The 69,408-nt window shown below is 40.1% G+C and overlaps 8 protein-coding genes across 12 annotated transcripts; 1 reads left to right on the forward strand and 7 right to left on the reverse strand.

Annotated features, from left to right (window-relative positions):
- Positions 1–1,952: 1,952 nt before the first annotated feature.
- Positions 1,953–5,228, reverse strand: LOC121977148 (G-type lectin S-receptor-like serine/threonine-protein kinase B120). Its single transcript, XM_042529700.1, has 6 exons — positions 3,894–5,228; positions 3,467–3,804; positions 3,060–3,270; positions 2,743–2,980; positions 2,507–2,657; positions 1,953–2,431 (listed from the first exon to the last, which is right to left on the reverse strand). Exons 1-6 carry the CDS (start codon positions 5,158–5,160, stop codon positions 2,132–2,134), a joined length of 2,505 nt encoding a protein of 834 aa, XP_042385634.1. The 5' UTR covers positions 5,161–5,228; the 3' UTR covers positions 1,953–2,131.
- An 8,749-nt stretch (positions 5,229–13,977) lies between these two features.
- On the reverse strand, positions 13,978–17,295 carry LOC121977149 (G-type lectin S-receptor-like serine/threonine-protein kinase B120). The gene is made up of 6 exons (XM_042529701.1): positions 15,999–17,295; positions 15,573–15,919; positions 15,160–15,370; positions 14,842–15,079; positions 14,607–14,757; positions 13,978–14,531 (listed from the first exon to the last, which is right to left on the reverse strand). The coding sequence occupies exons 1-6, from the start codon at positions 17,263–17,265 to the stop codon at positions 14,232–14,234; spliced, it is 2,514 nt and encodes an 837-aa protein (XP_042385635.1). The 5' UTR covers positions 17,266–17,295; the 3' UTR covers positions 13,978–14,231.
- A 6,296-nt stretch (positions 17,296–23,591) lies between these two features.
- On the forward strand, positions 23,592–25,187 carry LOC121977151. The gene has a single exon (XM_042529707.1). It carries the CDS (start codon positions 23,620–23,622, stop codon positions 24,778–24,780), a length of 1,161 nt encoding a protein of 386 aa, XP_042385641.1. The 5' UTR covers positions 23,592–23,619; the 3' UTR covers positions 24,781–25,187.
- Positions 25,188–25,317: 130 nt separating this feature from the next.
- LOC121977150 (heterogeneous nuclear ribonucleoprotein U-like protein 1) lies at positions 25,318–29,795 on the reverse strand. Of its 4 annotated transcripts, none has more exons than XM_042529706.1 (10): positions 29,580–29,795; positions 27,461–28,224; positions 27,158–27,346; positions 26,933–27,041; positions 26,792–26,850; positions 26,598–26,709; positions 26,383–26,450; positions 26,026–26,195; positions 25,763–25,938; positions 25,318–25,660 (listed from the first exon to the last, which is right to left on the reverse strand). In XM_042529706.1, exons 1-10 carry the CDS (start codon positions 29,728–29,730, stop codon positions 25,572–25,574), a joined length of 1,887 nt encoding a protein of 628 aa, XP_042385640.1. In that variant the 5' UTR covers positions 29,731–29,795; the 3' UTR covers positions 25,318–25,571. The 4 variants fall into 4 exon arrangements, with proteins under 4 accessions (XP_042385640.1, XP_042385639.1, XP_042385638.1 ...); XM_042529705.1 differs by having other exon boundaries at positions 25,763–25,947; XM_042529704.1 differs by having other exon boundaries at positions 26,541–26,709.
- Positions 29,796–31,821: 2,026 nt separating this feature from the next.
- Positions 31,822–34,718, reverse strand: LOC121977153 (histone deacetylase HDT2-like). Its single transcript, XM_042529710.1, has 10 exons — positions 34,568–34,718; positions 34,356–34,426; positions 34,042–34,265; positions 33,920–33,936; positions 33,783–33,833; positions 32,918–33,099; positions 32,714–32,788; positions 32,541–32,640; positions 32,191–32,329; positions 31,822–32,097 (listed from the first exon to the last, which is right to left on the reverse strand). Exons 1-10 carry the CDS (start codon positions 34,584–34,586, stop codon positions 32,037–32,039), a joined length of 939 nt encoding a protein of 312 aa, XP_042385644.1. The 5' UTR covers positions 34,587–34,718; the 3' UTR covers positions 31,822–32,036.
- Positions 34,719–35,212: 494 nt separating this feature from the next.
- Positions 35,213–38,547, reverse strand: LOC121977152 (histone deacetylase HDT2-like). 2 transcript variants are annotated; one of them, XM_042529708.1, is made up of 10 exons: positions 38,421–38,547; positions 37,343–37,413; positions 37,027–37,247; positions 36,902–36,918; positions 36,763–36,813; positions 36,212–36,411; positions 36,009–36,089; positions 35,839–35,938; positions 35,529–35,664; positions 35,213–35,452 (listed from the first exon to the last, which is right to left on the reverse strand). In XM_042529708.1, the coding sequence occupies exons 1-10, from the start codon at positions 38,431–38,433 to the stop codon at positions 35,389–35,391; spliced, it is 954 nt and encodes a 317-aa protein (XP_042385642.1). In that variant the 5' UTR covers positions 38,434–38,547; the 3' UTR covers positions 35,213–35,388. The 2 variants fall into 2 exon arrangements, with proteins under 2 accessions (XP_042385642.1, XP_042385643.1); XM_042529709.1 differs by having other exon boundaries at positions 35,529–35,658; positions 38,421–38,509.
- Positions 38,548–45,774: 7,227 nt separating this feature from the next.
- Positions 45,775–47,255, reverse strand: LOC121977155 (trihelix transcription factor PTL-like). The gene is made up of 2 exons (XM_042529713.1): positions 46,784–47,255; positions 45,775–46,707 (listed from the first exon to the last, which is right to left on the reverse strand). The coding sequence occupies exons 1-2, from the start codon at positions 47,122–47,124 to the stop codon at positions 46,083–46,085; spliced, it is 966 nt and encodes a 321-aa protein (XP_042385647.1). The 5' UTR covers positions 47,125–47,255; the 3' UTR covers positions 45,775–46,082.
- A 210-nt stretch (positions 47,256–47,465) lies between these two features.
- Positions 47,466–56,573, reverse strand: LOC121977154 (pleiotropic drug resistance protein 2-like). The gene is made up of 20 exons (XM_042529711.1): positions 56,032–56,573; positions 55,546–55,666; positions 55,211–55,299; positions 54,476–54,560; positions 54,068–54,358; positions 53,892–53,982; positions 52,541–53,441; positions 52,200–52,360; positions 51,988–52,091; positions 51,741–51,906; positions 51,524–51,652; positions 50,511–50,641; positions 50,015–50,347; positions 49,588–49,878; positions 49,397–49,480; positions 49,068–49,201; positions 48,724–48,951; positions 48,459–48,630; positions 48,087–48,341; positions 47,466–47,990 (listed from the first exon to the last, which is right to left on the reverse strand). Exons 1-20 carry the CDS (start codon positions 56,364–56,366, stop codon positions 47,718–47,720), a joined length of 4,374 nt encoding a protein of 1,457 aa, XP_042385645.1. The 5' UTR covers positions 56,367–56,573; the 3' UTR covers positions 47,466–47,717.
- Between the last annotated feature and the right edge of the window lie 12,835 nt (positions 56,574–69,408).

Below are 69,408 nucleotides of genomic sequence, written 5' to 3' on the forward strand. Positions count from 1 at the left end.
ATGCCTAAAGTGGACAATATCATATCATTGTGAAGATATGTGAAAATCATTTGGACACAACATATAATGGTCAATCCAATGTACTTTTCTATTGTTTATATTGGTGTATGTATGAATTTTGTGAAGATTATTACCGAAGAATATAATGGTCAATTCAATGTACTTTTCTATAGTTTATGCTGGTGTATGTATGAATTTTGTGAAGATTATTACCGAAGGATATAATGGTTAATTTAATGTACTTTTCTATTGTTTATATTGATGTATGTATGAATTTTGTGAAGATTATTACCGAAGGATATAATGGTTAATTTAATGTATTTTTCCCCTTTATTATTATTGAAAAATGATTAAAAAAAATAAGAGAATAATTGTCTTTTATAAAATTTTTCATATATGTGGCAAGATAAGACTGCGCGCAATATATAAGATATGGCAAGAAGAATCTTGGCAATATATATCTTGTCCCCTCAGGGCAATGTGATGGTTAAGGCATGGGGTATTGTCACATGAGATCTTGGGGCTAAAACTCGGTGCATCCGAACATGCCTTCCCCATGTCTTGTCCACTTGCACTAATGGCTAGTAGTCAACCGTGATTTACCTTCCCTGTGTTGACCTAGAAACTGGTTGGCGGAGTTCTGGAGGTGAGCGAATCACTTTTTACCACACAAGAAGAATTATATTTTTGTCTTCAATCTTTACCTTTGTGTTGTCTCCAAAGTTTACAAAACCTTTCTTGTTTGTATCAAGCTCCACAAATTTACTTTTATCGCCCGTCATATGATTGCTAACTCCATTATCAAAGTACCATGTGTTCGCTTTTTCAATAGAGTCCTCCCTGAGTGCAAAAACAAGGATTGCAGATTTGCCTCTTCATCTACCATGTTTGATTGACACTCCCAAGTATAATGCCCAAATTTATGACAAGAATAATATTCAATTTGAGATTTATTTCTTCTATCATCATACCTCATATAATTACCTCTTCCTCTTGCTCTTCCATGACCTCTTGCAAATGTTTGATTTCTTTTATCAAATTGAGAAGGTTGCTCATCTATCCCTTGACCATGACCATGTATTGAACCTTAGCCTTTGCCTCGTCCTTGGCCTCGACCTCTACTAGAACCACTTCCTTTGGTCTTCAAATTGGTCTTTACTTGTTATGCATGTTCTGATTGTTCCTGTTTTTCATGCTTCATCCTTTGTTCATGAGCTCGTAATGATCCGTTTAATTCATCAACAGTCATTATCTCCAAATATTTGGACTCTTCAATTGCAACAACATGATTAAACTTTGTGGTAAGAGAGCATAGTACCTTTTTAATTACCTGAACATCAGACATGGTTTCTCCAAGTCTCTTTATTTGATTGACAACAACAAAAACTCTTATAAAATAGTCAGAAATATGTTCTCTCCTTCATAAAGAGTGATTCAAACTCAGCCCGTAGAGTTTGGGGTTGTACTTTCTTCACGTTGTCTACTCCCATAATAGAGTTTTGAAGTGTCTCCTACACTTTCTTTGATATTGTCTCGTTGGCTATTTTCTCAAACATGTCTTCATCCAAACCTTGATGGATAATGGTAAAAGCACCTTGATCTCTCTTTCTTTCTTTCTCCAAAGCATCCTTTTGATTTTGAGGTACGATTGCCACATCTAAAGGCTCTTCAAAACCATTTTCAATGATGTCCCACACTCCTTGGGATCCAAGAATAGCCTTCATTCTAAATGACCAATTCTCATAGTTGAGTTTGGTAAGTTGGGGGTATCAGAAAGAAAGGATTTTGGTGTCAATGGCTCTGATACCACTTTGTTGAAAGGTGATGAGATCTCAAAAACTTTCTAGAAAGAGAAGAGGAGTTGTAATATAATAAGTTTGTATTGAAAAAAAAATACTTATCTTGTAATTTCACATTACATGAGTATTTATACTACTCAATAGAAACTCCTATACCATACATTATTAATTAGATACATAAACTTATATACCTAGATACATGAATTACAGGATTCATGTTTCATTTGGTTCATGTACATAAAATATTTATGATTCATATATTCAAGCTTAATTCAAGTTCTAACATAATCGACCTTATGGCTTGATGATGATAACGATGAAGAATTTGCATTCTAACGACCTTCAATCGTTGTAATGGTCATATTGTTTAGTGAATAAGTCTCCAAATTTTCAACTGATGGATCATTTCTTTGGATGGTAAATATTGGCTTTTTAGGAGTACGAGAGATTGCGGTTTCATTTTCAAGCATGAAAACAACTGACGACATTGTCGGTCGGTCACTCGGGCTGTCCTGAACACACAAGAGACCCACATGGATGCTCCTTAATGCTTCATCTAGGTAGCAAGACTGTGTGTTGGAAGAAGGATCTATGAAGTCATTTGCGTTCCTTTCATTCCATAGTTGCCATGCCTGAAAAACACTTAAACAGTATGAGTATGGAAAGATCAAGCATTCTACTTTTCTAAAATTTAAGTATTTGCTTACATAAGCCAAGAGATGGGTGAAGTCGGGCACGAGGTGAAAGCTACTATTTTGTAGGCCGCTCACAATCTCCAAGAGCAATACTCCGAAGCTATAGACATCAGATTTCATAGAAAAGAGTCCTTGCATTGCATATTCAGGAGACATATATCCACTACAAACACATTGGACATCCATTCAATATTACACTTCTCTTTTCGTTAAGTATTTTTCTTGATTTTGAATCATATAATACTTACTAAGTTCCAACCACTCTTTTCGTATTTGCTTCATTTTGGTTCCCTCCGAAGATCCTTGCCATTCCAAAATCAGATATCTTAGGGTTCATATGCTTGTCCAACAAAATATTGCTCACCTTAAGATCACGGTGAACAATCCGTAACCTCGAATCCTGATGAAGATAAACAAGTGCTCGAGCAATTCCTTTGATCACGTTGAACCTCTTCCCCCAATCGAGCTTCGCCTTTTGCACCGGATCTATTCAAATTATTTCATAAACCTTAGATCCATAATCTTAAAGTTGAATTTCACTACCAAAAAGTGCGACGAAACTAACCGAATAGGAAGAAATCCAAACTCTTGTTAGGCATGTATTCATAAGCCAGTAGTTTCTCTTCTCCATGAATGCAATAGCCAAGGAGCTTGACTAGGTTCCTATGCTGCAACCGAGCAATCAAGTTAATCTCATTCTTAAACTCTACTAATCCTTGTCCAGACCCTCTAATTAGTCTTTTAATTGCAATTTCTTGCCCTCCGTGAAGAATGCCCTGAAACAAACAAAAAATCAACTTCTTCAATCATAAAAACTTCAATCTAATTCTCACACTATCAAAGGACAGCCTGATACACAAAATTATCACCAATGTAAAGTCTCCTATAAAGATCTATTATCATACTTTCCAAAAGACCACGTCTTCAGTCTAGTTCTCACTCTATCAAAAGATTTAAAAAGATTGTTTGTACCTTGTAAACTATGCCAAAGCCTCCTTGTCCCAGTTTATTTGAAACAGAGAAGTTGTCAGTGGCAAGAACCAGGCTCTCAAAGTTGATCAATGGAAGCTGTGGAGCTTGATCTGCTGCCTCTCCTTCTGCAACTTCATTAGCACCAGAGAAATTGTTCAGGAACTCTTGAATCGAGTTCGAATCGCGTACTAGTTCTTCGCTCTTTGTTCGCCTGAACACACTTTTTATTTGCTCATCAAACTTCCACGCTGCAAGGGCGCAGGCCAAAGCAGAGGCTGCTGCTGAAATGGACAGCATGAACAGCAGTAACTTCCTTCTGCTCTTGCCGCTTGATGCACCTGATTGAAGATGACAATTCAGTTGCATCAGATACTGCTCGTCGGTCGGTCGGTCGGTTGGCGGTGGCGAAAAGGGCCACAAAGTTTACCTGAATTGAAGTTCATGATCTTCAGATACAAGTCCTCTCCTCCAGTTATCATCTCTGCATCAACAAATCTCCCCGTCCAAACCAAACACCTTGGGACTGTAGCATTCCCGACGTTCAGATCAGCATAAGCAAAGGCTTGACAGGAGCAATTGGTCGAGCACTTAGACCTACACTCGCTCATGTTCATCTTGTTCCTCACGAACACGAACTGGTCGGGCAATTTCATCCCTGCCACTCGGAGGAAGTTGTCCGCCTCACCGCACCAGAGAGAACTCGCCCTCGAGCAACCGCCTGAATGGTCGCCACCGTTCCAAGCGGTCTTCGACCTCGGCTCGAACCCTTCCAAGCACCTGCACGCCGGCACTGTTCCGTTGACGTTGCAGTACGAGAACTGGCCGCAGGATCCGTAAACTTGGCAGCCGATCGGTACAGATGAGAAGGTTTTCCATAGTTTCGATGTGGAATCCCAGCCCAGGAGCTGCAGCTGGCCGGAGTGGTTTAGGGTGTACCTGATATAGGGCGACGAGTCTGATACGGCAATGGTGAGGTTGAATCCGTCTTCGTCTTCTAAGACCGTATAGTAGATCACGGAGTTGGCGTTGGAGCGCGGGGGGTGCCAGCCGGTGAACGCGTAGCCGGACCACACTGAGCTCCGGTAGTAGATCTCTGAGCCTCTCCATGTCATGAACTGAAGGGAAGCGGTCGAGTCGAAGCCGAAGCTGAAGTTCCCCTGCGAGGGGTCGTCGGCGGCCTTCCACGAGGTGAGCCGGGTGTGCGAACGTTCGTGGTGGACGTATCTGAAAATCATGCCGGGCAGAAAGGTGTCCGTTGGGTGATCGAAGCTCTGCCAGAGGACGCTGCCGTTGCCGTCTTGGAGAACTAGGTTCCCGTTTTTTAGTAGCACCGCCTCCGTGGCGGCGCTAAGTGGGTTCGCCGACCAGAAGGTGAAGTTGCTCCCGCGCGAGCCGACGACGCGGAGGCTGCGGTCGTCGACGGAGAAGAGGAGAGTTGCGGGCTGGCCGGTGACAGGGCTCTCCCTGTTGGCGACCCAGATTACGGTCCTCTGGGAGATGTTGTACCAGATGCCGAGGTAGAGGTCGCCGCCGGAACTCCTTGGGGAGAAGAAGCCGAGGACGAAGGCGCCGCTAGTCAAGGTCTCATTGGAAGGCATGAGTTGGCCGGGGGTCAGCCTGTTATCTGAAACGCAGAGAAGAAAATACAGAGAGAAGAGGAGGAGGATTTTAGCGATGGGCGGAGACGTCGCCATTGCCTCTCTCTAGCTCGTTTCTCCGAACAATGAACGGTCTCGCTCGCAGTGGAAGCCTGAAGCAAGCAAACGGTGCTTCCTTCGCGTCGACATTGACCTTGAGCACTTGAGCTGCAGCCTTAGTGGGACCCTGCGTTATTTTAAATATCTCAAATATAACAATTAAATATATTACCAATTAAATATTTATGAACCATATATTCTCAAATTTATAAATTATCTCGTTAATCACATATTTATAAATATCATGATTATTTTATTAATTTGCACTAATTTTATATTTAAATAAAATTAATTATATTTTTAAATTCTTTAATTTAATATATTACGTCAATGATTTATCGGTAAAAAAAATTATCACGGATAACAATAGAGTTAGAAATTGTATAGTCCCCATAAAAAAGGAAAAAAAAACAAAATTTATAGACCGCAAATGCAAGGATGCCTTAATCCTTCATTTATATTGGTGGAATTTGATGGCCCCCACTTGTTAAATAAATGGGGTTCATCAAATCCCACCAATCCACTACACCTCATCTTTTTAATTTTAATTTTTTTTAAAAAAACTAAAAATCATCGATTAAAACTTTTCACATTTCTAATGGAATAGAAATTCTCTAGTCCACAATTCCTGGTCTTTTCTTAATTCTTTCCATAATTTATACATCGAATCGCTGTCAGAATCCGATCAAAATTGACTACGATCTTCCCTAGATTCACCTTTTCACCTAGGTTATAGTTTTGGAACGTGTGAGGAACCATACTTATAACTCGGTCCAAAAGATGCGAGAATCTAGAGCTTTTTGAAGGATCGAAAGATGCGATAGAGGGGGGTGAATATCGCGCGTTAAAAACTTTTTCTTATTTTAAAATATCAATAGTGCAGCAGAAAATAAAATACTCGTTTCAGTTACTTGATTCAGAACTTAGGTTGACTTCTACTCCAATACTCGCAATCTCTTGATCGTACCGTTGGGTAGTCCACTAGAATTCTTCTTTTTGAACACTTTGAAAAGAAGTAATGCGTACAAATGATGAATGTAAAATAGTAACACATTACTATCTTTTGGAAATTAAAGCAATACAAGCTTAAACAAAAAGTATACCAACAATATGTAGAAGATTGAGCTCGGTCGATTGTCCATTCTTGCCTTCAGGGAAATGTTTTGATTAGGCTTCTTTTTCAACTCTGCACATCTAAATTCGTGAAGTTTAAAGGTGGGAAACAGATTTTCTAATGAACTAACTTTGAGATCTTTAGATATATAAAATGAGTCGACTATAGAGGTCAACTCGGGTGTCCTAGGAAATGCATTTAAATCTTGGTTCGTTATATTTTATCCGAAATTCATGAGTCCAATGATGAGATTTTTGATCCTCAAGTGCAGATGTGCAATTGTTTCACTTTCTTCCATCGAGAGGTTCGTAAGTTGGTTCCGGAGCAGGCCTCGTCTCGCGAGCTTTGCTTCGGAAGTTCCTTCATGTAGCTCCAGGAACTTCTCCCAAAGTTCTTTTGCTAATTCGAAATCTCCGATCCAATTTACTTCCTAGGGTGGAAGTACGCTGAGTAGGTGGAACTCAGCTCATCCGTTCGCTTCGAAGTCTACTTGCTCCTTTTTTGTCCATTGGTATTCTTCCTTTTCATTTCCTTGTGGATCTTTAGGAGCTATAAAACTATATTTAATTATCAAAAGAATTTCAAAATTAGTTTTAAAAAATACCTTCGTGTGTTTCTTCCATAACGTGAACATTCCCTCAAATTTCGACGAATAGATGCTCCGTCCGGCCATCGTCTCGGTGCTTCATTCAGTAGTTAATCATTCTGAGACATTCTAGCTCTGATACCAGTTGTTGGTGCAGTGGGGTCAGCAAGAGGGGGTGAATTGCCTATAAGAATAAAATAAACTCCTTCTCGTTCTTTTGATTTGATCAACAACACACTAATAATAAACAGAATAATAAAACTAAATAAAAAGTAAGAGGACAATCTAATTACTTGTTTACAACCTAAGTGGTTGTTAATCAAAGGCGTTGAAGAAAGCTCTACTAGAAAAATTCCTTTATTGAAGGCGGAGTAGCTTCTTACAGACGTTTACAACTCACAGAATGACCAGAAAGTGAATACAAGACTTGTATTTTAGTTATTCTAGCTTCTGGTATCATGACTGTATTTATAGCCCTGATCAGGGTGTCTAAAAGGGTTCCAGACACCTAGACATGGATAAAACTTTATCCCCATCACATCGCATTGTGACAGCGCGTGTTTCGATAAGATTTCAAGTCCGGGCGCCTAAATTGTGAGGCGCCCAGTTGATCCAAGCGCAAGGACCAAGTTAACTTTCTAGTTGACTTTTCAGTCTAGATCTTCCACTCCAGCTCCGCTCGCTTGGGTGATTTCAGTCATCCGGAATAAAGCTCATCCAAACCCAACTCTGGCTTTTTCCTCGAGCAGACTTCCTCCCCGACTTCTCGTCCCTCGAACGTTGCACACATCCTTCTAGTCCATCGATGTACTCTTTCACAGCACCTCGTCCCTCGGATGCACCAAGCCCGTTGGCACCTTTCCCGTGCCACCCTTCTCGCTAGTTACATCTTTCGCTCGACTTCTTATATTCCTAAGTGTTGGGACCTTGACGTTCGCTAGAGGCGGTGAATAGTGTCTCACCCAAAACGTTGCTTCCTACAATTGTTAGTACGCAACAGAATACAAAACAAACTAATAAATAGAAAGATAAACGTAATGACACATTGATTTAACGTGGTTTGAAAATAAAGCTTCTATTCCACGACTGCCCATAATGTGGACGATCTCAATCCGTCGATAGATAACTCCCCGAAAAACCTCCGACTAGCACATGTAGCTCCTTATGGGTGGAGAAACCTCACCATAACTCGTACAAGCACGCTTGGGATGCTAAGGCATTTGGAAGACTATTAATAGGGGTTAACCGCCTCTATTTCGTTAACTTTGCTCAAGCACTCTGAGCTCTATTAAATAGAGCTCGGGAGTAAAATGCAAAGTTTTTTTCCCTCCACCAGTCGACTGGTAAAAGCACCAGTCGAGTAATTCTAAGTGGAATTCGACCATTACAAACTAACAGCTCGATATCAGTTGACTAATAAAAGTATCAATCGATTGCTTCACATGGGTTGAGCGAACAGAGGCATTATGTTCACTACCAGTCGATACATCAGTCGACTGCTACAATAGTGCTACAGTAACTACTACAGTAAAACCCTAAACCTAGGATTTTACCCTGAATATAATCTCTCATGCACTCGTTCTTGTCCGCACAACCTAGACCTAACCTTCTAGCCTCCTCCATCAGCCTCGTGTCTCTTGGATGCCTCCCCATCCTTCACGCCTTATCTTTTGGAGCTTTCATCAGCCTTGTCATTGTTGTCGGGTCTTCCTTTGCCAAGAGGTCGTGCCTCCGGGATTTCATCCATTGTCAAGTCACACTTGGACTTACGTTGTCAATACTATATACTTGGACTTACACCGACAAGACTCATCCTTGGACTTTTCTCCTTTGCCAAGATCACACTTGGACTCTCCTCATTGTACTTGTATCTTGTACACTCACAATGCATATCAAATACAACAATAAACCTAACTTAAACTTTTGCCTAAACATCAAAACTTAGAGTACCCAGATTGCTCCAATACTAAGTTTCTACACACTTATACACAAGAATTAAATACAATATGACCTAATTGAACTTGGTTGATCACATCAAACTACCCTGGGGTACTTACACCATCCACTTAGCGAAATAATCTACCACCATAATTATGAATTTCTTCTAAGCAGGTGCAGTCGGGAAAGGACCTACGATGTTTATTCTCCATTGATCAAAGGGGCAAGAGATTGTCAATGTCTTCAAGAATCTAGTTGGCTAGTGGATAATGTTTGACTCTTTTGACAAGAAGTACAAGCGGTTACTAGTCTAACGGCATTAGCCTGCAGGGTGGACTAGAAGTATCCTGCTAATAATATTTTCTTGGGTCAATGTTCGACCGTCAATATGACTACCACACTAACCTTGATGAACTTATTTACTAGCATTGACCCACGACTTCTTGTGTTGCTAATAAGTAAAGTCATAATGACTCGCTAGGCTCAAGCTTGGAAAGGGAGGGGAGTGTTGAGGATCATGGCCCGGCTAGAAGGGCAGTTGAATAGTCGATCGCCCCAAATTCACTTTCTTCTCTAACACGTTCGTTTAATGTGGTTCGGAGATAAAGCTCCTACTCCATGACATGTCCTTGAGGTGGACGATCCCTCAATTTGTCGATGGATTAGTCGTCAGCAATCTCTAGCTAAATGTACTCCTTCTCGATGAAGCAAACCTCCTACAACATGCTGGGTTGCAAGGTTATAAATAAAGATCCACATTAAAAATACATGGAAAAGATCATAAATTTATAAGAGAAAGATATCTTCATTGGTATGAGATCTTTTGGGTAGAGCCCAAAAATAAAACCATGATGGCTTAGACCTAAAGTGGACAATATCATGTTATTATGAAGATATCTAAATTCCTTTTAGTTTTAACAATTGGTATCAGAGTTCGGACTGCAAAAAGGTGTAACTGCCAATTGTACATAAGAACTATGGTCTATTTGAACCATGTGAGTAGAATAGAATATTGACTTTGAACAAAGTAGGGGCTCCTGTGTTTGAATCATGAGGACCAAACACTAGGTAAGAAGTCCTAGTTGCGGCTAGGAAAGAAAGTCCTAGTAGGTTGGATGGGCCGAGGGGCAAAAAGACTTGGTGGGCCCAGGATCAGACGTGGGAAGTCTGTGGTCTTTCGTTTGAGGGGGGATTGTTAGATTGCAAGGTTTCAAACAAAGTGTTACATTAAAAATACATAGAAAAATCATAGATTTATAAGGGAAATATATTTTCATTGGTATAAGCCCTTTTAGGTAGAGCCCAAAAATAAAAACATGAGGGTTTACGCCTAAAGTAGATAATATCATGCTATTATGGAGATATCTAAATTACTTTTAGTCCTAACACAAAACACCCTTCTTCTTTACTAGATAAAGAATAAGATTAGGAAGAAGAGTTTAGGCTTGGAAGTATGAGGGTAAACACTTAGGAGTATTCAACAAGAATCAATAACTTCCTTCTGTCTCAAGCTTCCTTTAAATAGAGTGGAAAGAGTTGTTCTCGTCAACTCATTTCCTGCGGACTAGTCGACTGACAACACCATCAGTCAACTAATGTTACCATTGGACATAGTCAATGGTACTCAACAGAATCCATGATTCTGTTCAACGGATCTCTACCAGTCGACTGGACTTCACAATCATTGGGCGTAAAAATATTCTATGCCTTTGTGATCCTGGACCAGTCAACCAGCCTTTACATTAGTCAACTGGTTGCTTACATTCACTCACTCTCATTCTATCCGAAGTTGCCCTCAAAACCCTCTTCCTTAGTCTTCATGTCATCCTTTATGTTGCCTTAAAGTCCACTTCCCTCGGCTCCACTCCATTGCTCCTTGTCCGGCAATCCCTCGGATGTACCATCCTTCACCGATCTAAAAGACCCGAGCCATAGGATGAACTTACCAAACTTGGTCGTACCAAGTTTCTCATATATGGTTCACCAAGTCTTGCACGACTAAAACACGCATATCAAACATATATGAAACATAACTTAAACTCTTTGACACACACATCAAAACCATGATTGCACTCATACGGAGTTCTTCCAAGTATTCTTTTAGTTTAACAAAGGCTTTGTCGTAGTCTTTATCCCATTAGAACTTGGTCGCTCAATGAAGTACTTTGAAGAAAGAAAGTGTTGGTGCAATCGACCTCCAAAGTTTTAATGCCCGACAAATATGTTTAAGTATGTTTAATGGAGCTTAGTCTTGGAAAGTCCTAGTTGTAAGCTAGGCAAGGGAAATCTCGGTAGATCGTGGAAGCCAGGTGGATTCGATAGGTCTGAAGACCTTATCACTGGATAGCCGAATACTGAGTCCTAGTTGTAGGCTAGGGAAGGGAAATCTCAGTAGATCGTGGAAGTCAGGTGGATAGGTCTGAACGACCTGATCCCTGGGTAGTTGAATACTGAGTCTTGGTGAGTGAAGTCAGGTGGAGAAAACCTTAGGGGGTGATAACCTTAGGTTCTGGTGAGTGAAGCTAGATGGAGAAAATCCTAGGGGGAGATAACCTTAGGTAACGAGAAGTCTTGGAGGAGTGAACTCCAAGCAAGGTTGATTGGATGGTTTTCGGTCGACCGCGCGCGGTCGACCGAACCAGTGGATCTTGGTGATTCTATGTTTAGTTTTACCATATCATTCTGTATTACTATTATTGATACTGGCTAATGTAGTATTGCAGGAAAGGCCTTAGTGAATCAGATGATCAGACACTGAGCAGAGAAAGTTCAAACAAGTCTGTAGGATCAATGTTTGGCAGGTAAGTTGAGGTAAGCAATTGGAGGAGCGACAGTGAGGTCATGTTCCTAAAAGGAACAACGTAAAGTCGTTGATCCAACTGAAAAAACCGGGAAGGTTTCCAAATTGAGATCAAGACAGTTGAACTGTATATTATTATTACTCATGCATTTATTATTACTGTGTTAATATCTGTTTTGCAAGATTATTGTCTAACACTATTTTGCAAGTTCGGCCTAATCGATTGACCGAACCAGATGATCGGTCGATAGAACAAGGCCAACTCAGAGCAGATATTTGATCAGGCAGAAGGTGTAATCTGTGCTCAGCCACCTTGGGCTTAACCCCAGGCAGCTCTTCAGGAGACCAAGCGAAAACGTCTCTATTATGAATCAAGCATTGGACCAAGTCCGTCTTGACTTCGATAGTCAGGTCGCTTGATATGCGGGTGAGGCTCTCAAAGCGCTCAAGATAGAGCTGGACCTCCTCCCAAGGGATGGGCTCCTCTACTATAGGCAAAGGCTCCTCTTGAATGTCATGGATCCCACCATCCTGAGTTCGCTGAGCCTTGCGAGCCTCCACCTTCACCATGTCAATGTAGCACCTGCGAGAGACCAATTGCTCACCTCTAACTTCCCCAACTTTGTCCCCCACAAGGAATTTGATCTTCTGATGAAAAGTGGAGACTGCCGCCCGGAACTCGTGCAGTGTCAGTCTCCCGAAGATGACGTTGTATGAGGACGACGAATCCACCACTATGAAGGTGCTCCTCTGCATCCTCACCAAAGGCTCAGTACCCAAAGATATAGGTAGCTTGATCTGGCCCATGGGTCATACTTATTGCCAGTAAAATCATACAATATTTTTTTTTAAAGAAATAAAGCTGGCAACGTCACGTCTATACGTTGCTCGCGATCATGGACAAAACATTGATATATATATATATATATATATAAACCTACATTTTAGGTTTATTGAGGATGCCCTCAGTAGGTTTAAAACTTTTGGGACGGTAGGTAATGTGGTAAAAATAAATTTATTTTTTATGTTTATCATTCAGGATGCTCTTACAAATTAAAATTCAAAATATAACCATTTTAATTTTAAATTAAAATGAATTTTTAATCCCATAGTCCATCTTAAGGTTATGTTAAAAAAGGTAAATTATAGAATCAGTATATAGTCAATTGTCAAATGAATAAATAGAAGGTGAGAAAAATAAATGAATAGAAAGTGAGAAGAATTTTTCTCAAAGAACACGTGTCCATTAAAAGTTGATTCATGTCAATAAAATCTATCACTATCTATACACATGTGCCCATGAGTATGGATGGATTCAATGCATTAGTACTGACAATAGGGTAGGAGGAATTTTATAAATTTAAATTTAGTTAAATTTAATTTGAGTTTAATTTATTTAAATATTATTTAGCTCTTCATTTGAGCTTCTTTAATTTTTAAAAAGTTTTTATATTTTGAAATTTATTTGATTCGTTAATGAGTTAGATATTATAAATTTAAATTCCTTTTTAAAAAAAATATTTATTATATCATGATTCAAATTTATTCATTTTAACTAATTTTATTATATATATATAAACTCAGGTGTGCATACAAGAGGGGGACGGTTCCTTGGTTCGCAAAGATTAAATTAATTTATGATCCAACTTTTATATTGATGGAGGACAATGACCTTCCCAGCTATTTTTACCACCATCCGATGTCTATTTACGACTGCCCGAACGCCCTGAACTCTAATCTTTCCATTCACGACTTTTGTGCACTCGTTAGCTCAGCAGTAGGTAAGGATAGCACTTAAAAGGACTGCGAACTGAAGGTGCGAATGATAATTTGTGGTTTATATCTATATATATATATATATATCAGTCATAATGTAGCAGCCATCATCACTGATCAACATGTATCTTTGCCACGCATTTTGATGCTTCAGTCTGAAGATTTCCTGTTGGTCGTCATAAATGGGATCAACCACCAAGTAGAATATAATTGGCCCTTCCTTCCGCTAGTGGATTCGATGGTCAATTTTTGACGGCTAGAATTGTGAGAGCAGTCCTCATACATGTTCCGATTCCACGTGTAATATAGGGGACATAATCGAAGGACTCAAAAGGGGATTTTAATAAAGAAAAAAATAAATAAATTTGAATGTCAATCTGTCATCATGCTTGGCTCAGCTTAACTGATTTGCAACCCTATTGGGGATCATGAGAACTTCAGCCACAACACAATGTCACACACCAACCACGCAAGCAAGAAACCTTCATCTAGCACTCATGGTAAATTGTGTTTCAAGACATTGATCACACCAGAACCAAGACTGTCTAATCTGGAGCTTCTGAACGTATCAGCTCTATCATATGACTCATAGGGGCTCACTTGGAATCATGAAGATTTTAACTCTATTACTCACTTGAAATCATAAATACACATGTAGTCAAACAAAAAAATTTTATGATCAAACTCTACTCTTCCAATATGAAATACGATACATGTAGCCAGCCTCAAATAGTTGACTAATATGGTTTGATCTAGCCGAGCTTGAGCTTGAGCTTGACCTCGACCTCAACCTCGAACAGTTGCGAATAATATGGCTTGATGATTGATGACCATGATGATGAAGAGTTTGCATTCTAACGACCTTCAACAGTTGTGATGGTCATATTGTTTAGTGAATAAGTCTCCAAATTTTCAACCGATGGATCATTTCTTTGGATGGTAAATATTGGCTCTTTAGGTGTATGAGAGATTGCGGTTTCATTTTCGAGCATGAAAACAATTGACGACATTGCTGGTCGGTCGCTCGGGCTGTCCTGAACACACAAGAGACCCACATGGATGCTCCTTAATGCTTCATCTAGGTAGCAAGACTGTGTGTTGGAAGAAGGATCTATGAAGTTCTTTGCATTCCCTTCATTCCATAGTTGCCATGCCTGAAAAACACTTCCAACTTTGTGAGCATGAAAAGATCGAGCATGCTACTTTGCTAAATTTCAATGTTTACTCACATAAGCCAAGAGATTGGGGAAGTCAAGCACGAGGTGAAAGCTACTATTTCGTAGGCCGCTCACAATCTCCAAGAGTAATACTCCGAAACTATAGACATCTGATTTCACAGAAAAAAGTCCTTGCATTGCGTATTCAGGAGACATGTATCCACTGCAACACATTGCATACCCATTCGATATTAAACTTCTTTTTTCGTTGAGTGTTTTTCTTAAGTTCGTGTCACATAATACTTACTAAGTTCCAACAACTCTATTCGTATTTGCTTCATTCTGGTTTCCACCGAAGATCCTTGCCATCCCAAAATCAGATATCTTAGGGTTCATATCCTTGTCCAACAAAATATTGCTCGTCTTAAGATCACGGTGAACAATTCGTAATCTCGAATCCTGATGAAGATAAAGAAGTGCCCGAGCAATTCCTTTGATTATGTTGAACCTCTTCCCCCAATCGAGCTTCGTCTTTAGCACCAGATCTATTCAAATTACCTCGTAAAGCCTAAATCCACAATCATAAAGTTGAATTTCACTACCAAAAAAGTGCGAGGAAACTAACCGAATAGGAAGAAGTCCAAACTCTTATTGGGCATGTATTCATAAGCAAGTAGTTTCTCTTCTCCATGAATGCAATAGCCAAGGAGCCTGACTAGGTTCCTATGCTGCAACCTAGCAATCAAGTTAATCTCATTCTTAAACTCTACTAGTCCTTGTCCAGATCCTCTAATTAGTCTTTTAATTGCAATTTCTTGCCCTCCTTGAAGAATGCCCTGAAACAAGAAAAAAATCAACTTCTTCAACCATAAAAACTTCAATCTAATTCTGGGGCAGCCAGGTACACGAAACTCTTACCAATGTTTCTGTGACTAACCCGTAACTTACAGATTGCACGGCAGCAACTTTATCGCTGCGCCAAAGCTCCCCTTAAATCTAATTCTCACTCTATCAAAAGACTTAAAAGATTGTTTGTACCTTGTAAACTATGCCAAAGCCTCCTTGTCCCAGTTTATTTGAAACAGAGAAGTTGTCAGTGGCAAGAACCAGGCTCTCAAAGTTGATCAATGGAAGCTCTGGAGCTTGGTCTGCTGCCTCCCCTTCCGCAACTTCTTTAGCGCCATAGAAATTGTCCAGGAACTCTCGACTCGAGCTTGAATCGCGTACTAGTTCTTCGCTCTTTGCTCGCTTGAACACACCTCTGATTTGCTCATCAAACATCCACAATGCAAGGGCGCAGGCCAAAACAGAGGCTGCTGCTGAAATGGACAGCACAAGCAGCAGTTTCTTCCTCCTGCTGCTGCTGCTCTTGCCGCTTGATGCACCTGATTAAAGATGACAATTCAGTTGCATCTTTGCGAGAAGCTAAACGATAGATAGATCGAAAAGAGGTATAAAGTTCACCTGAATTGAAGTTCATGAGCTTCAGATACAAGTCCTCTCCTCCAATACTTAGCATCTCAGCATCAACAAAACTCCTTGTCCAAACCAAACACCTTGGAGTTGTAGAATTCCCCACGTTCAGATCAGCATAAGCAAAGGCTTGACAGGAGCAATTGGTCGAGCACTCAGACCTACACTCGCTCATGTTCTTCTTGTTCCTCACGAGCACGAACTGGTCCGGTAACTTCATCCCTGCCACTCGGAGGAAGCTGTCCCCCTCGTCGCACAGGAGAGCTCTCTCCCTCGAGCAACCGCCTGAATGGTCGCCGCCGCTCCAAGCGGTCTTCGACCTCGGCTCGAACCCTTCCAAGCACTTGCACCCCGGCACTGTTCCGTTGGCGTCGCAGTATGCGAACTGGCCGCAGGATCCGTAAACTTGGCAACCGATCGGTGCGGATGCGAAGGTTTGCCATAGTTTCGATGCGGAGTCCCAGCTCAGGAGCTGCAGCTGGCCGGAGTGGTTTAGGGTGTACCTGGTGTAGGGCGACGAGTCCGATACGCTAATGGTGAGGAGGAATCCGTCTTCGTCTGCTAAGATCGTCAAGTAGATCACGGAGTTGGAGCTCGGGCCGCGCGAACCGGTGAACACGTTGCCGCTCCACACTTGGCTCCGGTAGTAGATCTCTGAGCCTCTCCATGTCATGAGCTGAAGGGAAGTGGTCGAGTCGACGCCGAAGGTGAAGTTCCCCGGCGAGGGGTCGTCGGCGGCCTTCCACGAGGTGAACCGGGTGTGCGAGCGGTCGCCGTAGGCGTATCGGAGGCTCATGCCGGGCAGAAAGGTGTCCGTTGGGTGCTCGAAGCTCTGCCAGAGGACGCCGCCTTCGCCGTCTCGGAGAACTAGGTTCCCGGTGTTGAGTAGCACGGCCGCCGCGGCGGCTCCTGGTGGGTTGGCCGACCAGAAGGTGAAGTTTCTCCCGCGCGAGCCGACGACGCGGAGGCTGCGGTCGTCGGAGAAGAGGAGTGCCGCGGGCTGGCCGGTGACGGGGCTCTCCCTGTTGGCGACCCAGATTACGGTCCTCTGGGGGATGTTGTACCAGACGCCGAGGTAGAGGTCCCCAGCGGTGCTCCTCGGGGAGAAGAAGCCGAGGACGAAGGTGCCGCCGTCGGAGGTCAAGGTCTCATTGGAAGGCATGAGCTGGCCGGGAGTCAGCCTGTCATATGAAAAGCAGAGGAGCAAATGCAGAGAGGAAAGGAGGAGGATTTCGGCGATGGGCAGAGACTTCGCCATTGCCTTTCTTCGATTGCGTCTGTCTTTCAGTGTAAATGACTGAAGCAAACAAACGGTCCTTCCTTTCCTTTGCGTTGACGTCTTTTGCGTTGACGTTGACCTTAAACAGCCTTAGTGGAACCATGCGTTGTCTTCTTCTAAAGAGGCAAAGGAGAAATGGGGCACGTATCTGTCATCTCGGACAAGGTTAGATGGCTAAAATTAATCGCGATCCACCGGACGATGAAGATGCATTGGACGTAATTTTGGGAAGTTGCATTTGTTTTTATAAAAATATGATTCAGCTCATTTAAATTAATCTCAAACTCATTTTAAAAAATTAAATCATATTAACCATTTAATTCATTTTAAATTTGACTATCAAATAAATTTGAATGTCAAAAATTTAATTAGACTTAATTCATTTAGACCATCTCCAACCCATAAAATATGAGTATATTTTTAATAATATTATTATTTATTTATTTGTAAATGATAATAATATGATTTTTGTAATCTATTTTATTTAATAAATATATTTAAAAATTTTAATATTATTTTTTAAAAATAGTAAAATTATTTTTTTAAAGTAAGATTAATAATAATAATAATTTTAATATGTTAAAACCTATTAAAAATAGATTTATTTAATATGATATAATTTTAAAATTATTGAGTGTGATTGTGGGATGAGTGTTAATATTAAAAGAAATATGGATGAAAGAGATACGTTGTTATAATAAATATATGGTAGTGGACCCCATACTTTTTGATGTGGTGATGGATGTTACAATGGAAGTGAGTTGTGGAGACTCTAACACCATATTTGGTATAGTTTTCATATTAAAACAATCTAATTTCAACACCAAATATCACACCAAAAAGTAATATTATCTAAAATATTCTATTTTTCTTATTCATAATTTAATTACCAATATACATTTTAATTTATTAACATTTTAAATGATAATTATTATATTTAAAATTAATACTTGATTGATATTTGTTAGGCTAAATTTTATAAAATTTTATATCCAACTTATATATTTATATATATAAAATGTTCATTTAAAATTTTTATTGCATAATTGTTCCGATATAAATATATTTTAAAAAATTATAAAATCACATATAAGTAAGATAAAATATTTTTTTTGTTTTTTATTTAAAATAAATAATGGTACTTAATTAAAATACAATATTAAAGATTTTAATTTTTAAAATTACTATATTATTAACATAAATGCTCAATTAATACATTTTGAAAGGTAATATGAGTTTTTTTATTTTGATTTATTTGTATTGAGCTAGAAACTCTTCAAATAAAGTACTATCATCTATTATTAGCTCAACATTTGGAGTTAACACTCAAAGTATTTCCCGATTGGGTGCATTTAAAATTTATTAGTAATTTCCTTTATTACTTTTAAAATATATAAATAGGAAATTTTATATAAACATCTTAAATTAATGATATTAGAAAATATTTTTTTATCTTCGGGCTATGATTTTGAATATTTGTCAGTTTAGAATATGTAAAAGCGGTCAGATAGGTCAACTCATAGTGAGGTGGGTTAGCTTGTAGCAAGTTAATTATTTAGTGGGATAGGGCCAGTCAATCCGTCAACTTTGTAGATTAAGAAATTTCTAACCTAATACAATCCAAGGCGGGTTACGAGTTTGATGGACCAATACGGGAGCCCATCAAATTTTTTTAAAAAATATTTTATATCTTCAACGTTTTACTTAGGAAAGATTTATCAATTAAATATATCCATAAACATGTATTTTAAATATAAATAGACACAAACAAGTGGATGAAAACTACAATTTTTATTTTAAAATTATAACAAAGACAAATAATAAATTAGCTTATATGTGTTTCTCAATCTGTGGGTAGGGGTGAGTATTCGATTAAAACCGAACCGAACCGAACTAAACCGATTTGTTTCAAACAAATCGAACCGAACCAATTTTTGATAAAAACCGAATCGAATTTTCAATAAAACCGAATAAACCAATTTTTTCTAAAAATTTGGTTCGATCTAAAATTTATTGTGTAAAAAACCGATTTGGTTCAAAAATTCGGTCTATTCGGTTTAACCGAATAAAAAAATTCAAAACTGAATCCGAACCGAATTAACCGATTTTTTGGAGAAAAAAACCGAATTTCTGAATAAATCGAACCGAATTTTTAAATTCGGTCGATTTAGTCGATTTATTCGGTTTAACCGAACTTTTGCTCACCCCTATCTGCGGGCCAATTCAAATCCATCGTGAGCTGACCCATGTGGGTCACGGGCTTAGACGGGTCGATTCACGATGGATTTAGATTGATAAAATTTTAATTTAACCTATTTAAATTATTTAACGAGACGGATCAATCCAACGGATTTAACCAAAATTGACTGCAAGCATACCTAGGGAATACTTTGAGATTAGCTGATCTGCTCGATGATATGCCGCGTGGATAACGATTTAAGAGAAACGGTTGACGTACAACGTGTTTTTTTTAATTGGTTGCGACTGGAAAATTTTGAATTGACTCATTTTCGCGGTAGTTTGTTAAATAGCTGTGAAGGAATATAGACTTTTCGACCAAATATTTGTCGTATTGTCAAAAGTACCCGCTGGCTTCTAATTTTAGCGCCCTTTCAATTTGTCATTAAAGTTTTGGGTGTAATTAATTGGAAATAAATAAGCATTGAATTCACATGACATTCAATGGACGTCGTATGTCTGCCAAGTCATATGAGGCAAAAAAAAAAAATTGTATATTTTCATTAAACATCTATTTCTTCATTATTAGAAATTTAAATTTCTTGAGTAAATTTATAATGAGAGATTTTCTTATAAACTAAGAGAGTTTTACTTCGGCGCCCTAAGAAATTAAAATCCAAAATATAACCATTTTAATTTTGGCCATTAATTATAAACTACAATTCCAATTTCTAAATAAAGAAGATTTTTTTTTTACTTGGCCTCGGGTAGTTTCCATACAAATAGGGTTATAATTGAGTCCAACTTTGTTTTGTTCAATTAATAAGATAGTCACACTAAAATAGCCGTTTAAGATTAATTTGATTGTTTTTTATTATAGTAAAAAAGTGATTATGTCATTCTAAGTCTTCCTTCTTTCATTGTCTATATATCGCCCGATTATATAACAAGATTAATTTATAGTCGATCGTCAAGTGACTAAGCGATGGAAGAAATTTTGTTCGAGAATATATTGTTGGAACCCCAAGGTTATTTTGGTGTGATCAACAAGTTAAATTAGGCCCTGTGTTGTTCTAACCTTGTGTCTAAGTGTGCAGGAGCTTAGGAGCACAAGTAGTCGAGTGGAAGACGCAACTAACGAGAAGGACGGCACGCGGTGCGTCCGAGGGACGAGGCGCTGCGGAAGAGTATGCCAGCGGACGAGAACGATGCGTGCAGTGGTTCCGAGGGACGAGAAGCCGAAGCGGAAGACTGATCGAGGAGCAAAAGACGCAGCTAGCTAGGAGGTCGACACGGGGTGCGACTGAGGGAAAAAGACTGCGGATGAGTACGCTGGCGGACGAGAAGGAAGCACGCGGCGATTCCGAGGGACGAGAAGCCAGAGCGGAAGCCTGTTCGAGAAGATCGGAAGTTGGATTCAGGTAAGCCCTATTCCGGATGGCAGAGATCACCCAAGTGAGTGGAAGACTCGGTCTGAGGCGAACGGAGCCAGAGCAGAAGACCCAGGCTGTAAAAAGTCAATAGGTTGACTTTCCCGCCCCAGGCGCCCGGGGTGCCCAGAACCCAGAACGTACCGGGGCGTCCGTAAGTCGATATTTGACCAGATCGAGATTTGAATTGCTCTGAACGTTGGGAATAAAGTTTTATCCCCTCAGGACACCCGGAACCCTTCGGGGCGCCCCGACCAAGGCTATAAATATAGCCTTGGTCCAGAAACTTTTAAACGAACTCAAGAATTGTAATTCCAACGCTTGTGTGCTTTAGTTTAAAGTTGAGCTTCTGTTTTTATGCTTAAACGCTATAAAAGGCTTCTCCGTCTGAAGGAGATACTAGTGCTTCATCTTCCTTGGATTAACAACCTTCCCGGTTGTAATCAAGTAAATCTCTGTCTGTCTTTTACTTTATATTTTATTGTTTACTTTATTTGTGCAAGTGTTAGTTTAAGAGTTCGAGAAGCGTTGATTTTTACTTTTATGTTTACAAGCTATCCAACCCCCCTTCTTCTAGCCAGCCGCAATGGTCCTACATATATCTCCATTGAAAATTAATCTTTGTTCATTATAATAAATTTACTATCCTTTAATCAATTAAACATCCTTGCACGGACAGATGGGATTCAATGCATTAATACTTGTTAGGAAGGAGAGTGGGAGGAAATTTATGAATTTAAGTTTGGCTAAATTTGATTTGAGTTTAGTTGGTGTAAATTAAATATTATTTAGCTCAGTTGGTTTAATTTTTTAAAAATTTATATTTTTAAATTTTTTTGATTCCTTAATGAGTTAGATATTATAAATTTAAATTCATTTAATTTTTTTATTATCATATGATGTGGTAATATGGAAAGGAAGACACTCTTGGATAAGAGGTATGTTTTCTCATTTTTCTGTAACCCTTTCATTTAGGACACTATTTATCGAAGAGGAGAAGAGAGAGCCTTCGTGGGTTTTTTCTGTCGCTATCGCCCAAGCATAGTCAGACCCCCTTCCCTGGTTATGCACCACCTCGCTGGAGGGCTCATCGTCGCCTCGCTGAAAGCCTCGCAGCCGACTCACCTCTTGTCGATCTCCTCCCTCGTGATCTCCAACACTGGCAGCCTCCCACACCGGTCGCCCCTCCTTCAGCAGCCAAGCGCCGCCCCCTCGTCGTCACCGGCTAGCAGCCGCACCACGTTGGTCGTCTCTCTTTCAGCGGCCAAGCACCACCCCCCTCATCGTTGCCAGCCAGCAGTTGCCCCACGCTGGTCTCTTCTCCTTCAGTAGCCAAGTGCCGCCCACCTCTTGCCACTGCGTCTGCGTGGCCTCCGGCCCTACTGTCGCCTCCTTACAGGTACGTCGACATTCCACACGTCACCTACCCCTCGCTCGGCACGTAGCAGCCCATGTGTCACCGCCAGTGCCCTCCTTTTTAGCATCCACAACTGTTATCGCCGTTTAGCCCTTGCCGCTGATACGACCATCTGGCCTATTGCGTTTTGGCCCTCGAGTTGTTCATATTTTGACATGCGTGTCACGATTCCTGCATGCTATTATGGTTCGGCCCACAAGTCACCGTTATGCTCCAGTCCTCGGCTCCCCAAATTTAACTCTTCATCTAGCTCACATTCAGCTACTCTTTCATATCATGACGACTTGATCAACGATACGACCAACTCGCTGGTCTACCCATAGGGTGTCCCCTGGGCTAGGATATATTTTCCATGCTTATTTTTCATACATTTCATTATTATACTATTTAGTCTGCTTCTTATATATTATTGGGACATGCCTTGAGCATAAGGGTGTCAGAGACCGGGGCAACTTGGCTGTTTGTAAGTAGCGTTAACCAAAAAGATATTTTGACAACTTGATCAATATAGAAGATAATTCATCATAATTTCCTCTATCCGGATGCTAACATTTCAGTCACATCATTTCAATCGTCTTCTCAACTTTTAACTGAATCAATCATAATTTAAATTTATTCATTTAACTAATTTTATATTTTATATATATATATATATATATATATATATATATATATATATATATATATATATATATATCAAATTAAACATCAAACTTACTCATCCTTCTATTCATTTACAATCTTAATGGATACGAAAATTTGAATCATTTTGGGCAAAGAATAATTTTAGGATAAATTGCCCCAAAAGCTAATCACCTTAAATCACGCATTAGATTCATCCTAATGGCCTCCAACGCATATCCAGTGGCCCCCCAATAAATGCACGCCGTTTTCCATCATCAATTAATTAATTGAAATATTTCCATTTTGCAACTAACTTTCAGGATATTCAATTATTTTTAGTAATTATCACATTCCAAATCCATTTAACTCACGGTGTTTAAACGAGTTTCAAATAGGGTAAAATCCGAATTAAATAACAAAATTATAGTTATTTTAATAATTTTGAAACTTTAACGATAAACTTCAGATAAGTTTTGAAGTGAAAATTTACCTTGCATTAAATTAAATAACATCGGAGCGTCATTAGTGGAGCTGTACGGCCACAATTCCATCTCTTTACTCGATCCAACGCGTCTAGTAATTCGTCTTCCATTCCAACGGTCAAGACGCCCCTTCTTTCTCTTATATAAATGGTTTCATACTAAACTTAAGAAGAAGAGGAGGAGGAGGAGGAGGAGGAAAAGGATGAGCTTTCTCCAGCTTCCAGATTCCAATAATCTCCGGATTTGGAACAACGCCGTCTTCGAAGATGGCGCCTCCGCTTCCAAGGCGTCGACAACGATACCTCTCCGGCAGATCTCCACCAACCTTGGAACTCTCGATCTCCGCCCGTCCAAGGAGAACCGCAGCCCTGTGCTTGAGAAGTCCGTTATCGATTTCAGATTCCTCAGGAAAGCCGCTGAAACTGCCGAGGAGAGCGCTGTCGACAGCGAGATCGCGCGGATCGAGGAGGAAATCGCGCGGTTGCAGTCGAGACTGGAGGCGCTCCGCCTGAGGAAGGCAGATCGGTGGATCGCGCCAGCCAAGATCTTGGATCTGAAACAGCAGGGCGGAAGCAGAAGCGGAAGCTTGGCGAGGAGGGACCCCTGCTCGCCGCCTGTCTCAAAGCGTATGGACCTGGCGATGGAGTTGGCGCCGGCTAGCGCTGCCTCCGGATCGAGGCGAAGAGGCGCGAGCGCGCGGCCGGTTGAGATCTTCGCCACGCCGGCGAGGCCGATCGAGTTCCGGAGCGCGGCGAAGAATCTGTGGCCTTCAGCGTTGAATAAAAAGACGACGGAGGACTCGTCGCCGGCGATCGATCGAAGAGGCGTCAGCCTAAGTCCAATCGAGATCCACCAAAACTCCCTCGCGCCGGATCGATCGGAGGACAAGGCCACCGAAACCTCTCGATCGGTTGAGGATTGCAAAAAACAGAGCGTCAGGAAATCGGAACACATCCAAGAAGACAAAGGGATGAACAAAGAAAGGGGAGTCAACCTGAACCCAAAATCTCAGCCGCCGGTGAATTCTAAAACGTTGAACAATATCCGGCAGCCATCCGCGGGTGCTAAGAAAGCAGCCAAGGTAGATCATTCCTCTGAAATAATTACGCCTAAAGCTCTCTTCCGAGAGAACAAGAACACAGTTTCCTGCAAAAGGCAGCCACATGTTGCTGCTAAAATGAGAGTTGTCCGGAGCTGCTATAGCTTAGCCGGCACACGCCAAAAATGGTCGTCACCGGAGTTAACGGCTCAAGTTGAAGTGACGGAATCCAAACTGGAGGAGCAAATAAAGACAGATTCAAGGATGCCAAACTCGGTAGATCTAACAGTGAGTTCATTGTCATCAACTCAAAACACTCAGTAGATCTAACAGTGAGTTCATTGTCCTCAACTCAAAACACTCGATCCATCGCCAAGATGCTGCCGAAGATCGACATTTTACCCTTAGGAAGTCATTCTTCGCAGCGCCAAGATGCTACACTCACATTACCAAGATCTTATACTTCATGAGTAACACTGCAGCAGCCATGATACTGATCAACATGTATCTTTCGCCACGCATTTTGATGCTTCAGTCTGAAGATATCCAGTTGGTCGTCATAAATGGGGTCAACCACCAAGTAGAATTGGTCCTCCCTTCCGCTAGTGGATTTGATGGTGAATTTTTGACGTCTAGAATTGTTACTTGTTAGAGCAATCCTCATACATGTTCCGATTCCACGTGTAATATAGGGTACATAATCGAAGGACTCAAATGGGGATTTTAATAAACAATAAATAAATAAATTTGAATATCATCATGCTTGCCTCAGCTCAACCAATTTGCAGCCAAGCTCAACTGATTTGCAACCCTACTGGGGATCCTGAGAACTTAAGCCACAACACAATGTCTGCCACCAACTAAGCAAACGAGAAAGCTTTATCTAGCACTCATGGTAAACTGTGTTTCAAGACATTGGTCACACCAGAACCAGATTGAGTGTTTTCAGTGTTTCGACATAGAATACTTTTCCTTCTCTATTACAAATAAGAAGATAAAACATATGACACGAGTCATCATGTAAGCTACCTACCTACTGGTACCATTGGCCAGATGGCGGCCGCATTTGGTTAGGAGGATATTGATATGGTAGCCTCGGCGGCGGAGATTGATACCTACTGGTACCATTGGCCAGATGGCGGCCGCATTTGGTTAGGAGGATATCGATATGGTAGCCTCGGCGGCGGAGATTGATAGTTCAGACCTGCATTTACTTGCAATTAAGTTGTTTCTCAAGCTAAAAGGCAGAAAGTTTCTTCAGATGCATAACAAAGGAGGAAAAATCAGGAAGTTAAACAGGGTGTACCATAGCTGCTTTGAGCAGGGCTTCGAAACTCATATTGTGGTGACCATGATCCAGTGGATTGATGACCGACATATGGAACCCTAGTGTCTTGGAACTGTACACCTGGACTTCTGTACAAGGGTGGCATTGTTGGATTTTCATACTCGAGCCTCCTAGAGGAACCAAGACTGTCTAACCTGGCACATCTAAACATATCAGCTCTATCATATGACTGATAGGGGTTCACATCACTCGTAGTTATCAAACTCAGCTCGTAAGCATACCTGCTAGAAAAGTTTGGACTACTGTATCTCACATGAGGACTAGAGTTGGCTCCATGACTTGAAGTATACATGTTGTCTCTTTGTGTCGACAGACCAGTGTAATCTGGTATTATTTGGCGATCTCGAAAGGAGCTAGGACTTGAATACACACTTGAATATGAAGAACTAACCTACAAAGCACAAAGCAAATTTATTGTAGTTCAATCTAAAAATAGCCAAAAGGACATAGACAATAGAAAGCATAAATATAAGGCAAAATCAAGGCAACTCTCGGCTCTCTTACTCTTCACTAAGTTGCAAGCATAAAGAACACCTGAAACAATCATGTTCTGTCGAAATCAGTATGGAAACACTTACTTGAAAAGTACTTCGGCTATCATATAATGGAGGAGATGGCGTGGAAGCTGGCCAGTTCACACCCATACCTGCATCGACAAATTGAAGGAAAAGTGAGTAACCAAAATCAATCAATTCAAAAACAAGAAACAAATTCATTCCCAAATGCATTGTGGAACCTGAAGCAGTTTTCACATTAAGAATAGGTCTAGGAAATGATTGAAAAGAACTTTCACATGAATAATGTGGGGGATCTTGCTTTGCACCCGTACTAGGAGATACTAGCGCACGTTTCATGTCATCTAATTGTCTTTGTGCCTCTTCCCTCCCAGATTCTATAAAAATAACCTTCAAATATGGAAAGAAAATGTCACGAATATATCTTCATGAGAAAACTCAACAAAATTTGGTGCATAAATCTTTCAAGTACCTCATCAAATAACTCCTTTGAAGGAGGCATGTTCTTGGTTGTTGGTAAAATATAATTGGCTGAAAGTTATGTCCATATTAAGTTCTACACCAATAGATAAAAAGTTTTTCTTTTTTTTTTTTAAAGTGTGATGATGGATACCTATCATCTCATTTACTGCTTCAGCAGGTACATCTTTCCCCATCTCTTTAAAACGTTGTTCTGCACGAAGTCTAAGCTCATCTTGTGAAGGAAAAATGACCACTGCAATCTGATACATCAGAAGCATCATGAAATAGACATTAGTAGATTTTGCCACCTCTTGTCTGGCCAAATTTAACTCCACAAATTGGGCATTGGTATCAAAATTAAACAAACTGAACTTACCTTACGGTAATCCACAAATGCCCTTAGTTTACGGTTACGAGCACTCTTGTAAACATTTGTTTGATCAAGAATATAATTACGTGCTGTATTGGCAGCCCTAGATAATAATACGTTGAAAATTCCAGTTGCTCGATCCATAAGGCGTTCAAAACGTTCTCCGTAATTATTCTTGCGCATGAGACCTGGAACCTGATATAGATAAAATAGTCATCAGATAATGCTCTCTCACTATAAAAAAAATGAAATTAAGGTTAAGAAAGAAAAATGAGAATCGTAACAAATAAAAACTGTTAAACCACTAACCTTCATTTTATCCAATGCGAGATTTGTTCCAAGAAGAACATATCGTTTCTCAGGATGCTCCGTCATCCATTTCTCTGCCCATGTTGTCTTCCCAGATGCAGGTAAACCAACCATCATGATCACCTCACATGTGCTTGGGCTTGTGAATGATGGCCCAACTACTGCATTCCCATCCTCAAAAGCAGCAGCCCAAGGTTTGTAGCCTTCCTCAGGGATCAATCCATCTTCAATGTTAACCTGCAGCTGAACCACAACGTTCTTCAAAAGTACATGGGGAAAAAATGCAGATTCCCATGGTCGACTCCCAGGTGGCATCGCTGATGCACCAATACCTATTGAGCTCGCATCAAAATGCATAGCAACACCCAATGATTTCCCATTTTTGGAAAACCCAATAGAAGGCAATGGCTTTTTTTCAAGGTCCACTGTGCAAATTATAGTATCACCTACACCAAATCTAGACCCATAGTCTGAGAACTTCCCTCCATTTGAAAATTTACCAGTTCCACCAAAGCCAAAACTCTTGATCGTCTCACCGAGGCTACCAACAGGCTCGTCGCCCCTTGATATACCAACACGGCATATATGTTGTTGATCTGGAGGTGTATCAGCCATGTCAACTTCCTGGTCCGATATCACCTTGCAGCCAAAACAATACTTCCCTCCAGTTATTCCAACAGTTGCTCGGGCACCAGACCAGCAATATGCAAATCCTTCTTCATGCAATGCATGGCCTTGAAGACCATGTTTATCAATATTGAAATCTGAAAACAGTTCAGTAAATAACAACTTATGACCAAATAGGTTAAAGATTGCAAATTTTTTAAGAACTTACCAGTAATAAGGAGCATGACAAGAATACATATTTTTGGAAAAAATATCGTATTTGTCAATTTATGAACAGTAAACCTAGTCAATGGTGTCTTCTGTTGCTTCTGAAATTAAACAGTTACCAACCTTTTATCCCTTTCCAAGATTACTTATTTGATATTCTTCTAGAAAAAATTTAAGTCAACTGTTTTAAAAGGAGGTTTCATATTCAGACTAGGGAAGTGGATGTTGAAGTACACAAATGGAGTAGACCTGAATATAGCAGTTGATCCATGGTCTCCTAATCAGAGGGTCCGAGGCCATGCCCGAGTAACATAGGACCTCTTCCTCTTCTTAAACAAACCAACTCATCACTAAATGATCAACAGGAAATAAAAGGAACACCTCTAAGGTATACCCTATTGGCCAAACATTAATACTTCGGTGATATATCACCGGTATGGCATGGCCAAACTGACTACTTGACACAGACGACACTTTGACCTACAGAACCCGAACCTGTCTTTTGGAGGTTTAGAGCTACTCTTTCAGCCATTTGCACAGCTGCCCATCAGGTTCACCTCACTGAGACTCAGACTGAAAAAGTGCCCAGAATCATGTGCCTAACCTAATTCCGTTCGACTGAATACCCATCTCGTCACCAGAGGTCAATCAAATAAATCTCCCTGCTGGTTACGGGGACTCCACCTCAATACCCATCCAACAAAACAGTATTCCGATAAGCAGGACTCACTGCTAAGAAGATAATAGAAATGGAATGAAACTTGGCAGCTACGATTATCAGATAGAAGTTTGAACTCCGACTCACATAGTTGAGACACTAGTGTAAGTCCTCACCAACGAGCTTAAGCAAATGCAATAGCAAGTGTATAGTGAGTAAAGGTGCTTCTTATGATCTTTTTTTTTCTAAAAAAAATAATATGACCAATTCACCAAGGAAAAAAAAGCATACAGGATACCAACAAGTCCATCAAATTTCACTAACTTTACTACCTTTGCCAATCAAAACCAGCTTAAAGCGAGAATCAGCTAAAAACAGCCATCAAAGAACCCCAAGACGACGGTAAAATACCAAATGAAGTTGAAATCCCCCATCCCCGAAACCACATCTAGCAAGAAACACAAACCGAGGCAGCAGTCGGCCGCGCATCGAAACAATCATTTAACTTTTACTCATTTTCGCCAGGGTTGGGAATCTAACCCAGCTAACAACAAGAACAGCACAAGAACCCTAGTGCGCCAGAAATAGAGCCAAGGAAGTTGGAATTACATTCCTGCAAGCGCATACCTAGATCGCAGTCGGCCGGGTTGAGCTCGACCCGAACTGCAGCGCGGTTAGGATCCTGACGGAAGGAAGCTTCCTTCTCCTTCGGACGGTATCTTTTCGAAGCCGGCGCTTGGTCCAACTCCGGCGATTCGAGAGGGTGCTTCGACGCCATGGGAAGACGATCGCCTCGCTCCGCGATCGATTTCGAAACTGAGGTCTCGCCGATTCGATTTTGCAAACCTCAAGGAAAAATAAGCGAAATGGACCGGGCTCCGTGTCGACCCCATTTTGCGAAAAGACCACTACTTTTTCTATTATAATATATTTATAACAAATTTATAGCAGAGTTAAAAATAAATAAATTTATGCTAAAATATATATATATAAAAGAAGTTTATTTAGTTTGTGAGTCCAGTAGCTATGCATATAAATTAAATACGCATTCAAAATTTCAAATTTAATTATTAAATATAAGAATAGATAATCATGGTTTCCGTTAATTACCATATCGTCACCCTGCTAGGGGTATAATTGAGCCAAGCCGAGCCGAACTCTTGGATGTTTGAGTTTGGCTCATTTATAATCGAGCCGAGCTCGAGCTTTATTTAATGAATATATTCATGGCTCACTAACTTATTCGAGCTTTTATCCAACCTAAACGAGCTTAACAAATATAAATTATAAATTTAAATATTCATTAAAAATTAAATTATATATTTTTAAAAAAATATAATATTCTTGTTAAAATTTATAATTGTATCCTAATAAATAAATTTAATATATTTATCTATGTTTTTCATGAGTAGAGTGTAAAATTTATAAATTCAATATCAAAACTATTATTTTTTATTTAAAAATTAATTTATAAGCTTAACGAACATGTTCTCGAGCTAACGAGCCGAATATTTTAAAACTTGAACTTGGTTTATTTATCTTTACGAGCCTCATTAAACGAGCTCAAACGAACTTTTATCGAATCGAGCTTCGAATAGCTCATGAACAGTTTGGCTCATTTACACCACTACCCTGCGCCACTACTTGCTTTGGCCTGGGGGGTTGTTCTCCGGGATTCGTCGTTCTGCCTCATCACTTCGCATTCCTTTTTGCCATCTGTTATCGCAATCGGTCCTAGCAATCGATTTTGTAGCAATAAAGCGCAGGCGGTGGGTGAGAAGGCGAGGCGACGACCACTTCGATTCGTCACCGTGTGCTCGGCGGGATTTTGATTCAGAGGCGGCGAAGAAGAAGAGCAAAGCTACTCCCTTTTTGCTGCGTTCGGTTCTCTGAGGCTGAGGAGGAAAGAGAAGAAGGGAGCCTCCGAGAATGGCCGAGGTTTGCCTCGCTAATTGCACCGGCGCGGTCGTCGCTTGCAGGATCGAACCGCGACGCCGCCGTCTGTCTTGCTTATTCCCCAAAACCTCGCCTTTCGCCCTCACCAATCGTCCTCGTGGGTCCCTAAGCTGCCGCCGCCGCCGCGACCGATCGAGGCACCGGCCTCTCGGAGGAGGATGCCTCTTCATCCTCGCGGCTCTCCCCTCCGCTCGGACTCCCCCGGACGGAGGCGGAGGGAGAGAAGAGGCGTGCGAGGGATCTCGATGTGGCGGTGAGGGCGGTGCAGTTGGCGTGCTCGTTGTGCCAGCGGGTGCAGAGCGGACTGGTGGCACGGGAGAAAGGGAAGACGATGCCCAAGGAGGACAATTCTCCGGTAACTGTGGCCGGTCTGGTTTCCTCCTCTGTGGCATTCCTTAGCTTCTTCTGCAAATTGAAAAGTTGGATCTTTCGATACTTCTCTGTTTCATTTCGTTCGACAAATTGGGGAGTTCAAGCATTAGTTAGCTGGCTCTTATCAGACTACTTTGGCTGCGACGGACGGACATAAACCGATCGTCGCAGAAGAAGATGCCTCCAGGCTGTTGAGAGAAGACGCCACAGTTTTGCTCGAATCAGCGACGAGTTCCGTCAACGAATGTCCCTCTGAAGCTCCAGAATATGGACTGAAAGCCCCTCCTGAACCCCTAGAGCCTCAGAAAATTCTCGACGCCATGCACATCTGTAACTCCACTAGAGGTTCAAAGGGAAGATTTTGGGTCCTCCATTCGCATCTGATCATACAAGAGACTAGTGGAGTGGTCACTGATGCCGGAGGATGGCCATTAGATTTCTCCAAAGGCATATAATTTGAAGGCCTAGACCGGGGAATAATAGCTTGCTCTGGGCCCTTGCTGCACAAGAAGACACTAAAAGCCGTCGATGCTAGCTGGGCTTCATCAAACTTATAGTCACTACCTCTGCTAAACATCACCATTGTTCTTGTTCTGATGCAGTTTTCTTTTGATACAAATAAATACTAGTGCATTGCCCAAATTTAACTACCACGCTCAGAGGAAGTAAATCGAAAAGTGGAATTCACACTTGCCACCAAAACACAAAGTAGTAACACTAGCTTTGCCACTGAAGCTCAAAATTCAAGGTCACAACTTAATTTCCGCTGTGCTTTGCTTTAGTATGAGATTGAAGGGCGTTCTCGGAGTTGAAGGTTCTGAAACAAACATGGCAGAATTGTAAAGATGTAATTATTGTTTACACAATGCAACGAAAGAGTCACTTGAAGTGACGACGGTGAGAACATTACTTGCTGCATGATTTGCAAGAGACAGAGCCGGCGGGTTTAGGGGCTTGCTGTTTCAACTTGTCAACACTATTTGCCGGGGTTTTTCCTTGTTTGGCTGGGTATGGAGTTGCAATATGACCACCTTTCTTTCCATCAGCCCCTGCAAAGTGAGTTTTGCCTCTTTTTTAATCTGCTCGCACTTAAGATTAAAAAAAAATACAAAAACAACCAGCACTGTAATTAGCATTGGATGAGATATCCTTTATCAAATTCATCTATGACACTTGACGAATGCTAAAGTGAATGTCAGCATGCTATGAGATATAGATTACCAATGTCAAATATTAGAAACAATGGAGATAGATACCTACCTGATTTCTGATTCCCACCAGAAGAAACCAACTTTGCTTTCTTTTCTGGAACAGGTGTTTTGGATGAAGAATTGGCAGGCCTTTTGTTACCCACTTCAACCTGCAACATGCACTTTTGTATATTTCCACATTCGCGCCGGAATGTCAAACAATGCAATAGCAAAAACACTGACCTTAGGAATAGCTTCTTCCTCTTCTTCGGAACTCTCATCTTCATCATCACTGTTGTCCTCTCCATCAACCATTTCCTAAAACAATCGAAAAAGAAATGCCATTTGACTATCATTTTGCGCAATAGAAGCACATACTAATAATGTACACCGTTTTATGATTTCAAGTATGAGCATATGATCATGCTTTCTACTAATTGGACCAACCTCATCATCTTCATCGTCATCAGATTCATCCTCCTCAGAATCATCGTCGTCTTCAGCCTTGGCCTTTAGTTTATCATCTTTTTTAGATTTCTCTATCTTGGCCTTGGACTTACCATCAGAAGCTTCTGCCTTTTGAGCATTAGGCATTGCAGCTTTATCATTTCTCTTCACCTCCAGTTTGCCTTTTAATTAAACTCATGAATAATAGATGAGAATATATAGAAAATAACAAAAAAATAAATTTTGCAGAGAAACAAATCGATTGTACAATATATGTCAATATTACCATCCAATAAGCTTTACATAATAATAAAAATAACAATTTAATTAATAATAGTATCAATCATCTCAAAATATACTCTAACATGTAGATTTATCTTAAAAAGCATGATTAAATTCATCTAGTATTGATCATTATCATCTTTAATCCACGTTTGTCCCAACTATTTGGGTTAATTACACAAATATCAACCCTCTGTTAGCCCTACACAAGGAAATAATACTAGCAATCAAATCAATTGACTCATTTTTTATTTCATCGTGTAACAATTGTTTTTGATCACTCTTTATCCCTTAAGGCTTCTGACTACATAATCTATTGTCTTTGAGCATATTCAAAATGTCTCAAATTATTCTCTCATTCTATCATCTATTGGAGCCTACAAATAATTTTATCGTTTAATGCTAATGTGGAAAAAATGTATCGATTTCGATCAAAAGTATCATCTAATGCCAAACCATTAAACTATTGGACTTTTCACTATAGACATCCACAAAGTGGGAATTGAACAAAAGTAAATAAATAGCAATATCAGGTTAATGATATACAAAAGAAGAAACCACAATATATATTGCAAAATGGTACCATTGATGGGCACATCCAGTGGATTCCCCTCGTCTGATTCAGATTCGCTATCTGAGGATTTATAACAGAGGGTTATAATTTCAGTAAGTGCATCAAATAAGAAAGAAACAAAAAATAAAAAGGAAAGAGAAACTTACAGAATGGATCAGAGATGGTATATCCAAAAGACAGAAACAGCCAGTTAAGGGATTCAAAACTTAAAAACAATGTAATAAGTGTTTGCTAACGAGTAATTTAACAACATTAATCCAAAGGATATTCGTCACTCTCTACAAAAACTGCAATCTTATAGCCCAAGAAGCAGACACTTGTATTCTTTGAACCATGAGATAGTTCAAATTCTTTCTCAAAAACTAAATCATGTTGAATTTGAGCACATTTGTCAGCATATAGAGTTCCTAGAACCAGCTTTTTGTCATCAAATTTCACAAATACTGATGCACCCTCTGCACCTTTCTCCTTCTTTATCTCTCCAAGAGATACCTACATAAGCAAATATAACTTCTTCTTTTTTTATCATAACTTGATTTAGAATAACTCCCTATTATGTCGAATAAAAGCCGGTGTTAGAACCTGAGAAAGATGCAAGTATTTGTTCTTGCCAGGATTGACCTTCACAGTTTGGCCAGGTTGAACTTCCAAACCTTAAAAATTGCAGATCAATCAAGACCCAAAACATGAAGCGAACAGGAGAGGATATACATCAGTAGAATCGAAACGAACAGGAATCAAACACTATAAAAGGGAAAATCCGAAAATTCATGAAGCGATAGGAGAGGATATACCCCAGAACTCCATGGCCATCGTGCGAGGTGACGGGAGCGACAGAAATGCTTGCGAAGGCGAGATCGAGAGCGATGAGTGGGAAAAGAGATCGAAGTAGAGCAATTAGGGTTTAAGAGAAATTTAAAGCGGAGGACGACGGTACCGATTCGGATGCGAAAACATACTTTTCGGGTCGAATAATGATTGAACAGAGCCCCGAATTGCTTGAGTCATACCCGTGTCGGGTTTAATTTTTTATTTTAGAGAAAAAACAATAATAGTACTTTTTTATTTTCGAAATTTTCAAATAATAAAATATATAATTTATAATGGTAAATTGTTGCCAGATAAAATTTTGCTTCATAAATTTCTGAAAATATATAGATTTATTGATTTTCCTTAAATTTGTTGCGCAATTTAATTTTACATATATACATATATTTTTGAATTTTCTTCAAATAGGATTCATATTCTCAAGCAAAATAAAGAGTTGGTATTTATTTATTAGAGAATATTCAAATTAAATCAAAATAATAAATTAAAATTTTTAAAACAAAATGATATGAATAAAAATTGAAGCTTCAACATTGCATGGTTAAAGACCATTAATTTTCACTTGGTCGAATATATATCTCTAAAAACAAAAATACCAATGTGTTTCAAAATTGAAAAATGAAGAACTTCTAAATGATTAAAAGCATCCACAGAATTTATAGATCAAAAGGTAAAAAAACACAAAAACAGACTAACTCTCATGAGCAAATAAAGTTCTAGAGCAATGCTCAAATTCAACAACACCGTGACATAGTAAATCTAAAAATAAGGAGACAATCAATCAATCTCAATTTCCAGTAGAGTGTTTTGCTTTGGTATGTGATCCAAGGGCGTTCTCAGTGTTGAAGGTTCTGAAAAGCAAAATTATAACAATTCCATCATTATTGATAAATTTCACAGCAAGAAATATAAGAATGGAGAACATACTTGCTGCAGGACTTGCAGGCGACTGAACCAGAAGATTTAGGAGTTTGCTGCTTTGACTTGTCGCTATTTGCCGGAGTCTTGCGTTGTTTAGATGGAAATGGTGTTGCAACATGACCATCTTTCTTTCCATCTGCAACTACAAGAATGCTTTATCATTACAAAATAAAGATCAAATGGAACCAACAAGTTGATTGTTCTTGATGAATAGATATAGTATTGAGCCAACTCTCGACAAATTTAACAAAGGTTCAAGGGTGTCAACACAAATGAATTCCCTTCAACAAAAGTTAAAGAACATGGGGTTACATACCAGTTTTCTGCTTTACATCAGGGGAAATAAGCTTTGCTTTCTTTTCTGGAACAGGAGTCTTGGATGCAGAACCAGCAGGCCTCTTCTTACCCACTTCAGCCTGCAATAAGTGCATTCATATCAAGCACGACTAAGTGCTAACCAAAACAATGCGGAAGAAAATTCCTAACCTTCTTAGGAGTAGCATCTTCCTCTTCATCAGAACTATCATCTTCATCATCACTATCATCGTCTTCTCCCTCACCCATTTCCTGGAACAATCAAAGAGAAATATAATTTGAATATGATTTCACGCAATAAAAAATCAGCTAACGTATGCAGATAATTTGATCTGAGTATGCATAGGATCATGTTTTTTAACCAATGCACCAACCACATCATCATTGTCATCGTCATCATCGTCATCATCCTCAGAATCAGAATCATCTTCAGTATCATCATCATCTTCATCATCCTTAGCCTTATCATCTTTTTTAGGTTCCTCTACTTTGACCTTGGCCTTACCAACAGGAGTTACTGCCTTTTGAGCATTTGATTTTGCTGCTTTATCATTTGCCTTCGCCTCAGGTTTGCCTTTTAAGGTAAAGCAATGAATAATAGATAAGAATATACGGATTAAAAAGAAACACATAATATGTTTTTAAAAAATGGATGAACTACTCCAGGAACATGTTTACATCCATTATAAATGAGACCACTCATTGTTACATAAAAAATATGATCATTAAGTTATGAGCAATTTAATTTACAGATCTCTTGAATAATTTTTACTTATTTTAATTCTGTGAATAACTTTTATAAAGTAACAATTATGTGAACGATATTTAAAAGAAAACCATAAGTGATGACAAGTTAAGAATTTGCAAGACAAGGATCGAGTAGCCAAAAGGAAAAGAGTTTTAAAAAAACATTACAGAATTGTACCATTTACAGGTGCAGCTAGTGGAATCTCCTCGTCCGATTCAGAATCACCATCTGAATATTTATTAGAAAACGTTTCAGTCACAAACCTCGCCAAATAAGGTAACAAAGTAACAAACAAAAGGATCAGAAAAATCCTTACCGGATGAATTGGAGATGGTAAATCCAGAAACCAGAAAAGGCTAGTCAAGGAAATCAAAAATTGAAAACATGTAACATGACTGAATTTGCTAACAAATAATTTAACAACACAAGTCAAAAGGATATTCGTCGTCTTCTTCAGTTGCTGCAGTCTTGTAACCCAAGAAGTGGACACTTGTATTCTTTGAACCATGAAAGAGTTCGAATTCTTTCTCAAACACCAAATCACTCTGAATCTGAGAACACTTATCAGCAGATAAAGTTCCTAGCACCAGCTTTTTGTCATCAAACTTCACAAATACTGAAGCAGCTGCAGTTTTCTCCTTCTTTACCTCTCCTAGAGATATCTACATAAACCAAGATAACTTTTAATTATAACATAACTTAGAACGACATGATTGGTTAGCATGTCTAAGATAAAAAAAAAGACAGATCATGGAACCTGCGAAAGATGCAAGTATTTGTTCTCGCCCGGATTGACCTTAACAGTTTGGCCAGGTTGAACTTCCAAACCTTAAAAAATTGCAAGACCAATCAACAACAATAATGATCAAACAAGTTTCAAAAAATATGTTCAGAATGTTTGTGATGATAAAAGCTAAGAGCAAATGTCACATTCAATGCTGATCAAGGGTCAATTAGAACTGCACTTAGATTGAATTACAGACGAAACAACGTAAAGTAAGACAAATACTATATTAGAGACATGGGGTTTGTTGTTATCTTAGTATAAAGAGATGTTAAACTAACAAAAAAATTACAAAAGGCAAATAATACTTGAATCAAGAAGGAAGAGACACATTTCGATCATATCATCATCAAAAATCACACAACAATCTGTTTTTCCAATCATCAAAACAAACGAATTAAGGTTATATTAAAATTAAACTTTTAACGCAACATGTTTACATGTGTGTCAATCTAAAGTAATTTAAAAAACATTCAGTTACAAAAATGGAAGACAGGATATTTGCATACAATAATGCATATTAAATTTAATACTTAAAAAGTTAAAAGATTTTTTTAATTTAAGATTTTATTAATTTGTAGATCAATATAACCATGGCTATTCATAAATTATTTCTATATAATGCCAATAAAATGTGAAATTCCAACATCTTAAGTGCATGATAAAAAGATCATAATAAAAACAGAATATGAACGATTTCCAAGATAGTGCATATATTATGGCACACGTAAGACACGCCCCTAACAAAATCCAAGCAAGAAAGATGGCATTCTAACCACTCAAGAAATAAAACTACTATAATAAAAAGAAACACTCAAGAAACTAAACACACGAGAAGGAATAGAATTCGGCTAAACACGAAAAAATGAATAGGAAACCGAAAGGATGACTGTATATGAGAACAGAAATAATGGACAAAATGTGCTTAGCTTCAATCTCATAAAAAAACATTCAAGGAGTGAGATTCCAGAAACTGTACGAACTGGACAAATGCCATCGAAAACAGAAATCGAAGAAAGATAAAAGTCGATGGAGTGATGAGATGGTATACCCCAAAACTCCATGGCGATTAGCGAGAGCTAGAAGGAAGCTGCAAAGCGGAGGCGAGAGCGATCCTGAGGGGAAAAAAAAAACAAGCAGCGGCAGTGCTAGGGTTTATGTTCAAAGGGGCATTTATAGAGTAGAGGTTGACTGAAACCGGGTGCCACACTGGCCAGTATCAGAGTATCGTTTAAGATCCGAAAACGAAATTTCGGGTTCGAATAATCAATGCCTTGAAATTGATCCGATTCGCTGGGTTTAAGTAGATTCGCTGGGTTTAAGTAGTAAGCAACTATTTCGGTTTCTTTCTATCATTTTAGATAAAATTTCACACTTCCCTCTAAAATTTGTCAATATTTGTATTTCACCATTTTGTCCTCTCAACTTAATATTGTTTGGTCAAGATGTTACCGGCACTAGTAGGTTAGTAGTGGGACAAATACATTAGCACAGTAACGTTTTGCAAATTAAAATATATATATATAAATCGTGACGGCCGATTAGAAGGGGGTTGAATAACCTACAAAATTAAAAAACATAATCCTTTCTCTTTTAAACTAACACTTGCATATAATAATTAAAGCAATAAACAAAAGCACAAAGGAAAAGACACACCGGGATTTGACTTGGTTACAATCGGGGAGGTTGTTAATCTAAGGAAAAATGATCGCACTAAAATCTCCTTCAGACGGAGAAGTCTCTTACAGCGTTGACATACAAAAAAAAAACAGAAGTTTAACTCTAAGAAAAAGCGCACAAGTGTCTGAAATGAATTGTTTGGAATTGTTAAAAAGCTTCTGGACCAAGGCTGTTGTTCCGGATATGAATGTGGCATGGGAGGAATTAAGGGGAGGTCAAAGGGCATTTGGGTAATTGAATGTTTAGGTTTTCTTTAGGGGAGAGGAGGCCTCGCGTTTGGAAAAAAAAGAGAGGGTTCTGTTCGTGGTTTTGGAGCCGCCGCCAGCCATCAAGGAGATTTTTTTTCTCCTTCTCCAGCTCTTCGCCGGCGCCGACAAAGCCGCCGGCGCTCCCTTCTTCTCCTCCTCTCCTTCTTCGCCGGCAGCCTTCGCGCGCACAGCAGCCCTCTCGCCGGCAGCCTTCGCGCGCACAGCAGTCCTCTCGCCGGCAGCCTCCGCGCGCACAGCGCCTCCCTCGCCGGCAGCCTTCGCGCGCACAGCAGCCGAACCTCGTGCTCTCTTCGTCCTCGTCTCTCTTTTCCACACCGGCAGCGCATCGGAGCACAGCTGTCGCCTCATGTAGCCATCGTTGCTGCCTCTAGTGGCCGGAGCCGCTGCCTGCGACCACCACAGTGGCCAGCAGTCGCCTCTTCCAGCGCCAGCCACCGTCTGCAGCGGCTGCCGCCGCCTCTTTCCGCGTTTACCACTGTACAACGGCCGTTGTCTCCTGTCACAGCCTCTACCGCCTCTTCCGGTAGTCCTACAGCCGACTCCGGCGTCCCGACAGTCGGCTCCGATGGTTGTACATTTGTTGTCTCCACTGCTTTGTCGTAGATCCGGCCCTCAGCGGTGTTTCTGTGCATCCGTTGTGTTTTCCGGCCATCGAGCTGTGATTCTTTGCTATTTGTATTACTGCTATGATGATACATCCATCCGGCAGAGCCGCGACGACTCGATCTGTATCCGACCAGCTCCTCCATCCATCCGAGGGCGCCCCCCTGGGCCAGGGTACGTTCTCGTACTCGGTATCTGTTTATTTTACTACTATTCTGTTATTATCTGGTTACTCATACATTTGTGGGATTCGCCTCGAGCACCGAGGTACCAGAGACCGGGGGAACCTGGTCGCTGGATACAGGTATAGTTGACCGGAGGAGGACTTCAGACGACTTGGTCAACGCAGCGGACAGATCATCGACCGGGTTATGGGGATGCGGTCAACCTTCCAGACACGTCACACCGGCAGGTTCGTTTTCTCAGCTTCCAGACAGGATCAAATTGGCGCCGTCTGTGGGAACGCGCCTGATCTGGAACGTGAAGATGGACGATGCCGGAGAGTTCTGCTATCCTCATGACCTAGGTCAGTCTTTCCGTTATCTGTTCTCGGTTAGTTATGTGATTTGTAGTAGTTCTTCGAGCCAAGGCCCCCGAGCCGTTCGGCCGGGAGGTTTATATCTGAGCCACAGGCTTGAAGACGAAAGCCCCCGAGCCGATCGGCCGGGAGGTTTATATCTGAGCCACAGGCTCGAAGACGAAGGCCCCCGGGCCGTTCGGCCGGGAGGTTTATATCTGAGCCACAGGCTCGAAGACGAAGGCCCCCGAGCCGATCGGCCGGGAGGTTTATATCTGAGCCACAGGCTCGAAGACGAAGGCCCCCGAGCCGTTCGGCCGGGAGGTTTATATCCGAGCCCAGCGCTCGATGTGAAGGCCCCCGAGCCGATCGGCCGGGAGGTTTATATCTGAGCCACAGGCTCGAAGACGAAGGCCCCCGGGCCGTTCGGCCGGGAGGTTTATATCCGAGCCCAGCGCTCGATGTGAAGGCCCCCGAGCCGATCGGCCGGGAGGTTTATATCTGAGCCACAGGCTCGAAGACGAAGGCCCCCGGGCCGTTCGGCCGGGAGGTTTATATCTGAGCCCAGCGCTCGATGTGAAGGCCCCCGAGCCGTTCGGCCGGGAGGTTTATATCCGAGCCCAGCGCTCGATGTGAAGGCCCGAGTCGTTCGGCCGGGTATATGGTATCTGAGCCCAGCGCTCGATGTGAAGGCCCGAGCCGTTCGGCCGGGTATATATAGTCTCACTTGGAGACCGACGAGCACCGTCGTTAAAAATCGAGAGCCGCGCCGACCGGCTATAAAAACCGCGCCGTCGAGCTCCGACGATAAATATCGAGAGACGAGCCGGCGTCTATAAATAATCCGAGCGGACGCACCGACGAGCTCCGTCGATAAAAATCGAGAGCCGCGCCGACCGGCTATAAAAACCGCGCCGACGAGCACCGTCGTTAAAAATCGAGAGTCGGGCCGGCGACTATAAACCTCCCGGGCGACCGACCAAGAGTCGGGCCGCAGTCGGACCGGCGACTATAAACCCCCCGGTCTGAAGATCTCTGCACAGACCAGCATATCATATATTCTCTCCCCTGTTCGGGGTCGAGTTATCACTGAAGGCCCCCGAGCCGTTCGGCTGGGAGGTTTATATCCGAGCCACAAGCTCGAAGACGAAGGCCCCCGAGCCGTTCGGCCGGGAGGATTATATACGAGCCAGGGGCTCGATGGCGAAGACCCCCGAGCCGTTCCGCCGGGAGGATTATATACGAGCCAGGGGCTCGATGGCGATCATCACTGGTTTCGGACCAATTCAGCGGACCAGCACATCATATGTCTATATCCCCCGTTCGGGGTTGAGCGGCCTTCACTGGTCACGGACCAGATTCATGATCATCTATCTCCCCCGTTCGGGGTCGAGCAATCGTCCGCCCGGCATCTATCTGACTGATCGACGTCATCACAGTCGCACGCGCGGCATCGTCCGCCCGGCATCTATCTGACTGATCGACGTCATCACAGTCGCACGCGCGGCATCGTCCGCCCGGCATCTATCTGACTGATCGACGTCATCGCAGTCGCACGCGTGGCATCGTCCGCCCGGCATCTATCTGACCGATCGGCGTCACCACGCAGGGCATCATCCATCCGGCATCTATACATCCGATCGGCAGCACTACGATCGTTCGCACGACAGCATTCGTCCGGCATCTATCCATCCGATCGGCATCATTCCGATCACTCGTTCAGCATTGCCAACTCCTCGCTACTCGACTGCCGGACCAGCATTTTATGTTCGCTCGTTGACCATTCTCGATGCTGCTCATTCAGCACGTCAGGCCAGCATTTCATGATCGACTGATCGTCATTTTCTCTGTCGCCCGTTCGGCGTTGTCCGCTCGCCGTCTACTCACTCGATCGACATCTTTCCGATCATCCGTTCGGCCACACCGCTTGATCTAGGTCGCACGCCCGGCCTCGTGCCGGTCTACTCAGTGTCCCACGTGTCGCTCGGTCGGCTGTCAGTTTACATATCGAGCACTCAGCGTGTTGTCGTCCGCTCAGCGTCTATCCACCCGATCGGCATCACTTCGATCGTCCGGTCGGTATCTTCGTGGCTGCGTACTAGGCATTGGTCCGGTTACAGATTTGATCCACTCGGCACGAGTACTATCTCATGCGACACCATTATTATAGCGACCAGGCGCTGGAGACAGTATACTTTGGGTTCAGCGATTTGATTTTGATATCATGAGCGGTTCAGCCCTCGGCGACAGACTTGTCCAGTCAGTCGGACTCACGCCTCCTTCGACTAGACTTGAAGGGGAGGCTTGTGTTCCGGATATGAATGTGGCATGGGAGGAATTAAGGGGAGGTCAAAGGGCATTTGGGTAATTGAATGTTTAGGTTTTCTTTAGGGGAGAGGAGGCCTCGCGTTTGGAAAAAAAAGAGAGGGTTCTGTTCGTGGTTTTGGAGCCGCCGCCAGCCATCAAGGAGATTTTTTTTCTCCTTCTCCAGCTCTTCGCCGGCGCCGACAAAGCCGCCGGCGCTCCCTTCTTCTCCTCCTCTCCTTCTTCGCCGGCAGCCTTCGCGCGCACAGCAGCCCTCTCGCCGGCAGCCTTCGCGCGCACAGCAGCCGAACCTCGTGCTCTCTTCGTCCTCGTCTCTCTTTTCCACACCGGCAGCGCATCGGAGCACAGCTGTCGCCTCATGTAGCCATCGTTGCTGCCTCTAGTGGCCGGAGCCGCTGCCTGCGACCACCACAGTGGCCAGCAGTCGCCTCTTCCAGCGCCAGCCACCGTCTGCAGCGGCTGCCGCCGCCTCTTTCCGCGTTTACCACTGTACAACGGCCGTTGTCTCCTGTCACAGCCTCTACCGCCTCTTCCGGTAGTCCTACAGCCGACTCCGGCGTCCCGACAGTCGGCTCCGATGGTTGTACATTTGTTGTCTCCACTGCTTTGTCGTAGATCCGGCCCTCAGCGGTGTTTCTGTGCATCCGTTGTGTTTTCCGGCCATCGAGCTGTGATTCTTTGCTATTTGTATTACTGCTATGATGATACATCCATCCGGCAGAGCCGCGACGACTCGATCTGTATCCGACCAGCTCCTCCATCCATCCGAGGGCGCCCCCCTGGGCCAGGGTACGTTCTCGTACTCGGTATCTGTTTATTTTACTACTATTCTGTTATTATCTGGTTACTCATACATTTGTGGGATTCGCCTCGAGCACCGAGGTACCAGAGACCGGGGGAACCTGGTCGCTGGATACAGGTATAGTTGACCGGAGGAGGACTTCAGACGACTTGGTCAACGCAGCGGACAGATCATCGACCGGGTTATGGGGATGCGGTCAACCTTCCAGACACGTCACACCGGCAGGTTCGTTTTCTCAGCTTCCAGACAGGATCAGCTGTATTTATAGCCTTGATCGGGGTGTCCCGAATGGATTCCGGGCGCCCTGGGGGATAAAACTTTATCCCCCAACGTTTAAATCGCGTTTGACATGATATGATCAAAAAGTCAACTCCGGGCCCCCGGAACCCTTTCGGGCGCCTCGGACTGTTCCGGGCGCCCCGGAGGAAAAAGTCAACCCCATTGACTTTTTTCAGCTGGGGTCTTCTGCTCCGGCTCTGTTTGTCTCAGACTGAGTCTTTTATTCGCTTGAGTGATCTCTGCCATCCGGAATAGGACTCACTCTAACCCAACTTCCGGTCTTCTCAGCAGCCTTCCACTCCGGCTTCTTGTCCCTCGGAATCGCAGGGTGATTCCTTCTCATCCGTCAGCGTACTCATCCGCAGTTTCCGTCCCTCAGTCGCACCCCGTGTCGACCTTCTCGCTAGCTGCGTCTCTTGCTCCTCAAGTAATCTTCTGTTCCGGCTTCTCGTCCTTCGAAACCACGGCACGCTTCCTTCTCGTCTGCCGGTGTACTCTGTCGCGGCGTCTCGTCCTTCGGATGCACCGCGTGCCGTCCTTCTCGCTAGTTGCGTCTTCCGCTCGACTACCTGTGCTCCTAAGTTCTTGTACACTTAGACACAAGGTTAAAAATATATAGAATCTAACTTAACTTATTAATCGTACCAAAATAATTTAGAGTTCCTACCATATATTTTAAATACTAATATCAAAAGGACTTAGTTCATGTGCATTGTGCATTGTGCATTACGTGTTGTTGTTTCCGTCCGGCTGTTCCTTCCCCAGGTTTGCATCAGCCAGCCTGCTGCTATGGTTCAAGCCTACGCGACTAGCTGCTGCAGGCTCAATTCGATCACCGTCCACCTCCGAAGGCCCATGCACGCCGTACTACTACTCCCCTGCACGAAGGCGAGGCCGCACTCCGCGGCAGGGAGGTTGCCAAAAATGGAGGCTAGCTCTGTGGCCAGCCGACGCAGTCCTGGCACATGCATCCAAGCGCGCTGCTTCTGCTCCTCCTGGCGCTGCACGTAGCCATGGACGCGCAGGCAGGCAGGCGAATGTAGACGCAGCTCATTAGCAGAGCCGTTGCCCGCGCCCACACGTCTTGTTCCATCCTTGTCCTCCTCGCCAATTCGCTCTCGATCGATCGATTGCCAACTATTCTCAAACGACACGGAGAGAGAACGTACGAAACAAAACAGGGACCCTGCCATGCAAAATGGGACCACGATTGGGTTCGCTCGCTGGCTGGCTGGCTCCATCGCCATGTGCTTGGTGCTCGTGCAGGGCACAGTGCGAGTTCGAGACCAGACGTGCATGACACTGTGCCACAATTTGTCGAGCTTAGGACGACATGTGTGGCCATTGACATGTACATTTCGCTGGCATATACAGTGCTATAGTCCAGATTAAATTAACAAACAAAACTAATTATATTTCGACCATAACAGAAAATATATATTCTGAGAAAATAGATCTATGCTCCTAAATAAGAAAATATCAAATGTCGTTCGTTGTTGATCATACTAATGGTTTATCATATCTTCAAGTTTGACGATGATCTTATAGTGATTACCGTATCTTCAAATCAACCATTTGTCATTATCCATCATATTTCTTCATCGCTATTTGTCGGGTGTCTTAGTGGAACCATGCACCCTCCCAAATAGAAAACCTAGCTCCACCATTAGTACATAGAATTTCATCCAGCATTGATGCTTCTTCCAAACAAGCCTTCGCTGGGGTACCCCTAAAACTCCTCTACAAGAGCCATCTTAATAAACAACACCCTACTCAAGATTGTCACTTGCAATTAGTCATGTCTCTGACTGTATTTCCCTTAACAATAGCCATCACCATCTACCTCTGAAGTTAGTCGAGTGAAATCTCTACACCTTCCTATAGCTCCCTTTCTTTCCTGCACAGTCTGACTCATGAATGACTCGATGGATATTTAAAATAGTACACAGCTTTATTGATCATAAGCATTAATTTAAACATTTTTCCAAACACGATCAAAAATAGGGTCACATATACACGCACATTCGATAATTTTTTTGTCTAATTTTTATGTAACTTATTATTAATTAATTATAATTATTCGTTATCTAATTAAATAGCAAACCCATAGTATTTCGTACGTACTTACCCCGATCTATCCATATAGCCACCATTTGTTTGCATTAATGTCCAAGAGAACAAGACATCGATCGAACACCTTGCGCACTGCCATGCACCAGCTGATCATCCACAGCTTCCTCAATCACTCTCCGCCGTCGATCTCCGCCGGCGGCTGATCTTCTCCAGCGCTTTCATGATCGCGGCGTCGCGTGTCTCCGTCCATGCCCGCTCGCCTGCCCACAGCCTCGCCTCGCGATCGACCCGCTCCGCCTCCCGCCGCCTCTGTTCCTCCTCCCGCGACACCTGCGCAGCCTCCGCCTCCTCCAGTACACGCAGCATCCGCTTCATCCACAATTCCTGCGCATCGACGAACCGCCTGATTTGCGCACCGATGAACTCTTCCGCCGCCCGCTCATCCCCTTCTTCCTCCTCCTCATCGTCGTCGCCATCTGACGACGAGCTGCCGTCGCCGTCGGTGGAGCAGTTCGACAAGCGGATGGAAGGAAGCTGGAAAGTACGGGCATTCTTGTCGACAACGCGATTGGTGCCGGAAAAGTTAGGATTTTGATCGGCGTTCCTGCAATTGGTTCCTCCTCCTTCCCTTCCATAGAGGGCTTCCAGCTGCCGGAAGAACCTGTAGTGCTTCCCGTCCTGCCGCCCTGCTTTACCTTCCTTCGTCTTCTTGTAGTACTTGTACAAGTTCTCCATCTTCTCTCTGCACTTCTTCCCACTCCTCTGGTATCCATGCTCCTCCGCCATGATCCTACAATTTGGGGACCGGCTGACTAGCCAAATCGATCCGCGAACGCCATTAATGAGTGAATCAACTAACCGATTACCTGGAAACCTCGTCCCAAAGGGGGCCCTTCTGGGCGGCTTCCCGGAATCTGGAGTCCAACCGCGATCGCACCTCCAGGAGCGTCAGGGTCTCCTGCCTCGGCCACCGGCCGCCGCTCCCCCCACTCTCGAGCAATGCGAAGCTCTGCATTCCCGCCGGAGGCGCCAGAGGAAGAGCTTGAAACGGCGTCGGCGGCGGTCCGGTGGCGGACGCAACGAACGGAGGCGCCATCTGGTACTCCGATCCGAGCGGAGCGGCGGAGGCAGGGAAGGCCGGGAGGTTGAAGGGGTCGAAGCCAGGCCTTGCGCCGGCGAATAGGAAGTGGAGCTCGTGCAAATCCATGGCGAAGTGCGCGACGGAGAGGGAAAGATTCGTCGCCTCCTACATGAATGAGCGGAGGGAGGGGGAGGGGGAGGAGAGAGAGCGGGAGAGCCGGATCGTGTCGTTCACGAAAGGGGGAACGAAGAACGCAGAGAGAGAAAGAGAAGAGTACGGCGCAGTGTGGGACGAGTTGATTAGGACAGGAACATTACGTAATGTATGGGCCAATGGGAGACCTCCACGTGCATTAAGCGACCCCAGGAGAAGGGTTGTAGGACGGAAGGTGACGTCAGACCACGGTCGAAATTTTTTATGTAATTTGATAAAAAAAAATATTCACATTTACTAGAATTTTAACCATATTTTGAATAACTCTAATTCACATTTACCATGTATTTGTTAAAATTATACTCACAATATAATAATCCAGTGGATTAAAGTGTACAAAAAAAATCAAAAATTATACAACTAGACTTGTCGACATGAAACTGGAGTTGCACAAAGTAAAGCATCAGGATATTGGATATAAAGACAGGAGTCTCCAGATGAAGAAAACTGAAGCTGGGTCACAGGCAAACTCTTTCATTTTGAGCGTCAAGAATCGGAGAATTCGCCTATCGCTTTTGGAAGTTGAGGACCTTGATCGAGTAGGCGAAGACCAAGAAGAACATGATGACGAAACCCACGTTGGTCAATGCTGCCCACTTGACGAAGCTGTACTTGTAGCCCAGGTTATTGTTCAAGTAATCCGTAAGCAACATCGGGCGGATTTCTCCAGGAACTTCGATCTCGCCACCCCTTTTTCCCAGCTGCGACGCGATAACACCATAAATTGTCCAAGATACTGGATTGCCCCAGTAGTACCACCTCCACCAGATAGGAATCTCCTGCAAAATGTGCCATCAAGAATTCAAGATAATATCAGCCATAACGTACGAACAGTTCGTTTGTGAATCATACGTTTAAGATATGCATGTACGTACCGGCCGTGCGATGAGGAAGCCTGAGAACAAGTTCCAGAAGTTGTAGAAGAAGCTCGACACGATACCGGCGACTTGATGGTTGGGTGTTAGTGCCACAGCCATCATGCCATACAGAACAAAGTAGGTAAAGGACATGACAATGAAGTAGAAGAACCACAAGAAGTTGGTCACGCGCCATGTAAAGCCAATCATCGAGAAGAGAATAATGGTGTAGATTAATCCTTGTATCAATATGTATATCACCTCGATGGCCACCTGCAACAGTAAGAAATATAAGCATTTTGAAAAATTCTTCCACCTTCTCTGAACTAATCACCTACTTGCTTGAATTTCGGATTGCTCTGATAGAAGGTAAGGACACTTTTAACTTACTTGAGCAAATGCATAGGCCAAGGCTGAGTACATTCCTGCAGCTCTTTCACGGTAGAAGACTGTCCTCTCGACTGCCACAACAGGCTGCACATTGATAGCATTGCTGGATCCAAGGAAGAAGACTGCAGCATAGAAAGCTCCGACGAGATTCAATACGTCTTGTTGAGTGCCACTGTCCACATCCAAAGAAGCAAGATGAGGAAGATACAGAAAATATAGATCAAGTGAATGACGCAAAGCAAAGTTTATAAGTCGGAAAGCTTACGTCCGTTTGCCCTTTTGCCAAAACAGTGTGCCAAATATTAGAGCTATGACAATTGTCATGAAGAATCGGACAGCATTGTATTGTGGGTTTCTCCAATAAGACCAATACTGTTTCCAGAAACAAGCCTTGCATTGAGTAGTAAAAGTCTGCGAGTATTTTGTGGGGAAATATAGATCCGTCGAATCAGGTGCTGGAATATTCAATTCTTTGATAAGTTCCTGATTTTTTCTGAACAATACAAAGTGGACAAATAGGTTATACGATTTCAATGTATGATATCTTTACGAAGCATGTATCTTCTATTTACAAATAAAGTGGGGAATTCACATAAACTTTCTACTTACTGATAAAGTTGAGAATTTGCATAAACATCTGCGAAGTCTATATGCAAGCTAGCCTCGGCATGAGTAGTGCTTACGTCCAACATCCATGTTGCAGGATTAACACCCTCAGCAATCTTTGGTACCCCTGGAATTGCCTGTAAGATAATTTATTTGATTAAACATAACAAAATGTGGCTTTCCTGTGATCAAAACAATTTACTGATTCTTTGGATATAATTAAGCATTGCACCGATGTAAAGTTATATTTGTATAATTTATAAATGAGAAGTGTAATTAAACTTATGAAGTAAAACTTCTAGAACAAGATCAATTGAGATTGGAAAACTCACTTCAAAATATTCAACAAGCTTGTGAGATTGGCGACCAAGAGGACCAGCATATATAACTTGACCTCCCCTTTTCATCAGAAGTAGCTGGAGAGAAGAAAAATACCAACTCATTCAGGATGCAGTATTGCATTTGGCAAAGCCTCATAGGATTAAAATAGTTAGTGCAAGTAATTCAAATTATGAATGAGAACCTCATCGAAAGCTTCAAAAATGTCAATGCTCGGTTGATGAATTGTGCACACGACAGTTCGTCCTGTGTCCACTGTATTTCTGACTGTCCTCATAACTATGGCAGCAGCTCTTGCATCAAGTCCTGATGTTGGCTCATCCATGAAGATAATAGATGGATTTGCGACGAGTTCAACAGCAATTGTGAGTCTTTTTCGTTGTTCAGTCGATAAACCATCAACCCCAGGAAGGCCAACCAGAGCGTCCCTTAGTGTGTCAAGTTCAACCAACTCCATGACCTCCTCCACAAACATCTGTGTTAAACAACTGTCAGTCCAGATTAATAAAAGAGAACATACTTGCAAGGGCATTTCAGTTAAATCACAGAATAACAAAGCACTACTCAAACAAGTAAATGCATCATGCATGGAAGCATAAATTGCCACTAACCATTCGTGTTTGTCTGTCAACATCTGGCGCAAGACGCAGCCAAGCAGAGTAAACAACTGATTCATAAATAGTCATATACGGCGAGTGAATATCATTTTGCTCACAGTAACCACTTATCCTAGCAAAAGTTTCCTGATTTTTTGGATAACCAGAAATACTGATATCGCCTTCAATATAACCGCCCGTTTTTCTTCCTGCCAGAACATCCATCAACGTAGTCTTTCCTGCTCCACTAACTCCAACCAATGCAGTCAGGATTCCTGGCCTAAATGCACCACTTACGTCGCACAACAACTGGAGACGATCTTCCTCAACTCCTTGACTCTTCATTTCCTGATGTCAAAGGATGAAATGTCAGTTATTTGTTTTCCTTCTGATTTGTTTTTCAATTTAAATTGCAAGGAAAAACAAGATAAACAGAAACAGACTTGTCAGAATATATTGAATCGAATTCATCACATTAAATTGGGGGGAAAGATATGTTGGATTGACTTACAGCAGGCATGTCAACATAATAGTTCACGTGATTGAAAGCAAGAGAAAGAGGCTGGAAAGGTAAAACCATTCCTCTCTTTGTTGGACGGACTGAAGCACTGAAACTTTCAGAGCTGTTTCTCCTTGCTGCATCTGTAAAAAAAATAAGAAGATTTTCGATCATTGAATTAAAACAGGAAAAAATTGAATATTTTTGTGATGCATGAAGAGAGCGGCAAAATCAACATAATTTGGCGCCCAAAATGTGCACTCCATATGTTTTTCAACAAGAGTATTGGATTTCTCAACACCTTAACTGAAAAGTGATAATCTATAACATTCTCTATGGCCCCCTTCCTCCCAGCTCAATAGGCTGCGACTTTAGGACGGTGAGTTTGTGATTCTTTGATTTTCTGTTCCATGCTAAAATGGGGATGTTGAAGTATGTCTGACGGGATTGCCCAATAAGAGTGGAAGCGATTGGTTAAGTTCAATGAAGAGAGTGGATACATGAGCCATATGCCAACTGATGTTAATTTTAAGTATTCAACCATGGTGTCAGGACCAGTAGATCAGAGTTAAATGGTGGTTTTATTCGGGAATAAAGCAAGTTGGCAATGCCAGAGTCAACCTCTACAGTTCATAATTTAGGCCATGCGTATCAGTCATCTCCCAGCTCACCTCCAGAATAGGTCACCCTTCAACTGTTTCATAAATATAATTTCCCCAACCTTGTTGCAGATACCATAAGAATGCATGACAATTATATTATGTCATTTCTTATAGTTTGTAGATGATGACATGAATGATACCATCAACAATTTATGATGGCTTCTTGGTTGGTTAGATATTGTAAAATTTGCGCCAAAAGGTGATGCTATTATTATATTCAAAATGAATGATTGAATGATTTTGAGTATATTTGAAGTTAGCTTAAAATTTTCACTTAAAAATCCATCACATATTTTGAGTTAGAATAAAAGATGCTAAATATCATGACTAAATGACAAAACGAATGGGATCAAACAATCTAACCTGATGTATCCTGTGGAGCAGCATATCTGACATTTTGTACCATTTGAATCCTTCCATTTTCTATTGATGAGTTTTTGTTTTTCTTACTTGATTCCTCATCAACAATTGCATTTTGAGCGCTTGCCAAAGCTGCAAACATGAAAATTTGGTTCCCATGAGAGAAATGATTGAATAATGAAATGGACAATAGAAGTTACGGTGGAAATCAACAACTTACGATTCAAGTAAGTCAATGAAAGGACAAATAATATGTTGAATAGAATAATAAATCCTGTGAGGGCTCCAATAGCAAGCCAATACCAATAGCCACGGGTAAACATTCCTCTAGATTTGAGAATAGCTTCTCCCACTGTCTGAGCATTTATATTGGTGTCATTATTCGCCTGCAACAAGGAGGGAAGGCATGCATTAGAATTGGAAATGTATATAGCATTCAGACAACAAACATATGATAAGAAACTTACCCTGCCCCATCTTGGATCAAGGAACTCATTAATAGCAATAGCATTTTGCCCATACATTAACGGGGAACTCCAGAAACCCCATATCCACCAGGGTTTGATGTCATCTATCCACATAAAAATCAGATGTTAAGTTGTTAACTTCAGTTTTGGTATGACAATGAATCAGAATATACGTAAGGAACTAATAAGAGTTACAGTCAGATTTTTCTAACCTTTTGATATGACAAATCCTCCTAGCACGAAAACAATAAGCAAGGTGAAGGTTCCAAAAGTGTTGGCTACAACCATTGTTCTTCCTGCAGCAGCAATGAAGCGGAACAGACTAAGAGCCATTTGATGTGTGAGGAGAAGTGCTAGGAATTGGCGGAAGAACCTGCCAAATTAGAAGGGGAAAGGTGAGATGGTTTATTACCTTACACTGCATATGTATCATGTCATAGGAAAAAAAAGAAGTTGCAGAAACATGAAATTTCTCAGGTAATATTATAATATAGAAGCATCAGAAGCAGTTAATCTTAAAGGAAATGATTGTTTAAAAAAAAGAGAGATTTACCGGCTTGCTGCAGGGGCAAAACCAATCACATAATAGGTAAGTATGATCCAAATTCCAGTGTCCAGAAATGAAAGAGGAATCTTGAGGAGATAGTATGCAAAGCCAAAAGCCCAAGGTGGGAAAAACAAAAAATCTCTCTGTTTGTAGAACACAGGGAGCTTCTCAACCGTCATCACCAATTCTGCCATTCCATTGAACATCACATTGGTCAAAGTAAAGAAAAGTGCACCATAAAATTTGTTGCCATCAGGAATTGTTCTATGGTGCATTTCCGTTCTGAAAAACACAGACATGGCTATCAAAGAAAGTGTGGTTATCTGGGTTGTCTTAAAGATGAAGATAAAAGAGTTTCTCTTCATCAGCAACCATTCCCTCGATAAACATGCCTTCAGAAGTTCCCAGTTAGAAATACCATATCTTTCTGTTGTCAATGCTGCAGGATGGGCTTTAGACTTATCATAAGGAACACTAAGCTCTGCATGTAGTTGTCGCCCAACATGAAATCTCTTGAAAAGTTCCACAAACTCAGAGACTGAAACAAAATGATAAGGTCTGTCCCTGTTAGCCCAATATTGTTGTTGATCCTTCTTTGAAGTTACCTCTTGAAGAAAGTCAGCAACTCCTTTCCTTTCAGGACATTTAAAGCCAGCTAACTCAAAAAACTCAACAACATACTCCCGAGGACCTTGATAGACTATTTGACCCTCAGACAACAAAATGATATCATCAAATAATTCAAATGTCTCAGGTGCAGGCTGAAGAAGAGAAACAAGGACTGTTCCATCCATGACATGAACCATTTGTCTAATGAACTTTACTATTTGAAAGGTGGTAGAACTGTCAAGTCCAGTTGATATCTCATCCATGAAAAGTGCGCGTGCAGGACCAGTCAACATCTCTCCTGCAACCAAGAACAAATAGTGTAGGTTACTAAACATGAATATATATTAAAAGAGAATTAAAGAGCAAAAAAAACAAACAGGTGTTAGAAAGATATGTTTCTTTATGTATACTCTTTAAGGTTCATGACCCCGTGATTATAAATTTGAATACGTCGGCATTCCTAACTTCACCTTCATAAAGAATATTTGGACATTTTCATAATGAGGAAAATTGATTAGTTAATTTTTTTCTTCAAGATGCTGCTTGACAATGATTTCACTGAGCAATTTATTATTGCACTAGTTATTTTCCCAATATGGGACATCTAGTTTTATGACAAACTATTGTTTTTTCAAGTATGCATGGGTATCAAAGAGTATTTAGTTTGAATTTTGAAGGGGCCTAACTAATTTAGAAGGTGTGTAAATGACATTTGCTTTCAATAATTTTCTCCTAGCAATAAACTTACCTGTCGTCACACGCTTCTTTTGTCCTCCAGAAATGCCACGTCGCATCTGATCACCAACAATGATGTCGGCACAAATATCCAAACCAAGTACCTGTTTTCCAACATTTCAAGTGTTAGCGTTGCCAGTAACAGCTCAAGCAAAATTATAATTCCACTAAAAAGTTGTTGCCATTAACCTTGAGAACATAATCAGTTGATACACTAGTGCTTTGCCCTTCCATTGCAGCTGCTTTCATGAATGCGTCAATCTCGGGATCTGGTTTAATTCCTGCATCCCTCTCTCGTCTTGACAATTCTGATAGCATCTCGTACCTTGATCCCACTCCCAAGCATCGTGCTGAGAAATCCAATGTTTCTCGAACTGTCATCTCACCGTTGTGAATGTCCAATTGACTAATGTAAGCAGAAGTTCTCTGAGGAACAAATTCTGATAGTTCGTGGCCGCAATATGTTACTCTGCCCCCTTGCTGTAAGCAAAGTAAAGACATTAAATACACATGCCTCAACACTGCACCCAAGACTCATTTAAATGCTTCTAAAATATTCCAGAAAAGGATAGTGAGGAACAAGAAGAGGAAGCATACTCTTAGATTTTTATCGAGCTTGCCAGAAAGGGCAAGTAAAAGTGTTGTTTTCCCTGAAGCTGGAGGTCCAAGCAGCAATGTCATCCTGAGAATGGATTAGATATTGAAGAGTGAGATACCCTTCTTCCATAATGATATCGAGTTGAAATTCAGCATTCAGTATATATATAACCATCTCAACATAAGCCAAAGCAACACCATATACTTCTTACCAAAAAAGGAAAAGTGACCAAGAGATAAGTGACAACACCATATAGTTTTTGCTAGAATATTTAAAATATTTCAAAATTTTATTAAATATTTAAAATTTTCTGAAATTGTTAATAAATTAAAATTGTGATCTATCAAGTGCTTTAAGATTGTTAATTATTTTTATAATTTTCTATGTATATTTTATTATTAAAATTGAGATGGCTGCTCACGGCACCAAAGAGTTGTGCCCAAGTCTATGATGGGCTTCGGATGGTTCTATCATGGGCCAGGTTTGGCATGTTTCAAACAGGTCGACTCAATCCCCGAGCCCAGCCTACATAAGCACAACTCATTGACACCTTACCAGTCACATTCAATATGGCTAAAACTGCTAAAGACTAACATAATATAACATCTGTTGTGGAAAAAAAGCATTTTAGAAGAAATTTCAAACAAGGAGGAAAAAAAAGATTCGTGATTGTCACAATCGTAAGGATAACTGAATGGTTGGGAAGGTAGAATCAGACAATTTTATCTGCTTACCTTGTCGGCTTCAATATCCCACTGACATCATTAAGAATCTGCAAATTCTTTTTCCTGGACCGGTTTAATCTTAGAACACCAACAATATCCTGAATGTCCACATTAGCAAAGCAAAGAAAGAAACGTTAAATCAGGGGTAATAAGACTTGCGACCAGCCATGATCACAGAGTGAATAACAATGAAAAGACTTCTACAAACATGCATGTAAAGCTTTTCCTTTTTTTTTTCTCCTTCCAATTGCCCCTTCTTTTTTTCCTACAATTTTTATTCTGTTGTATGTTCCTCTTATTCTTTTGTCTTTCAATTTAATTTTCCAGGGATAGTTGCTAAGTACCTCAAGAATGTTCATGGTGAAATTCCACAAAGTGGGAAGTGCTCGGCTACCAACATGGACATCTGCCTCCACTGATATGTTCTCATATCTGACCTCAATCTTTGGAAGCTCCAGCCCAACCCTGTTCCATTTGTATATATGTCAAAAACTAAGCAGATAAATAGAACAAGAGCATCATAGTTCTAGTGAAAAAACATAGAGTGACAAGGAGGCCAATCGTAAAGGGGGGAAAAATTGTTTGGGGATTTCGACAAGCATATGTCTGTTACTGACACGAGTATGAAGTAAAGGTGCGGGGGAAAAGGTGAAAGATGCAAAGAGTTTGCTACCTCAACAAATTAAGCAAAAAAGTGAGCGATGCAAGATAAAATTGAAACGAGTAAACGATTTCTCCTCTTCTTTTTTTTGTGTCTTTCTTCTGTCTAAAATTTGGGCTAAATCTCGAATGAAACCCTCGATTGGATGAACAGGGCAAGCGAAACCCACCGATCGATACGGTCTCGGAGGCGAGTGAGGAAGCGCTCGTTGTCCTCCTCCACCACCTTGAAGATGTGCTCGAGGAGCTGCTGCCGATCCTGCGGACCGAGCTGGTTGACATCGATCTCGTTAGTGATGACGTTCCCGCTCTCCGCGACCTGCCGGAGGATGGCCTTTCGCATCCGGTCGTAGGTCGGCAGCTTCTCCAGCGCCGCCCACTTGAGATTCTCCTCGTCGTCTCCATCCTCCGTCATCCGGCTACGCCGGAACACATCCGACCGGTCCTGGAAGCTCTCCGCCCAGCTCCGGCGGCTGCTGCTGTTCCGGATGATGTCGTTCGCCATTTACCGGCCGATCGTTCCTCTCCGCCTTCCTCTTCTCCCACTTCTTCTTCTTCTTCTTCTTCTTTTTCTTCTCTTGGATCGATCACAGCATCGAGGGAGGATTCGCGGTGGCTGAACGGATCGGAGAAGTGGATGGTGAGTGCTTTTATGGTTGTGCCGTCCGAAAATTCCAAGCTGCTTCTCGCGGCCTTCGCTCTGCTGTTTTTTGTCCGCTACTTAATTTAAAAACATTTTAGCTTTGTTATTATTATTATTATTATTATTATTAAAAATTTATTGTTTGGTTTTAGTTTCTAACCAGATCTGACCCTCTCGACTAAAATTGCACATCGGTACACTAAATTCTAAATATATACTTTTCCACCTCTGTTTAGAGCAAAGCATCAAAATGCCCCTTATAATTTGTTTTAATTCCAATATTGCCCAAACTCACTACACAATTACGAAAAATAAACGAGAGAGTTCTTATTTCCAACTGTTTTCATGATTTTATACAATCATATTAATTATATAGATATTTTAAGTTAGAAAAATAGATTAAAATCATAAAAAAAATATTAAAACTACAAAAATAATGCTATATAACAGCGATTATTCGGGTAGATTTTAATTTAAAATAATAAAATAAAATATTTTACAAAAATACTCTTTTATTTTTTTGACGGAAATAACGAAGCGTTGCCTGAAATTGGAAGGCACCAATTTTTTATTTTTAGAAATATTTAGAGTAAACTGAAAAGATGAGTCAATTTCAAGTCAAATATGAGGAGCTGGTCAACGCCGCCCGTGATCCGCTTTATTTGGGTGCGTTACAATTCACGACAAAAGCAAGGTCAAATAAGATGGCTTTTTTATACAAAAGCCATCGTTTCTTTTAATAAATATAATATCGAATAATATTTTGATAATATAATATAGTATTATTTCTTTTCAATATACACAGTTTGTAATAAAAAAATCTACGAGGATCATTATTTAAAATTAATTTTAAAAAATATTCACTTCTAATTGCGAATGCATACTTAAAAAATAAAAGTAGATAATTTAATTCTCTTTTAGATATTTATACGAATAATATTTAAATTATATCATAATATTTTTAATAATAACATTTCAGAAATGTGAGTACGTGAGATTTGTATATTTCAATCCCTTTCATGAGAATATTTAATAAAAAAATAAATGATTATTTAATTAAAAATTAAATGGATAGACAATGAAGTCGCGGTCAATAGCTCATTCTGCCCGGCGTCTACTAAACCCAAAACAAACAAAAATGTCACCAAAAGTAATTAATTTATTAATTAGGAACACTCCTTCATCTTGTGATAAAATGAAATATATTAAAATATATATTTATAAAATTATTAGAAAATTTTGTTCTTTTATTATCTGTATAACAGTAAAAACAGTAAACTATTTATTTCAATTTCTGCTCGATATATTTATATAGTTTCTTCGTATATTGTAGGTTTTATAAATTTTATTTTTAATCATAATTTTAAAATTTTATGAGTATTTTAGATTTTATTTGAACAAAAGTAACAAAGTCAATTTATTAAATTTATATTGTTTTTTAAAAAAATATTGTGCTAACTAGTGAAAAGAAAAAGTCGTCATGTTTATCTTTGAAAGGGATAATGCTCGAATTGTCCAGGTCAGTTTGAAATATCGATATTTTATTTAGATGGCGTTCAATTTCTCTTGTCTTGGACGAAATTTATCACGAGTTTATATTTTCGAGAAAATATGATAAAATGAGGACATATAAAATTAATATCAAACGTAGCTTCTCTTGTCTTGTCGAAATTGTTTTTTCTAATAAATTATAAATTTTTGCTATCTTTTTGCAAAAAAACACCCTTCATGTATTATTAGTTTGTCAATATCAAGTTCAGGACACCATTACAGTTAAATCCTTTAAACATTAATTATGAAACATCTACCAATCGAATCTTAGCTCTAGCGTAATATATTTCATAATCATTTTTTAATTTATTTTAATAACTGATAGAAAATTTTAATAGGACTAAATTAGTCGACTCCAAAATTAATTAGATACCTGAATTTAAAAAATATCAATATCAAATTCTCAATCCAAAATAATAAATTAATGTGATGTTTACATTATTTCATATATCATTTTTAAACATCTCTATTTTTGAATATTAGATAGTAACTTGTATTTTAGTTATTTTAAGACCGTAAAAGAATATTTTATTAAAATAAATTTAGGTCTGTGTTGGCACGAGGGTGGCACTCCAATAGCTAATAGTAACTTTTTTTTTTTTTTTGGATGTATTATCTTAAATATTTTTTACTTATTTTTTAAAATGAAGAGAAAATTCAAAAGTTTGGAAAATAAAAAGGTGTATGTGAATAAACAAGCTAATGAAAAATAAATAGTCAAAGTCGTTTGAGTTTGAGTTGTAAGTGGTGTAGTAAAATGGACAAAGACATGTATTACTTTTCCTTTAGAAGCTTCTAAAAATATTTTTAAGATATTTTTAGAAGCTTCTAAAAGATATTTAATTACTTCAATAATTTAATTAAAAAAATAATTTTCATAAATATCTTAAAGTACTTTGATTTGAGGATGTAAAGCAAATTAGTCGGCATCCATTAATTAAAGTCGATTCCAAAACCATGCCATAAAGAAAGTGCATTGCTTGCATAGGAAGAACGGAATGGAATATAGAAATAATAATAAAATTTTGATATTAATAAAAAATTTAAAAGGACTTTTAATTTGTATTATTTTCCTAGATTGTTCTTAGAAAAAAGTTTAAAATGTCTCTTTTTAGTTCGGAATATGAGTAAGACGAAAATCGGTTGAGATGTTGTCGGTGTTGATGAAGAGGCGACTCAGATACCCCTAGCGTATGTGCACCGGAAAATAGACCCCTACATGGAACTGAAGGACGGCGATAAACTAACTGGCGGTACTTAGACTCTGCGCACACTCAGGTAGGCACATAGAATGTTAGAGACCCGAAACCAAGGAAAAAGTCCCCGGCGTAGGTCCTCCGAAGCTCAAGTCAGGTATTTTCCCCAAAAGAACAAAGGAAAAAAGAAATATAGGAGATGAGTACGAATGTGCGAGAGAGCGTACCTGTACAAGGGAGAGGACCTCCCTTTTTATATGACACTGCGTACCTCTGGAACCTTACCAACGTCAGAGAATATCGGGTGTCAGGATTTGTCGGGTGATGGAGGATACATGGTGCCCTCTTATTGGTTGAAAGAATGCTCCATTCGTAACTGATAACAGACCATTGGAATATTCCCTGACGTATGACAGTTATTCCCTGACAAGAGGTTATGATTCTCTGACATCATTGTCGCCTAGTACTTTCTGTCCCGCCTGAGTTTGACTATGGGCAGCTCGGGATGATCATTCGAATATAACGCTTGCCTCAATTCTTGATGAGAAGGACGAGCTATGGTGAGGGCCCCATCTTTCCCGTTGGGATCGCTAAAGAGCCGACCGGAAGTTGGCTTACTAAAAGTATCAGGCCTGACTATGCAGACCGAACTGAGAAAATCCTACCAGTCGGGGCAGGTCAGACATTACCTCCCGCTGCACCTTATGTCTCAGATCTGGGACCCTGATCTGCCTGTACCTGACCAGAATTATGGTTGTAAAAAAACCAAACATTCATGAACAGGCTTGATGTTCGACTTGGTAAGAGTTTGTTTATATTCGTTTAATATACATAAGATTAATTAAACAAACAAGCTTGAACAACTCATTAAGCTAAATAAACAAGCTTGAATATATATGTGTTCAGATCGTTAACCTTCATGAATAATGTTCACAACCATATTCATTAATAAAACTCTTTTCAATAGGCTAAATAACCAATAAAATAAAATAAATTTAAATTACCAAGCTCAATAACCAATTGAACAGCTAAAAGTTTCAAACAATTAAATAATCTTGAATTAAGAGCTTGATAACATTTAAACGAACTAAGCTCAAGCCAAGCTTGAATTGAGAGCTTCATAACATCTAAACGAATCAAGCTCGAGCCAAGCTTCAAACAAGCTCAAGCTCATAAAAAATAAATCAAGCCAAGCTTGAACACTCATTTCAAAAGCTTGGTTTATTTTAACTTCGGCTCGGCTTGATTACCTTATCAAACAAGCTTGAATACCCCAAAGCTCGGCTCGACTTGTTTACAACCCTAATCGGAATTATACGACTGATGACGTCAAGCGGTCTAATTCCTTCTTTCTCTTCCTAACTGTTAGCTGTCACATCCTTTTGACTTCTGACTATTACGTCCGCTTGATTTCTGACTGTCACGTCCGCATAACTTCTGACTGTCACGTCCCATTGACTGGTCTTACCGGATCCCAACTTTATGCACTGTATCAATGGCCAAGAGAATATTTATTTTCATTTATTATTTTCATTGTACATTCTATTTTCTATAATTATCTTTATTTTTATATTTAGTGTAATACCTACAAAATAATAACTATCATGTAATTATAGTCGTTACATCTCATAATTAACCACTAAGGGCATTTGGTTTGGGGTGCAGAAATAAGAATGAGATTAGAAATTAATTTAATAGCGTACTAGAATGAAAATGAGCTTAGTCATTCCAATACTATTAAAAAATTATAATAACTACTATCTCGTGACTTGTGTACTCATCCATGGTGTCCCAAGATATCTCACTTTTGCAAAAGTCTACATGGATATGCTATATAAATGTAGAAAAAAATAAGTAAGATCATCCTATGTATTAAAAGATATTTGGATGCCTGACAAGCCATATGGGTTGCAGAAAGATGATAGTCAAAGTTAGCGATGACCCACACCAATGGAAATACTAAGTTGGGTGGCCTTGGCATTGAATCTATAAAGCATTCAGCTGTATTCCGATCAATCGAAAATCATGTAATACAATTGATGAGTTTACAATTAATAAATTTATATAAGAAATTTATAATTATCAGTGAATTTATTTTGGTTTAATTCCATTCTTGAATATTCAGAAGGATTAATTACAACAAGCTCCTACTTGTTGGGAGGTATTTAGTAACACACATAAAAAAAATGATGACATATTTATCGATACTGGATCGAATGATGTAAGACAATAGAGGTAAGAATATAAACTTGAATACCTTTAATTGCTAACAATGAATAACTTTTTAAATTATATTTTTTATATGAATAATTTTTTATTTAAATAGGATGAAATGACTGTTAGAATTGTACAAGCGTCTCAGCCTGGTAGCGAGGGAGATGAGATGCATACTCTATCTCCATCGACTAGTTAAATAAGATTTATTATAATGTGATCAATAGAGGGAAAAAGACCTCTTCTCTCTATAGTTCTGGTTCTCAGGCGAGAGTCGTATATGATCCTGTGATGGCTCCTAGGCCTAAGGGCCGTCCCAACGGATCATCTACTAGAGTAGAAGCCTCAAACGAAGAAAACCACGATTTAAAAATCAACTATTGACATTAGAGAAACAATTTGAAGAGTCTCAGTAAGCCCAAATGGGATATGAGAAAATTGGACGAGAAATGAAAGAATTCATAGCTTAAATGAGTCATACTACTAATTAGTTTTGGAGTAGATTGGATGCGTTTGTTGGGAGGTTTTATTATCGTTAGTAACGCATTTAGATTTATTTGATTTATATGTTTATTAGTTAAATTTGAGATATTTATTGGATTGGATTGAATTTGAAAATTTTTTGGATTGATTTGATATGTATTGTTTGTTAAGTTGTTTGTCTGCATATGTGGACTTGTGAATGAATTGTGATGTTTGTATCGTATGTGCTGTGAATATGTTCGGATTAGATGTTAAGTTGTGTTCTGTAATATTCCTTTGTTTGTGATGGTTACATGTTTGGTTTTATTGTTTGTAAACAAATGCAAAAATCAGAAGATGCTGTAAAATTTTTTATGAAATTTAGCGATGGATATTTAAATATCTATCACAAATTAATAATAAAATTAAATTATCCTTCGCTAATTTTAGTGACTGATTATTAATTCGGTTGATAGAGATATGCCAGAATAGTAAATTTCGTTTACGATTTTAATGACGGAATTTTACTTTTGTTTCTAATTTATAACGAAAGTTAATTTTCCATCGTTAATGGCAATGACGGAATTAAATTTTTATCACTAAAATTAGCAATGGAGGATTATTATCTGTCGTTAGGTTTAGCGACGGATGATCTCGTCCGGAAGATAAGTTGGACAGAGGATGGCCACGTTGTCCTCACTATTGACGGAAAGTCACGGAGATGCCTAGTTGATCTGGTACCTCCTGGAAAGGTTTCCACGGGTGGATGGCGGGGGGTGATGACAGAGACGATGAGGCGAGGGTTCTGCACACGCTTAGACAAGCCGCCCTCACGTTAGGCACCAAGAACCAGGGAAAAAGTCCTCGGGTCAAGCCCTCTTAAGCTCAAGTCAGGTATTTTTTCCCCAGAAGTACAGTAAAAGAACGAAAAGTAAAAAACGTATGTGAACGGATGAGTGAGCGTACCTGCGTAGAGACAAAGTCTTCCTTTTTATATGGTAGTGGGTATTTCTGAAGTCTGACGAGTGTCAGGGAATGTCGAATGTCAGGATTTATCTGGCGGTGAATAACACATGGCATCTTCCTATAGGTCTAAGGAGGGATCAGTGGGCAATGAGCCCTAGACCGTTAGCATATTCCCTGACATGCGGTGATTATTCTCTGATGAGTTGTTACGATTCCCTAGGTTGATTGTCGTATAGTGCATGCTCGCTCCGGTCTGTTAACCTTAGACTGGGTCTTCGTACATACAAATCTTGACCTGTAGGCACAGACTTGCATTCTCTGACGCATTCCTTGGCTTGTGTTTGTTGTCCCATAAATCCAGATCTGTATTTGTCATTCGGTCCATCCCGGTAGATCCAGACCTGCGCCTACCACCCTGCCAATCGAGGCCTTCGCTTATCGTTCCTTAAGTCTCGTTCTGTATGCAGGGCCTTGCTCTGTATTTTATCCTGTAAGTCCGGAACTGTATCCTATAAGCCCTGACCTGTACGCCTTAATTCTCCTGTTCTGACATGTACGCCTTGATCTGTGTGTAAGCCTTAGTCTGCTTACCTTGAACTGTAAACCTTAGTCCTCCTGTCCTGCCCCGTATGCTTTGACTCGTGTGTCAGCCTTGGTCTGCTTACCTTGAACGGTAAGCCTTAGTCCACCTATCCTAACCTGTATGTCTTGATCTGTGTCTCTTGTTCTACCTGTCTTATCTTGTGAGTCCTGACATGTATCTCGTAAGCCCTGAATCATATGTCTCGGGCCACATTTCTTGTTCTGCATGTCTCGTCCTGTAAATCCTGACCTATATCCCGTAAGTCCTGAATCGTATGTCCTGGCCCACATTTCCTATTTTGCCTGTCTCGTCTTGTAAATCCTGACCTGTATCCCGTAAGTCCTGAATCGTATATCCTGACCCACATTTCCAATTCTGTCTGTCTCGTCCTGTAAATCTTGACCTGTATCCCGTAAGTCTTGAAGCGTACATCTTACCTTCCAAATTACTACTCGCCCTGTAGGCGTAATCCCTAAATGCTGCTTATGTCCAGCCTGGACCGTCCTGTAATCTAGACCTTTAACGATCGCATAGGCCAAACTTGTGACCACCATGTAGGTTGGACCTTTGACCGTCACGTGGACTTGACTTCTGACCGTCCCGTGAGTTTGACTTCCGACCATGTCAACTATCCGACCCTATTATCATGTATTGTATCAACGGAAAATTAATTTCCATAGCTAATTTGCGACGGAACTGAAATATCGTTGCTAAAAGACGATAACAATCAATTTTTTTGATGAATTATTCTGACTTTTTTTAATCTGGTAGTATTTGTTATTTTCCGTAGGAATTGACTATTCGTGTTCCCTACACCACGAGAAAAAAGTGAAGAGGAGATTTCAACGCCTTAATTGCGAGGTGAATTTCTACCGCTGTGGGACTACCTCACAGCATAATATGATCTATGACCGGATCAGATAATAAATCAAAATGAGATTTTAAAAAAAAAATCACCCCTTTGATTTTTACGCATCGGTCTTCTCCTTATAGTTGCTGTCCAGAGTCAATAAGATAACGATAATGACATATGAAACTATGGAAAAAGTCTTTCATGCATGATCACGATGCAGCAAGATTAAATTGCGGTTGAAGTAGTCAAAAACTCTTTAGTCAAAAACAACAAATTCGAGCAAAACAAATTTAAAAAAAAAAAACAAAAAACAACTGCGGTTCTTTCTGGGTATGACTAATGTTTCTTCTTGACTTTCTCAAAGTCAAAGAAAACATTTTATAATAAAAACAATTAAGTAGATAATTTTTTCCCCTCTCAAAAATAGTCCAACTCTCACAATAATTCTCTAAAACTAAGAGCGAACTTGAAATACACGTTTACCATATCCGTTCTTTAAGTAAGCACAGTTTGACCAATCAATCCATCAGTTAACTTAAATCTCCAACTGATCCCTTCAAATCCTCCGCGTTGACCTACGCAATAAAATCAACTAACTGGCGAACACGTTGTATATATGACAACGTCCCGTGCAAAGAATATCGACGAGTTACTTACAGGCGTGCACTAACTGTGCATGAACATGTTAGGCGTATGAGAGACAGATCCTTCGACGATATCGATCATGCGGCAGAAGATTAATGGCAAAAGAAGAGAAATGGGTGACAAATTCGTATTCGTTGTAAATATGCGATGAAAATAATATTTGTGGCTAAATCTATGATGCAATTGGCAAACTAGATAGGACGATCATTATTACGGCCGACCTCTCTGACAGCCTGACCTGTATGCTTCACTCGGCATGTCTGCTCGACCCGGCCGACCTCTCTGACAACCCATCTTGTCTGCTGCCCGGTCTGTCTACTCGACCCGACCGGCCTCTCTTGCTCGACCTGTCTACCTCGTACGACAGGTCTCTTTGCTCGGACGCTCTGCTCACTCAGTCACTCTAAGGTTGATACTTGGATAAAAATCAGCCTCTGCTGGTGGTTTGAGATTATCTACTCAGGTCAGCTCAACTGTAAGTTGAATTTAAATTTTATGTAATTTTTAAATTCAACTAAGTCTTCTAAAAATCTTCGACAATAAATTATTTGTATTCTAACATAAGGTTTCTAGATGCCTGGAGTAAGGTGGTCGGAGTTAATTTAGCCATCCGAGAGTGGAGAAATAACAAGGATAAAACCTCACTGATTTAAAACGTATGCACACACAAGTCAATAGAAAATTGAAAATATTTAAAGTAGACTATTTATCAAAGCATATTTTTCATTTTCGTATCCTTAACCTCTCATCCATTCTAAATGCCCATGAATACATATTAACCTTATCATGGGTTATTTTGAGATCCCCTTTAATTTTAAGCTGATTAATTTAATGTTAATTTTAATTGAATTTACTTTTAATTTAATTTTACTTTTAATTTCAATTTAATTAAATTTACTATTAATTTTAATTGAGTTTACTTTTAATTTTAATCATTTTTTTAATTTAATTTGATTAAATTACTTTTAAATTAGTTTGATTTAAATTTAAATTAAATTTGAAATTTGATTTGATTTTTAATTTAATTTAATTTTTCCTTATTCATCTCAACTAATTTTGTGAGATGATTGTGTACGATTGATATGAGATAATTTTAACTTGTATTAGATTTAAATTTAGTTTTGTGTCCACTAAGTAAACTTCTTTAAGATAAATTTATAGACAATGGGTCTATATAAAGAAGTTTATTTATTGGACCAAAAACTAAACTTAAATCCGAGGTAAAGTAACAGTCTATGTGGCCGGTCCTTAATCCGATCAATAGGGAAGCCATGCGATAAGGTCAGGACTCGATCAATATAGCCTTCACATGGCAAGACTCGGCCAACACAATATCCAAATGGAATGTCCCTTGACATGGTCAATACAGCGTGTGGTATGTGTCTCTTCTTCACCATTTAGCTTACAAGACACTTCTTAATGCCCTTTTAACCATGCTTTAATACCCCATAATGCTCCTTAAATACTAATGAATGGGCATTTATTAAAGATTGTGTGCTTCGCCTTCTAAGAGAGGGCCGGGAAGGCACCAAAAAGAGAGGAGGTTCTATTTTAGCTAGGGAGGAGGCTCTATGATGCTATGAGATTTTGATTATGCTATTATCTAATTTGATTATGCTATCATCTAATATAATCTATGATCATCTACTTTACTGCATTTTCTATATTTCTATCAAACCCTCTATATTAACTTAAGCATCGGAAAAGTTTCGCCTAACCTCCTAACGAATCTTTTGATATTTAATACTCTCCATAGAAAATTATTGTTCTACAGGAAGAAATTTATGATAAGACCTACTCGATGTCATTGTCCTTTATGTAGGGGACTTCTGTCGTTGTGTCATCGTGGCGAGACTTTTGAATTGACATTGGAATGGATTTCAGTCATCATATCTATCTATATATATATATATATATATATATATATATGTATATATATATATATAACCCTTTATGTGCACCTAATTTTTTTCACCTAATTTTTTTTTCGATTTGAATTTTTTTTTTTTAATACTATAATTATACCCTTAAATCTCAAAGATAAAATCTGATTGAGATAACCAAAAACTTAAAAAAAAAACAATAATTATAATAGGTGTTAAGTGTAAGGTGGATAGTATATCAAAATTATATATTTGTATATACATAAAAGGTAAAATGAGAAAAAAAAATATATCAAAGAGAAAGAGAAAATGAAAAAAAAATCTCATTTCTTCATTTATTTATTTTCATAAGGTGTGGCAAAAGTGGTAAAAGTTGATTCGCTCGCCCCAGCGCCTCCGTCAGTTTATCCCAGGACCAACACGAAGGAGGTAATCACGGTAACCAGATAAGTTAATGCACAGTGAGAAGAGATACACAAAGATCAAAGAATTGCACCCTGACTATCCCAAGGTTTAAACCCATATTCTCAAGTGGTAAGCTTCTACGTACTAACCATTCAAACTAAGTCCGTGAGGACTTATTTCATAAGGTGTGACAATGGAGTTCCGTGGAGAGAGACTAGAGGAATTGGGATCTACCCACATTTCTTTATTAACATTATCGATCATTAATAATTAAGGTTGGATCTTATTAGGCTGAAATTCTATCCAAATAGAAAATATTCAAGTCATTTTTTATTTACTTTTCCCTACCACTGAATAAATATTCAGACCTTGGGGTGAGAATAGTTGAATTAAGTTTAGATAGAGTAAATTGAAAATTAATCTTACAAATTATTCTACAGGCATGCAATATACATGAGTAATTCTAAATATGATGTTATTGTTTGAATTTACAGTCGTTTAATAAAACAAAATCAAAAGTGATAAAAATGGTAAATAAAATTTGGATTGATGTTAATTAACATTTACTTGAGGTTGTTGGATAATTTGTAAATTAGATAGATTCATATAAACTGCCTGACAATCATTTTTTTTTAAATCTAGTATTTATTCCTCTGTTCGAATAAATACCACTAGGAAAGAATAATTCAGATCAAATTGAAAAAATTTATACATCGTCACTATTTTATGTAAAATTGTTAGGTATAAATATATAATATACTTGTGACTCGTTTGACAAAATAATCTCTTTCTTCTCAAATATGATTTTTTACCGAGGAAAAAAAATATTCTGTTACGAATAAACAAGATAGTGAGAAATTATTCAAAAGAAGAGCAAGAAGCTTAATCTTCTGTAGGCATGCAAGGCTGTATTATTCTTCGAGATGAAACGAAGAAAAATTATATGGGATAATAATCCTATGGAGATTATAGTACATATGTAACTTTATTAATTGCATTATTAGTTGATTAATAATAATAATAATAAAATAGATTAATAAATTTCTATCCATATAACTAAAATCCATGTCCAATATCAACTCATAATCAAATCATTAATTAAATCATTTTATTAGACTAATTCAATCCGGCCATGTGTTACAATTTTATATCTATGCTTCTCGAATTTTCTCTAGTGACTAATGAGGTGGTCACTGTTGAATTGTTGGGACAAGCATGATTGGATAAAGATGGCGACGATGATGAATCCACTACCTTCTTGTACTCATTTTTTTGTTCTCAAACATTGCGCAATTCATTGTAGGTTCATCGAGAATGGAAGAAATATTTGGAAGAGGAAACTAAAATAATGAAAGATATTCCTAGGTAATAGGTATAGGAGAGATTGTCTACCTCTTTAGAAGATGGATGCCTCCCGCTAGTGATGGATCCAGATAAAAAAAAAAGAGGATGCTCGAAGATGAGAGCTGGAGCTTGTCTTCCTTCTCACTATCCCTTGGACTGTAGCATTCTAATGAAATTTTTCGGGAGCAAGGGGGTGCTCAAGCACACTCCCGCTCCCCCTAGATCCGTCACTGCCTCCCGCAACCGATGCATTATGACCATATGTATGGTGATATAGTCAAGTCCTCCAGGTTTAGGCCATTAGACACTATGAACTTTGATCTCTAATTACCTTCTGGTTATTGAATATGGTAGTGATGAAAAGTTACCTGATTTCATGTTTTGGCTATAACATTTGGTCATACTACTATAATCCTTTTGGATTTCAACCTTTTGTTTTACAAACCAAATGAATAAGAAGATTTCAGTGTTTATAAAATTAACCAAGTGAACATTTACTTATTAAAGTGTTAGCCGATGATACATTATCAGATGATGCAAATAATAATTTAAGGCCTTTTTATCTTTAGAAAATTTTATAAATTTTAATAGAGAATAAATAGTTGAGGGAGAATGGAAATAGAAAAATCATTTAAAGTAAATAGATATCCTTATTTGCGTCTCTTTCACAAAACAAACATATATCCTATATGTGTCCCTTTAACAAAACAAGCATCTGAGAAGCATTAAGGAACTAGAAAGAAGGTTGTGGTCAGCCTTAAGTGAGGTGATTATTTGATGAAATAAAACTTAGCTAAATTAA

Source organism: Zingiber officinale, chromosome 4B, assembly GCF_018446385.1.
Source record: "Zingiber officinale cultivar Zhangliang chromosome 4B, Zo_v1.1, whole genome shotgun sequence".
NCBI classification, from domain to species: domain Eukaryota; kingdom Viridiplantae; phylum Streptophyta; class Magnoliopsida; order Zingiberales; family Zingiberaceae; genus Zingiber; species Zingiber officinale.

Excerpts from the sequence above, each read along its gene's own strand:
- LOC121977148 (XM_042529700.1), bottom strand. The coding sequence starts at position 5,160 with ATGGCGACGTCTCCGCCCATCGCTAAAATCCTCCTCCTCTTCTCTCTG. Across the intron at positions 3,805-3,893 it reads GATCATGAACTTCAATTCAG|GTGCATCAAGCGGCAAGAGC; the intron begins GTAAACTTTGTG and ends ATCTTCAATCAG. Across the intron at positions 3,271-3,466 it reads GCTTTGGCATAGTTTACAAG|GGCATTCTTCACGGAGGGCA; the intron begins GTACAAACAATC and ends TGTTTGTTTCAG.
- LOC121977149 (XM_042529701.1), bottom strand. The coding sequence starts at position 17,265 with ATGGCGAAGTCTCTGCCCATCGCCGAAATCCTCCTCCTTTCCTCTCTG. Across the intron at positions 14,758-14,841 it reads AATAGAGTTGTTGGAACTTA|TGGATACATGTCTCCTGAAT; the intron begins GTAAGTATTATG and ends AATGTGTTGCAG. Across the intron at positions 14,532-14,606 it reads TCCCCAATCTCTTGGCTTAT|GCATGGCAACTATGGAATGA; the intron begins GTGAGTAAACAT and ends AGTGTTTTTCAG.
- LOC121977151 (XM_042529707.1), top strand. The coding sequence starts at position 23,620 with ATGAGCTTTCTCCAGCTTCCAGATTCCAATAATCTCCGGATTTGGAAC.
- LOC121977150 (XM_042529702.1), bottom strand. The coding sequence starts at position 29,730 with ATGGCGTCGAAGCACCCTCTCGAATCGCCGGAGTTGGACCAAGCGCCG. Across the intron at positions 25,948-26,025 it reads AGTCCAAACTTTTCTAGCAG|ATGTGCCAGGTTAGACAGTC; the intron begins GTATGCTTACGA and ends TGATATGTTTAG. Across the intron at positions 25,661-25,762 it reads CCCTGCTCAAAGCAGCTATG|GTCTGAACTATCAATCTCCG; the intron begins GTACACCCTGTT and ends AAGTAAATGCAG.
- LOC121977153 (XM_042529710.1), bottom strand. Across the intron at positions 33,100-33,782 it reads ACTGGATGTGCCCATCAATG|GCAAACTGGAGGTGAAGAGA; the intron begins GTACCATTTTGC and ends TTTAATTAAAAG. Across the intron at positions 32,641-32,713 it reads AGGAAGAAGCTATTCCTAAG|GTTGAAGTGGGTAACAAAAG; the intron begins GTCAGTGTTTTT and ends TGCATGTTGCAG.
- LOC121977152 (XM_042529708.1), bottom strand. Across the intron at positions 36,412-36,762 it reads ACTAGCTGCACCTGTAAATG|GCAAACCTGAGGCGAAGGCA; the intron begins GTACAATTCTGT and ends TTACCTTAAAAG. Across the intron at positions 35,453-35,528 it reads GCCTGCAAGTCCTGCAGCAA|AACCTTCAACACTGAGAACG; the intron begins GTATGTTCTCCA and ends TTTGCTTTTCAG.
- LOC121977155 (XM_042529713.1), bottom strand. The coding sequence starts at position 47,124 with ATGGATTTGCACGAGCTCCACTTCCTATTCGCCGGCGCAAGGCCTGGC. Across the intron at positions 46,708-46,783 it reads CTTTGGGACGAGGTTTCCAG|GATCATGGCGGAGGAGCATG; the intron begins GTAATCGGTTAG and ends CCCAAATTGTAG.
- LOC121977154 (XM_042529711.1), bottom strand. The coding sequence starts at position 56,366 with ATGGCGAACGACATCATCCGGAACAGCAGCAGCCGCCGGAGCTGGGCG. Across the intron at positions 53,983-54,067 it reads CAACTGATTATGTTCTCAAG|GTACTTGGTTTGGATATTTG; the intron begins GTTAATGGCAAC and ends GTTGGAAAACAG. Across the intron at positions 53,442-53,891 it reads AAAGAAGCGTGTGACGACAG|GAGAGATGTTGACTGGTCCT; the intron begins GTAAGTTTATTG and ends TCTTGGTTGCAG.